This window comes from Scylla paramamosain, chromosome 9, assembly GCF_035594125.1.
Source record: "Scylla paramamosain isolate STU-SP2022 chromosome 9, ASM3559412v1, whole genome shotgun sequence".
Classification (NCBI taxonomy): Eukaryota; Metazoa; Arthropoda; class Malacostraca; order Decapoda; family Portunidae; genus Scylla; species Scylla paramamosain.
The window spans coordinates 18,559,308-18,631,396 of record NC_087159.1 but is presented as its reverse complement, the minus strand read 5'-3'; the positions used below and the strand labels follow the sequence as shown (position 1 = coordinate 18,631,396).

At 37.2% G+C, this 72,089-nt stretch overlaps 2 protein-coding genes and 1 long non-coding RNA gene across 3 annotated transcripts; 1 reads left to right on the top strand and 2 right to left on the bottom strand.

Annotated features, from left to right (window-relative positions):
- Positions 1-27,313: 27,313 nt before the first annotated feature.
- On the top strand, positions 27,314-29,427 carry LOC135103303 (uncharacterized). The gene is made up of 2 exons (XR_010269985.1): positions 27,314-27,407; positions 28,549-29,427. It is a non-coding gene; the product is annotated as an uncharacterized LOC135103303 (long non-coding RNA).
- A 12,886-nt stretch (positions 29,428-42,313) lies between these two features.
- Positions 42,314-42,907, bottom strand: LOC135103263 (uncharacterized). The gene has a single exon (XM_064009308.1). It carries the CDS (start codon positions 42,905-42,907, stop codon positions 42,314-42,316), a length of 594 nt encoding a protein of 197 aa, XP_063865378.1.
- Positions 42,908-43,786: 879 nt separating this feature from the next.
- Positions 43,787-44,896, bottom strand: LOC135103262 (craniofacial development protein 2-like). Its single transcript, XM_064009307.1, has one exon. It carries the CDS (start codon positions 44,894-44,896, stop codon positions 43,787-43,789), a length of 1,110 nt encoding a protein of 369 aa, XP_063865377.1.
- Positions 44,897-72,089: the final 27,193 nt, after the last annotated feature.

Below are 72,089 nucleotides of genomic sequence, written 5' to 3'. Positions count from 1 at the left end.
ACATATCCTATCTTCTCTACTGACACCTTGATACCTATCAACATTTACAGGAAGTCTATTATTACAAGTTCTAAATTTAGTCACTAATAATCTGTCACCCTTTGTTAACTTTTCTAAATACTGTTATCTGTCAAAATCTGTCTTAAACACCCTATAATTACTACTTAATGATTTTGTTTCTAAATTATGATGCCAAGTTACAAGCCACTGATCTTTCAATCTCTGTTCCACAGCTTTCTTCACCCATCTTGAATTAGGAACATCTTGCATCAACCACATACCAGACATTCCACAATCATTGCAAATATTCTTTATACAAGCTAACCATGGAGAAGTACAAAGCCCTAACTTATCCAGCTGCAATAGACATTGGTACATTACATAACACAATTTAGTATTTTTACCTGAAATTAGCCTAGACCAATAACCTATGATTTTTTTCTTTATATAAATATCAAGTGGAAATACACCCAGTTCACCATACACCATGTCATTACAAGTATTCTTATGAACACCCCAAAACCTGTTTTAAAAATTTCATGTACATATACTCTAACTCCCTAGCAATATAGTAACCCCAAATTTCAGATGCATAAGTCAATATAGGTAACACCGTGGCGGTAAATAATTCAAGTTGTATATCCATTGGCAAGTCAAACTTCCTACACTTACTTATTAATGAGTACATTGCTTTTGTGGCTGTCTCTTTTAGCTCCAGCTCACCTTTGCGAAACCTCTCATTATAATTTATTAACACTCCAAGATACTTATACTCTGTCACTACTTCAATGTTTTCACCACCAAATTCAAATTCATAGTTAGATAAATTTTGCCTTCCCCTACTAAACATTACTACTTCTATTTTGTTACAATTTAGCTTCAATTTCCATTCATTACAATATAAATTCAGAGCAACCAGTGCCTGCTTCATTCCATCCTCAATGTCACACAAAATAACTGTATACATGCATACATAATAACAAATAGTTTAAGATACATGTTTAAGAAATCATCACCAAAATTTACATAACTGCAATTATATTCAATTAATTTACTTTCAATATCATTCACATAAAAAGCAAAAAGCAACGGTGATAAATTTTCCCCCTGTCTTAACCCTACATTGCAAACAAAGGTGTCTGAAATCTCCTGGTTAAGCATGACACATGATCTGATATTATTGTACATATTTTTTTTATTACATTTAGAATTTTCCCTTGCACCTTTTCCTTCCCAAGCTTACACCAGAAACCTTCACGCCATACCATATCAAAGGCTTTCTTGTAATCAACAAATAAACAAAATAGCTTTCGTTTTTTCCAGTTAAATAAATCGATTACACATTTCAACAGAAATATATGATCCAGAGTAGAATATCCATGTCTGAAGCCCGCTTGTGTTTCATTAATGATAGATAAGGTGTTTGAATAATCATTAAGTCTTTCATTAAGTATGGAGGTGAACAGCTTCCCCATGCAGCTAAGTAAGGTGATGCCCCTGTATTTACTAACATCCTGGATGTCTCCCTTGTTTTTATAGAGTGGCACTATTGTACCCACCAACCATTCAGCTGCCATGACACCAGTATCAAATATTTTATTAAACATTTTAACATAGAGAGGACACAAAAGATGCTTAGTACTTTTAATATATTCATTTAATATCATATCAGATGCTGGGGATTTGTTTTTTTTAACTTCTTAATATTCCTAACTACCTCTTCTTCACTTATAGGATCATTAAGTATTGATAAAATTTCATCATCCGCACGGTCTTCATCATTTGTAATATTCACATCACTATTGTCAGAATTTTCATCACCCGCTAGCCGCTTAAAATGCTCATAGAATTAATTTAGTGTTATGGAGATCTGATAAGTTCTTTTCTGACTATTTAAAATTTTCCAATATGCTTTAGGGTCATCACTTATATTTTCTAAGTTTCTTTATTAAGTTATCTCTCTCCTTATTCTTCACTCTTTTTAGATTTGCTTTGTATTTCCTGCTTTTCTCGATTATGTTAAAATTTACACTATTTCTATGCAAATGATACCTCTGTCTAGTTTTATGGTATTCCTTTCTAGATGCCCAGCACTCTTTATCATATCCCACTGAGGTGGCATTATTGGACTTTTTAATGAATGATCTTTTCTTATATGGTGGGAAAGCTGCAAGTGCCGGCTCAATCAGTATTTGTTTTAAATCTAGATTAATATCATCCATGGGCAGTTCATCCACTTTTGCAATCAGTTCATTTATCTTAGTTTCATCAATATTACTCACATATAAAAATCGTTTTTCAACATTTCATTTACTTAGCCTTACAGTTGATTGTCTTGATTCCTGTGCCTCTCGGTTTACAACAGGCACCGTACTTTGTATCTTACATTTGATTCTTGCATGTAGTCCACAGTGTACATCAGACCACAAAGGTTCATAATCTAATACTTTAGAAATTACAACATACTTCATAATCACAGGTGATCCTAAAAAATAGTCAATAGTTGTATTGTGTGTGGTAGTAGGTTTGCCAATGCTGCAGTCCTCCCCTAACCTTCCACTGAATATAAAACCTTGGTGATTCTTACAAACATCCAACAACTTTTTTCCATATGAATTCCTATCTGGGGTTAAGTCCTGGTTTGCTCTAGTCTCAGTTATTCCAAAATCAGTTAAACTTACAGACACAGCGTCCTCAGCAGTATCAGAAGGAACATCAGACATAGTGAGAGTGTGAGCATTAAAATTGCCACAAAGCACATGCACATAATCATCATATGAGTAAGTAAGCAAAAAAATAATCCAGTTAATCATAGTGCTCTTCATTATCATATCTAGAGTGTGAGGGGGGAATGTAAACACAGTTTATTACCAGTTCCCTACCAAAAATTACACTATTTCTATCAACTTTAATTGAAAGTAAAGAATCATAAGTGTTACTAATATGCCTCCACTTAAAACTATCCATTTTCTTGATGGCCATGAGTAAACCCCCAGATTTAAACCTACTTAATTTTCTCCTGTTCTTAAAGACAATGTGAAAGCCAATATTTTCCATACTATTTTTTTACATTAATCATATCAGTATCATCACACTTAGTTTCACATAAACAAATCACATCATAATCTTTAATAAAGCTAACAAAATCCATAGATAAAAACTTTGACTTGATACCACAAACATTAAGAGACAAAACATTAATATAATCCAGGGGAGGAACAAACTGAACAGAGTTAATATTATTTACACTAAGTTTATTATCATGCCCAAGTATGTGCTGTGCCCCAGCGCCATCCTAGGTCCTTGTTAAGTGATCTAGATTTAACCTTTCCCAATCAGGAGCAGAAATACCAACCTTTTCTAAGTCATCAGGACAGTTTATAACTACAGGTCTACCCCCACTGTGCAACCATGCAAGAATGCTCCCCTCCCTTGTGGACACATTTTTCACTGTTTCTTGCTCCTTAACCATATTCAACATTTTAGCCCTTAATGAGGTCATGTCATCATTTATATACACTGTTTTTTGCCTACCTTTGAGTTTTTTTTTCTTATTTTGCATAATTTCATTTCTTTTCTTTCGGTGGCAAAACCTCACAATCACTGGCCTACCTCCTTCTCTGGGCCTCCCCAAACGGTGAACAACAGAAATGTCATCCTGCTCAATTTTCACTCCAATAGCATCAGAAAATTCTATAACTTTAGCTTCCAGCACCTCCTCACTTTCGTCCTCTTCTTCCTCTAGTCCAGAAATATGTAAGTTCTCCTTTCAGGAGTACTGCTCCATCTTGTCGCTTTCATACTTGAGCAGGAAGAAATTCCTCTGCATTACTGCGATCTTATTTTCTAGTTTATCACTGAATTCCTTGAAAGCAGTAGATACAGCCATAGATACAGCGACCGAAATTATGCTGGCTAGGCTGGGTAGCATAACAACAACTGCATCCTTAATCGTCTTACTTATACTTCTGCTTTCCCTTCCATCAATGCTGCTGGTTATATTAGCAGGCTCGTTTTCTACCTTTTTCTTCAATAATTCTTCAAGTTCAGACCCAATGAAGTGTGCCATTGCTGTGTGGAGTTCAGCAATAGAATTTCTTTACATGTATAGGTCGGTGAGGGTGGTACAGTGTATATGTGGCAGCACCACAACATCTTGTTTACCTTCTGTGGCTCACACAACAGTACAGGGAAGACTTGATAATACCTTCAGTACTGGCAGTAGAAATGTTCCTTAGGCCATGTAACACGTCACATCAGTAGTCAGGTACTCAGAAGTTCATTTGAAAGCAGTAGTAGCTCCCAGATTATGGTCGTATCGGAGAAACTCCCTCAAAATAAAGAGCTGGCTGTGTGTGTGTGTGTGTGTGTGTGTCACACCGCCACCCACCCTTTTTTTTTCCTTGTATCCCCTCTACTTAGCAGTAGCCCGGGAAGGTGGTTGGAACACTTTCCTATGCAGTCACAACCCAGCAGTTGGAAGCAGCAGACGTACTGAGACGTGCTCTAATATATGAAGAAGACTAAGGCGGTATAATAGTTAGCCAGGTCAGTTTCCTTAAGGGGATAAGTGAGTCATTACCGGCCGTGCGCCCAGATCTATTTATATGGACAAGGAGTCTCCATAGTAGTCTGCCAATAAGAGTAGTTGTGAATTATGCACTATACCTAGGGAAGTGACTCCTCGCCTGTGTGAGAGTACAGGTTGAACTGGCGCAGTGATTAACTCTTTTGTGTGTTTGTGGGCACTCTTTTTGCTATAGTTTCTGGTGTCTGTTGTTAGTGACCTTGTTTGTCTTAAAAGCTACTGCGGGCTGATGCAGTTCAGCTTCAGAGGACCTAAGTAATTGGCCACATAGTAAACTTTACTCCCTTCTCAGGTCCTTACAAGGTCTGTCGCCCAGGTGGCTGTAAACGATACTACTCGGCTTGAGGCTATAACACTTTGGTGGGCAGTGGGAGGACTGTCCTAACGGGGTATTACACCTCAACCATATAAGTGTTATTTAATGTTATATGTTTTTTTTTTCCTATACATGGTTATCGATTCTTCTTTAGCCGTGGGTGTTAAGTGTTGTTTCGAGTATTTTCCTTGCCTGTGGGTTTGTAAAAATAGTCTGGTGACCTCCACTTAGTGTGACCTGGAGTTACGACCGTCATTAATACGGCGCACGAGTCACAAGAGACCCTGTACACCCTTCTGTGAGCCCTGTACTGAGTCCACGTAAGAGGTAGCTCAGTGAAGCTAGTCCATATATATATATATATATATATATATATATATATATATATATATATATATATATATATATATATATATATATATATATATATATATATATATTGTACCTATAGGTAGGTAGAAATAGATAGGATTTTTGTTCATGTAGTGTCGGAAAGTAGTAGTAGAAATTTAGAAGTGATAGAAACCATTGTTTTACATTGGCTGAGATACGAGTATCACCACCTAACACAAAATGGTAACGAGGTGCTGATATTATATCTACGTTCGCTGGTTGTTGTCGGCGGTACCTTCCAGAGGCAGTTAGCAACCGGCTGGGCGTGCAGCAGCAGTAGTGCTACCATGCAAGCCTTCCAGTGTATCTCTGCTGAACTCAATGCTATGTGTGCACAAACTCTAAACAAATTCTAAAACTAAGTGATGTCACTGTTTAACTGATAAGAAAACACAGTGACGTATTGCTAGTCTCTCCAGTAATCAGAGACCTAACACCACCACGTTACTATAATATCTTGTAACGAGTGAATTGTATATTGTAAATTTTGTGAATTGTATTTATTGACTTGATTCAAACTTTCTTTCAAGCCTACTCACATCATGCTACCTTAAATGCAAGTATTCTTGCCACTGGCTTGACAAACAGCCGAGTAGGGGAACACAAATGGGGTCGCAGCTTCGGTTAAATCTCTGTGCGAAAACTGTGCCTAAAATCCCAATAAACTACGTGAAAAACGTGGGTGAGTGAAAAACACTAAACATTGTGGATTGGAGTGAGTGAACAAAACATTAAAGTAAGTAGAGAACCACGAGGAGCACTGTTTCGTTGTCGTTAGCACAAGGTATTCAAAACAGTGGCCTTGTGTACCGCTCGAGATCCCACTCACACCATTCTCGCCTGACGAGATTAACCCTTATAAACTCTCTACTTAAGTGCTTCTTTTCCTTCCCACAATTGTGGCAGTTACTGAGGCATGGCAGGTTGTTCCTGAGGTGTGCACGATGCAGGACTACCAGCTCTACCATCACCTCAGGACAGGGCGCAGGGGAGGGGGGGGGAGTGGCCGTTTTCTGCAGCTCTGCCCTCAGCCCCTCACACCTCCCTGACGATATTCCTGCCGGAGTAGAAGTCCTGTGGGTGAGAGTTACTCCCCCCTGCCATCCCAGCAACATAGCCTCCATCATCGTGTGCGTCGTGTACCACCCCCCACGAGCCACCACAGCACAGTTACTCACCACTCACATCATTGACACTGCTGATGCCCTGAGGGTGAGGTATCCTGCCGCCAAGCTAGTCATCTGTGGGGACTTTAACAGATTAGATATCAGCGATATCCTACACCAGCTACACCTTAACCAGGTCGGGGACTTCCCCACCCACCAGCAAGCCATCCTCCACCTTAATACTGACGGACCTGGGCCAGCAGTACTCGCCCCCAAAGCCGCTGCCTCCCATGGGACAGAGCACCCACCTCTCCATACTGTGGACACCCACACCCGCCACCTCGACCTCCCGGTCAGCTGTCACCAGGATCCACCGCCCCATGCCAGACTCAGCCATGAGGGAGTTTGGGCAGTGAGTGACACAACACCCGTGGACCGAGGTGCTGGATGTGGAGGATGTTCACTCAAAATGGCACAATTACGTCACCACCACCACAGAAGCCTTCCACCACTACTTCCCAGCCAAGAGCGTCACTGCACCCGTCTGATGCCCCCTGGATGACGCCCCGCATTAAAAGACTCATGCGTCAGCGGACCTGGGCGTTCCACTCCTGCCTGGTCCTATACAGGAAACTAAGAAACAGAGTGATCAGGGAGATTAAGGCTGCCAAGGCAAGCTATTACCAGGACAAGATACACCACCTCAAGCTGGCCATCAACAGACAGTGGTACGCTAAGATCAAAGCTTTGTGTGGCCTACAAAAGCACACTTCATCCCTCCCTTGCACCTCACACCTTCCTGCTAATCTCGCGGCTCAGGAGATGAACGATCACTTTGCTGCTATCTGCCAGACCTTTCCTCCCCTCCACACCACTCCGCTTCCTGCCTACTTCCCGCTCCCTCCCCTCCCCCCATTGTCCAGGCGATGGATGTTTTTAAGAGAATATTTAAATTTAAACGAACATCCACCACACCCACTGACCTTCCTATAAAAATTTACAAGGAGTTTGCTGTAGAGCTAGCAACACCGCTATGCTCCATAATAAACGCCTCTCTCTCCCAGCACTCTTGCCTCGCGGACTGGAAGACATCTTACGTCATACCCCCATCCCCAAAGCTTCCAGTCCACAGTCACTCAGTGACCTCAGGCCAGTCTCTATCACCCCCATCCCTAGCCTTATTTGTGAAGATTTTGTGTATGGGCCTACACCAAAATTTGTAATACCGTGGATATCAGACAGTTTGGAAATATTAAAACCACCTCCATCTCCCATTACCTGACCAGCTTCCTTGAATTCATCCACAGCCACCTGGACAAGCGAAACACCTCTCTAGCTGTTGCTTTTGTGGATTTCAAAAAAACCTTTGACCTTGTTGATCACACTATTGTCATTGGCAAGGCAGTAAGTCTGGGTCTCCCTCCTAACCTGGTAGCGTGGCTAGCCGACTTCCTCACAGGGAGGCATCAGGTCGTTCGCTATCAGGGCTCTGTCTCTTAATATCCTAAAGCTGACATGTGTGATCCCTCAGGGGACCAAGATGGGTTCATCTTGCTTCCTCCTCCTCACTAATGACGCCCTTACTGACACCCCCCATCGCTGGAAGTATGTGGACGACTGCACCGTGGACGTCCCAGTTTCCAACAAGAACCCGGACTACTCATCACTGCAAGCAATTCTGGAGCGACTGCAGATGACCATCAACCACAGCAAAACTGTGGTGATGCATTTATGTACCTCCTCTGTACCAGTGCCCCCTCCCCAGCTCACAGTGAGCCCTCACTCCCTCCAGGTGGTCCGATGTGCCAAGCTTCTCGGAGTCACAGTGGACGACCAGCTGACCTGGAAGCAGCATGTCGCCAGCACCGTAAGATCCGCTACCTACAGGTTGTACATGCTGCGCAGACTCAGGTCGCTGGGGACGCCGACAGACGAGTTAAGTGGGGTGTACCTCACCTTCATCCTCCCCAAAGTCATGTACGAGTATGCCTCCCCAGCGAGGTCCTCCTCCCTCACACACACTCAACAGCTACAGCTGGAGAGTGTGCAGAAAAGGGCGTACAGGGTCATCCTTGGCCCTGCCTACACCACCTTTGACGGAGCCCTGACCACCCTGAGTCTGTCCAGACTATCCACCAGGCACCGAGAGGCTCTGGAAAAGTTTGCAAGGGGACTGCTGCATCATCCATGTCTCAGACACATGCTGCCGCCTGACGCGCCTTGCCTGATCCGTGCCATCAGACACCACAACAAGATAACGCCCCTAAAGGCGCCACGCACGGACCGGTACAAACTCAGCGCGATTCCCACCATGATGCGAGCCATCAATCAATAGTATTTCACTTTTAGATTAGACTTAGCTTTAGGATAAATGTTAAGTATTTCCCCACCCCCTCAGTACATCTTCAGTTTGTTAACTGCCTAAAGAATAAACCGTTTATTATTATTATTATTATTATTATTATTACTTTTACCATTATTATTATTATTATTATTATTATTATTATTATTATTATTATTATATACTTCATTAGATGCTTTACTTAGCAACATCACTTGTTCTTACCTTTGTGGACTTAGTGGTAAATTATTTAATTATTTTTCACTTTAATGAGTAAAGAAATATATTATGTTGAATATTTTTGTCTTTGAAAAATTACAGCTTGTGTTTTCTTTTAGTAAAGCTCATTTTCATTTCATATAATAGCTATATAATTTCATAAATTAATATTTTTACTAATCATTCATAACAACTCAATGTATCCTTCCATTTTACGCTATTAGTGTTGTAATTTTCTTCGAAAAAATCGTCGAAGTTTTTTTGGATTTAAAAGAAAGTTATATTAATACAACATCATAATTCTAACTTATTGCGTAGCCCCTGCATGTTTAAAAAAGGGAATTAGTGCAATTAGCTGGGGAATTTGATCGATTGCGTATTTCTCAGGCTGCTTCGTTAGAAGATAGCGAGTTTTCAGAGCCAAGTGATGTGCAGGATGAGTCTAGCGAGAGTGATGACCACCGTGAACTAAGGGGTGGTACTCGACACCGCCGACTTCGTAAAGAAACCATGTCTAAATCGCCTACTAACATAATGTCTACCGCAACTAACACAGCCACTACCTCCCACAGTACTGATTGCTGGACTACAGCTCATGGAAGGTGCAACGAGAGTTCCTCTCTACCACCACTGATTTAATGCCATTTTCGAGATCTGATTCAAAGTGCATATCCCGAAAATTCATTGTTCAGTGCGAGAATGTAATGGCCCAAGTTTGTATCACCGAGTCGGGTGATAAAATTCCTTTTGTCAACACAAAACAACCTGGCTCTCTGTCCCTTTATTTAATGTACTCAAGTACATTCACAGAGCCAACAGAGAACCAGGATTATGACACATTTAAAAATCACTCCCTGGAAACCTTTGAAGATTATGCCAAAACTCATGGTCCAGAGTATAAATGAGGCGCGCGGCGCAACAACGACGTAACCGAGAAATGGAAGTTTCGAGAAAAACGTGCTCAAAGTTAAACACTGATTGCGCACAATAGGATACCCTTAAATAAGTAAGTATTATACATCATTTGAAAGGTCTTGGGTAGTTCTGTTTGGGGATGTAGGTTTCGAAGTGATAGGTGACGATTTTGGGTGGATGACTTACGCGTTAATTAACGCGTATACCGTAGGTAATAATTTTTTTTCCCGATATTGTTTTCATTTGTTAATAATGTGTTAGAGCCTATTACACATAGTATTAGGTGAAAGTTTCATGAAGATTGGTACATAAATAAATTTTTTATGAATTTTTTTCCGAGCGTAAAAAATAAAACTTACTCATTACCGGCACGTTATTACTCCTACCATAACTTTGACGTCCTGCTATGACTAACAGTGTGTAATGCTGATAATTTTATGTTTGTGCATGCATTCTGGTAAGTATTAATGGAAAGCCGCTATGTCAAGAACATTATGAAGAAACAAATTTTTTTTTTTTTTTTTTTGTATTCAATGAATATAGTTGGCTCTCATCCTTTACACTGGCTTGAGACAGTTAAGTTGATTACCAGGATACGTCTGTTTGATCCTGGCAATGCCCTTAGCGGATTTACCAACCCTTTAAATCCCCCTTCAACCCACTAAGTCGGGTTGACTGGGGATTTAAAAAACTTACGTAAGGCTGGTGGCCACAGCAAGATGCTGTGACACTTTCGTCTGCACTCTAGTAGCCATAGTTGCGTAAAGAGTCACGAGAAAGGTAGTGTGCGTCTGTGCTCGGGCGTGTTAAAGGGCAGAGTGGATGAGCACATGGTGAGTGTGTTGTCACCATGGCAACGGCGCTGGTAAACATGGCAGCGGTGCTGTGATTGGCTCGCCCGCGCCGGGCGGCTGCAACCGCGCCGCTGATTGGCCATACGCACGTGAGGCTGGGAGGACCAGGTTGCGTCGTTGTTGTACCGCTTTCGAGATGTTAGTCCAGAGAAATTTTCTCCGCACTACGCTCGACTTTGAGCCTTAGTACAGGTGCTTAGATGGTCGAATATGACTTGGCCGACATCACCACGAGACTTTTACACCCTTCTACCACACGGAGCAGGCAAAAACACGGTTACGTCGTTGTTGTACGTACGTCGTTGTTGTACCGCGCGCCTCAAATACAGTTTGTGAGCGCCTGGCTCAGTCTACTTACGCGAAAGGAAGACTTGAAGCACACGTCATTGCTAGTCAAGCAGTTGGAGACATTGTAAGAATCCAAAGGGACAATGGGTGAATTAATCGCGACAAATGCTCGTTATACGGCGTCTACCGTCGCCGCCACTCGGCCAGTATCTCCCGGACAAGACCCAGATGTGGAATCTTATACCGCTGCGGTCAGAGACAACACAGCAGTGCTGACGTGTCATTATTGCATTACACCCAGACACACAGTAAACAGGTGCTTTGTCAAAAAGAAAAACAAGAAAAAACTTGGAAAAGCACCACAAACCGGTGTCAATCCTCAGCCCTCGGCAGCTGTTTCAGTTCCAACTTCAAGGACAAGGGGGTGATGCTGTGGTTCGTCCTAAAATGACCTCAGTGTCTAACCAAATAGTTAACAATAGTACCACTCAGGGAAATGCCATCACATCTTCTGGTGTAACTGCTAAATACTGCCGCGTGCAAAACACTAGCACACATTCTACTGATGAGTGTAACACGGTGGAAAACTTGCGACAAAGGGTGGACACACAAAGAACCAGTGGCGCCTCAGGAGGTTCTCAGTCGGGGGAAGCCACGTGCCCCATCCGGACCAAACAGGTTAAACATCAAGAGAACAAAACCGCAGATGAGAATTGCTGAGCCAAAAGAAGGGGTGATTCGCGCTGTACGAGTACTCAGATGAGTGCAATGGTTCTCTCAGAACAAGTAGGGTTTTTGAATGCTCCATTTGTCGTAGACACCAGCGCGTCGGTAAATGTGCTGTCAGAAGAATCCTATTTAGCCCTTAAAAGCGCGTCTCGTGGCGGACGTTATCCTCTAAAACCCAATGCAACCAACATATGAGGTGTTTCGCATACCCCTCTTAAAATGGGTGTTGTTTGCCTCCCTATTAGGCTGGGTAAGAACTGCAAGGTTATGAGAATGGATTTCTATGTTATCTCTGAAATCAGCTTGCCTTCAGATGGGCTTCTTGATTTAGAATCATTAAAGGTAAACCACATGGAGATTCACCCTCAGACAAACTCAGTGAAGATCGGAGTGAGATGTTTTAAGTCGATGGGTAAATTCAAGCGCCTCATATCTCCTTCACACCCTGTTAAAAACATCGCTTCAGCTCCTTGACACCAAAATATTTCTGGCGCTCAAACATTAAAAAAAATAAATAAATAAATAAAAAAATCACATCCAGGTTCATACCAAACTGACATTTCGCCTGAAACAATTTACGAAAAAAATCACAACTGGTTGGAAATTAATTAAAGCCACGGTAATAGGCAATCATTTCATTCCTGACCGTACCGTTCATATACCAGTATCCATTCCAAATTTCCCCATCGGCTGTGTTGTTTGCCTGGAAGGCCCCAGTCGAGTGAGAAGATTCGCTGTTGAGCCTACATTAAACACAGTCCATGAGGACAGTCTGTCAGCCACTGTTCTTGCAGGAAATATGTCTGGTGGTCCGATAAGATTGAAACAAAGAGTATTTCCTACCCAGGTTTTAGTTTATGATCAAAAGTCTTGCCTAAGGCCTTGAAGATTTCTGCTGCTTGTGTCGCTTCGGTCCATAGAACCGCCGGTGATATCAAGCAGGGTACGGGCCCTACCATTAGTTCGTTTGTCTACGTCGTGGACTACCCGGAGTCGAAACACTCGTTGCTGGAACTCCTGCGACGTTACAGGGACGTGAATGCATTACCCGGGGAATCCTTTGGGAGCACTCACAATGTTCAACATTACATCAAACTCAAACCGCATACACAACCTGTCTACATCCCAAAAAGAATGCCACTTATCGACCTGTGATTGATTTTAGTCAGATAAGTAGGATATGTGATTGATTTTAGACAAGTAAATAAAATCACTGATGATGATCGTTATCTTTTTCCTGCCCTGAAGAATCTTCTTATGTCTTTAGGAGGAGGAAACGGTGTTTTTTCAGTAGCCTAGACTTATTGACTGGCTACTGGTAGGCACCCCTACCAGAGAAATAATTGCATTCAGCTCATCTAAAGGACATTTTGAATGGTTACGCATGCTTTTCAGATTAATTCTGCGCCAGTTACCTTCCAAAGGTTAATAAACACCTTATTTGCGTCCATGATTGGTGATAATGTTTATACCTACGTGGACGACTTGATAATCTTCAACAAAGATACTGTCTCCCACTTCACCAGCTTAGAATCGCTCTTGCTGAGGTAGAGAGAAGCAGGACTCAAGGCAAAATTATCTAAGTATGATTTCCTGCGTAAATCCATGTCCTTTTTAGAACATGTCGTTGATGCTGATGGTATTCACACTATGGATGATAAAGTTAAAGCAGTTAACTTTCCAACCCCTAAAACTGTAGATAATACCCGACCCCTCTTAAGGTTATGTGAATACCACAGATCATTTATCAAAGGTTTTGCCAACATTGCGTTGCCTATAGGTACATTGTTAAAGTACCTTTCCATTGGAATCCTGCCCAGGAACAAAGATTCCACCATGGAAGTTTCCTATACTGCATGAACAAAAATCCTACCTATTCCTACCTTACCTATCCTTACCTACCTATGGGTACAATATATATATATATATATATATATATATATATATATATATATATATATATATATATATATATATATATATATATATATATATATATATATATTCGCCTAAAGATGACCTCAGAGATAGGTCGAAACGTCGCACAGTCAACTTTTGGACAGCTTTTCGGAGCCAATAACACTCACAGGAAAAGAATTTATAAAAGAAAAAAAAAAAAGAATCAAAACCTAAACAATGTTTAAGTTATTCTTGCATTTTACCTCGTTTGTAAAAACAAAAATAAATAAATAACACTAGCAGGAAAAAGAATTGATTAGATAAAAAGAGAAAAAACGAATCAAAACCTAAACAATGCTGAGGCTGCTCTTACATTTAACCTCGTTTGTTATATATATATATATATATATATATATATATATATATATATATATATATATATATATATATATATATATATATATATATATATATATATATATATATATATATATATATATATATATATATATATATATATATATATATATATATATATATATATATATATATATATATATATATATATATATATATATATATATATATATATATATATATATATATATATATATATATATATATATATATATATATATATATATATATATATATATATATATATATATATATATATATATATATATATATATATATATATATATATATATATATATATATATATATATATATATATATATATATATATATATATATATATATATATATATATATATATATATATATATATATATATATATATATATATATATATATATATATATATATATATATATATATATATATATATATATATATATATATATATATATATATATATATATATATATATATATATATATATTATATATATATATATATATATATATATATATATATATATATATATATATATATATATATATATATATATATATATATATATATATATATATATATATATATATATATAATTTTTTTTTTATTATGAGACAGAGTGAAAAATGAGAACACAAAAGTAAATTTTTACAAGAATTTTATTTGAAAACATACATATCAGTTACATGGCTGGTGCTACTTGCCGTGAAGGGTAGATTCAATGTTCGGCACGATGGCTGATGTGGATAACATAAGGATATCGTTGAACGAACGAACGAATTGGGGATAGGAAAGTTGGATGAAAGAAGAATTTGAGAGAGAGAAGTGTGTTAAAGTTGGAAGTGGAAGTACAGTTTGAGATGATAGATGACGGGCAGTCCGTCTTGCTACTTAGTTAATTTTCTCCTATTGGCGCCGCCGGGCGTGACTCAGCCAGAGTCTCCGTCTCAGGTAGACCCCTCACAGTGCCTCTATATCAGTATGGTTATGGAAGTGCTTCCATCTGACACTGTGACTCAGGGTGCAGCCGCTAACTCTCGACCTCTCTCCGCTGCCGGGTGTTTGCAAACAGAGCCGGTGACCACCACCCCTTACCGGGATGGGGGTTGTTCTACGGTGAGCCTCCTGCTCTTCCTAACCGCACGAGTCAACACCCCCACCCCGACAACTCAGGGCGCGGAGCAGAGGTAGAGGAGTACAGGGAAGAGACTTTTAATCATCGATTGGCCTTGATTTGTGTCATGGAAGTGATTTTGTATGTTTCTAGTGTGAATTATATAGTTTTTATGTTTTTGTTTTATGTTTTATGTATATGCTGTGTATATTGGGAGTGGATTGATTTTATTAAGATATGTGATTGGCCTTTTAAACCAGTTGTGGTCTCTTGTTTGCTCGTGGTCTGTAGTTGCGTTTTTGTAGTGTGTGTCATCTAGTATTTCTTCTAGTTTGTGTTTGATTTGGTTGCCTCGTTTATGTAGTGTGAGGTTGATAGGTAATAAGTTTGCTTGTGAGTGTAATTCCTCTGTTGTTTTTGTATATGGGTATTTTTCATTGTATGTGAATCTTAGGGCCTTGTTTTGGATTCTTTGTAGGGATAGCATTTGTGAGTTTGATATTGCATTGAGTGTGTATGTGGGGTAAGTTAGGATGGGGAGGACACATGCTTTTATCAAGTGTAGTTTTATGTTGCTGTCTAGTTTGTCAAAGCGTTTAGTTATTTTAAGTGCAAGAGTAGCTTTTTTGGAGATGTTTGAGATGTGTTTTGTATAGCCTTGTGTTCCTATTTTCAGTCCTAGTATGGAGGCTTTGTTTGCATATGGAATATTTTCTCCATCTATGGTGACAGGTGTTGTCTTTTTTTATGGCAATGGGGAGGAGAGTGAATTTTGATGTATTAGTTTTTATCTTCCATTTCTTTTCGTAATTGCTTATGTGTTTTATTTCTCTTTCAATCTTTCTTGCTAACATGTGTCTTGATTTACCTGGTTGGATGATTATTTGTGTTATATCATCCGCATACTGTATGTTGATTCCGTTTGTTAGTGGAGGGGGAATGTCATATGTATATATTGTATAAAGTGTGGGGGAGAGGCTGCTTCCTTGAGGGACACCACTATGGAGCTGGAATCTCGGGCCATCGTAATTTTTGAGAGAGATGGAGGCAGTTCTGTTGTCGAGGAAACTATTGAGGAGTTTTGCAAGTATAGTAGGTGTTTGTATTTGTAGTATTTTGTATTTTAAGCCGTTTAACCATACTTTATCAAACGCTTTTGAAACGTCTCTAAGGACTACACAGCATTGTTTTTTGTCTGCTATTGCTTTTGATATTGTTTCTGTTATTGTTGCAAGGGCTGTATCTGTAGATCTGTTTTTGCGAAAGCCGTGCTGTGTTGATGGAAGAATATTGTTGGATTCTAGAAAAGTACGGAGTCTAGTGTTTATTATTTTTTCATATATTTTGCTTGGTACCTCTAGTAACGATATGGGGCGAAAGTTGTTAGGGTCAGTGGTTGGTTTGTCTGGCTTAGGAATTAATTTTATTTGTGCGTGTTTGAAGGTTTTTGGGAAGTATCCCATGGAGAGAGAGACGTTAAGTAGCTTTGTGTATATATCTAGTACTTCGTTAGGGAGATTTGCTAATATAGTTTTGTTTATTTTAGTGTGTCCTGGGGTGTTGTTTTTTAGCTGTTTTATTGTATTTTTAATGTCTTGTAGTGTGATGGGAGATATGTATTCATTATTTATATTAAGATTGGCTGGGTCTGCATGTTGGTAAGGAAGTGTAAGTATTCTATTGTTGTTTATATATTCGTTTACTGTTTGGTCGTTCTCTTGATCAAAAGTCAAGTTCTCTTCTGGACTTATTTAAAAAACATTGCTCCATATTTCTCTAAAAATAGTTTCTTTTTGGTTTTCTTCGTAGATTTTGGTGTTTTCATGTATTAAGTATGGTGTTTGTCTTGTTTTGTTGCCTTTTAGCTGCTTTATATTTTGCCAGAATTTCTGTGGGTTTTTATGTAGATGATTTAGTTTCTTTATTTTATTTTCCCAGTTTTTGTTACTTTGTTGCTTGCATTCTGTTACTATTGCTTGCCTAATAGTTTTGTATGTGATGTATTTAGTGTAGGTCCAGCCTGCTATCATGCTGTTTTCTATAAGTTGCTGAGCCCACCACTGTAACTCTTTAGTTTTAGGGGTAACTAATGATTTTTGTACTGTTTTATGTTTTGTAATTGGTATGTGTTCTTCCATGGTTGATGTTATTGCTGTTGTCCATTCTTTTAATGAGTTTTCAAGTGTTTGTTGGTCCATATAAGGGTCTACATTGATATTTCTTGTTTTGTGTTGTGTTGTGATCTTGAATTCTTCCCAGTTTGTCTTTTTGAGTGAATATGTGGATGACGTTTCTATCTTTACCGGCTTTGCAGTGATTTTTATTATAATGGGTAAGTGATCAGATGAGGTTGTAGGTCCAGTTTGTATGTCTATGTTATGGTATGTTTTGTTGTTAGTTAGTATTATGTCTGGTGTTGATCTGGAGTTGTGAGATATAAACGTGGGGAAATCTGGTCCTATATGAGTGAGTTTGTTGATGTTTATGAGCATCATCAGGGCTTTTCCTACTGTGTTTTCCTTTTTATTATCTATTTGTGGATGGTGTGCATTTAAATCTCCTATTATGTAAGTAGGGTAGTTTTGTGAAGCAATTCTGTGAAAATCTGTGATAGGGAGGTAAGGTCTTCTTGGGGGTAAATATGTGGTTGCTATGTTGATGGGTCCTGTGTTTGTTTCTATTGTAATTTGTAAGATATCAGTATCGAAATCGTCTGTTACTTTGTGTTTGATATTTTGTTTTATTAAGATTGCCGATCCGTCATGCATTTCTTCACTGGACTTGATGAGGTAGGTGGTGTAATTGTGTAGTTTTATGTTTTCTGTTGTTTTTAAGCCGTGGCTATTAATTAGGATAATGTGTGGATCAATTTGAGAGTAAGTTGCTATTAGTGTTTGTTTGTTGGTGTTCCAGTGAGCGACGTTGTGCTGTACTATGTTAATGTTTTCTAAAGTTTTGTGTATGTTGAATGTATATGATGGTGTGCCTATTGGCTATTTTTTCTTGCTACTTTATGTTTTGGTGGGGTCAACTCACTGGGCAAGCCATTTCGTATTTTATTATATTTTTGGTCATCTGTGACCCTGAAGCAGTTGTCAAGGTTTATTTCGTTGTTTATGAGGCTTTTCCATACCTCTTCCTCTGATATGTTTTTAGCTGTAAATCTCCATTTATATGTTCCTGCTTCTATTCCTTCTTCTATTTCCTTCAGGCTTAATTATTTTCCCATTGGCCAGCCCCTGCTTTTCTTTGCAATTATTATCAATCCCAGATCTGTTCCTTTTATTTTTTCGAGTTCTGGCATTTGTTCTTCAGGATCTACGAATTCTTGTGTGTCTTCCATTGTAATGTTTGTGTCTGTGTTGTATATGTCTTTAGTCTGCGGGAGCGTGTTTGCTTGTGTGATGTTTGTGTTTTGGATGTGTGGGGACGTGCTTGCCTGTTTGGTGCTTGTGTTTTGTGTGTTTCCTTGCTGTTGTTGTGTTTGAGGTTGTGTGTTTGAGTTGTTGCTGTTGGTCATCATTGTGAGAATCTGCTTAGATGGCGGGTTTGGTGGAAGATTTATTTTTGGGAGGTTGTTAAGTGTTAGTGCTCTGTTGAACTCATCATTGTAAGTCCCTGGGTTTACAGCATTTATCATATGTGCGTGAAGCATACATGAGGTAATCTTGGCACATGTGTCCCTGTCGAATGGTTGCTGTGTGGGTGCGCTGTAGGTGTTAGCATTAACTGTCTGGCTGTATGTTTTGTTTGAGTTAGTTGGTGTTTGCTTTCTTTTTTGTTCTATGACTTCCTTCCTTTTCTTACACTTGAAGGCCAGAGTTCTGTGAGGTTCGTTGCAATTGATGCATTTTTTTGTGGTGTTGTGGCATGTTCTCCATGTGTGCCCTGTCTCGGCACATTCTGAACATATTTCGTATGTTTTTGGTTTATCACATTTGTTGGTAGGATGATTCTCAATAGCGTAACATCTCATGCAGGTGAGGATGGGAATAAATTCTTCTATTTTTATGTTATAGTGAGGAATGCTCATATTAAATGCTAGCAGCCCTGTTTCAGTTGCTTTTCTTGCTGAGGTGGAGCTGTTCAGAGTAATTTTTATCATCTTTGTTCTGGGGATTTTAAATACATTGTCAATTCCTTCGTTAAGGAAGTTGTTTTCGTTCAAGAGCTCAGCAGTAATGTCTTTTTCGGATTTTGAGTAGATGTGGTCGTCAGTGTTGAACAAGAGAATGGTTCTTTTTGCTTTGATTTCTGGTGGTAGAACAGGCGAAAATTCTTCCTCCTTCAAGAGACTGATGGTGTTTGGCGAGATGTTGTCTGTGTCTTCATCCGTTCTAGTAATGACGGCGAAGGAGTCTGTGGTTGGTATGATCCGTGTGGCATAGATCAGTTTCTCCGAGAGTAGCCTTAGTAGTTTTAGCTTGTTCTTTGCAGAGGGGTCTGGGTGTTTGATCTTTACTCTTGGCATTTTTCTTCTTCAGGAGTCTTATGCTGAGAGCATCGAGTGGTGGTGATGCACAGTAAAAGTAATAAAAGTAAAAACCTTCTAAGACCTACAAAGGGCCAAAGGCCGACACACAAACACAGCTAAAGATAGTTTATGGAAGAAGCCTGCCTATGCGCCCCAGTTTGACGGTCCAGCTGCTAACAACCGACGTAACCGTCCTGAGGCACAACCTATCCCTAACAAGAGTGTTTGCCCGACCAATCCAAAAGGCTTAAGGCAGCCCTCTGAGGGCCCCCCTTGTGCAAGCCGCAGGGTTCACCTTGACCTTCTGCACGGACGCTAAGGGCGAAAATGAAATACAGTACGAGAGAAAAAGATGCCTGGGCGGGACTCAATAAAGAATCCCCGGTACACAGGTCTTGGGAAACTTGCCAAGGTGGAAGTTTCCCTGGTGTGCAAAGCTGGCACGAGTATGGCTGGTAGACACGTAGACTGCGTTGGAAGATCAGTCACCTCCTGCACTGGGGGCTCGCTATCCAGCAAGGTTACTCAACCCTGGGGCCAGAGCAACCAAGCACGGGGCGAACCAGGCGAGTGCTTCGAGAGAACGTGGTCTACAATGTCTGCTGCTCGTCTCGAGTGTCTCTCTCTGCCCTAAACTTTCGTGTTTCCCAGCTCAGAACATTATGTAGATGATATCGTTGAAGTGACGACCATCTTGTATTTATATCACTCTAGTTCCACTGGAGGGGAACTCTTGAAGAGATTTCAAGGTCCCATACAATAAATTATATACTGAAAAAGAATCAAGACGTCTGAGAAAAAAAAGAAATCTTAGATAAAATTTGCTCTGCCGTAACTGGCATGATTGCAGCAATAATACAAACGAATGTTAATCATCTCCCGTGTTTTGTACAGTTTAAATCTACTTGTTCAGGGGCCATATATGATTTATATACGAGTTTTGGTCAAAATATTCGATGTACAGTTTCTGGTATCCTTACGTAGCTGCAAGCATCAGCTTTGCCAGGCGTACGTTTGTTTTGGATTTTGTGGGTATTTAAATGCCTTACGCGCTATTTAAATGGGTCAGCTGACTGGGAGTGTTGCCATATAATGGGAAGATTTTGGTTGTATTTATTTATTTATTTATTTATTATTTATTTATTTATCTATTTATTTATCTTTTATTTCCGGTACTTCCAAAATGCAGATTGTGGTTCCTGTACATTTTTCCTTCGGGAAAGAGAGGGATGGAGTTTCGCATACACACAGGAGACCCAGTCACCTAGAGTCTCTTTTGTATGTGGGTGTTTGTGTGCTGCCTTCCTTTCCTCAGGAGAAGAGGGCAGCCTGAATGAGACCACCACTGGCTGTTATTTATACCTTGTTTATCACACTTGTACCCCTTTCTCTTCCTCTTTACCACTTCCTCTAAGTACGAAATGCCTCGTGTATCACGCAATACCATTCGTTTACATGTTGCAATGTCAAGAAAGGCGGCTGCTTACAATGAACGTAGAAGAGAAGTTGCAAGAAAGAGAAGGGAGAATGACTTGATACCACCGCCGCCACAACCTGTTGCTGCCTAGACGTTGGCTATCATCTCTACCAGTTCTACCAGCTTCCATGAACCATATACAAGCTTCGCACACCCATCTACGAATTTTAGTGATCTTTCTACCAGCTTCAATGCTTCACCAACCCACTGTGATGATTCATTCACTTTCCAGCCACGAGGATCCACTAACACCTTAGGTACTGTACAACGTGAACTTTTAGCTGCTTTTAGGAAGAGACTGTTAGAACAAAAATACCAGTTTTGCCATCAGTTACCTATGAAATAGTAATTAGCAAGAGTGCTCTTGGAAAAATGGTAAATCTTATCAGGCGCAGTGTCTGCAGTGGGCGGTGTAAAGTCTCATGTAAACAACATATATTATGATGCAGATTATCTTGTGCAATGTGTTATATGTGACCATGTTATGTTGCACTGAATTAAAGAAAAAGTGAAAATAAAAAATTAGTATAGGTTTGTATGCAGCATGACTTGGGATATGCTACATCATTTGGAATACCTTTGATGAGTGTTGATACATTTGTGCTACATGAAAAAAAAAAAAAAAGATAAATAAAATGGAAGAACTGCCTAGAAACAAGTATGAAGAATACAATGAACATGCAACTGGAGCCATCTTTGATTATTACCTGTCAGAGCTAAATGCCTTGCCAGATGCTGATGGAATTTTATCATATTCCTTATGATGGAACCTGGATAACCTGTGGCCACACATCTCTGTTAGGAGTAGGTGTAACAAATGAGCCTCATGCAGGTTACATAGTGGATGGCTACACCTGTAGTAAATATTGTAATGCTTGTACCTACTGGAATAATTCAATAAAACAGGATAAGTCATTTAGACCTATGTACATACAGTGGAAGAGTAAATATGACAGCCAGAAAAAAAATAAAAAAATAGTGAAGCATCAGTGAAGATGGAAACACCAGCAACTATAGCATTATGGTAAAAATTTTTATCAAAGCTCAGATATGTTGTATGTGCTGGAAATAGAGATTCTGTTGCACACAGAACTGTATGTAACATGAACAGTGGCGATGGACATATGGAGTAGATTATGCTGTTATAAAGGGGTGACTGAATCACATCTCAAAGAAGCTTAGTACAAGAATGAGGGCACTGAGAGAAAAAAAAAAAATCTGAACCTGTGCAGTCGAAAAGTGGAAAGGTGAGGATGAAAAGTAAACTTGGTAGAATAGGAAAGCTGACAGAAAAAGTTATTGATACACTTGCTGGGCATCATGGCACAACTGTAAGAAGGTTTGTGGAGAAGAGAGGAGACAAATCAAGAATTGCGGAAGTGGCATCTTACCTCCACGTCACAAGCTCAGACACCGATCCAAGGCACTTCGTGTCCAAATGGAAAGGATTTTTTTTTTTTTAATAACAGAGCTTTAGCTAATGACAGGACTCCACCATCACATGAAACAATGAAAGTGAGAATCCTTATCAGCAGCAAAAAGGACAGACAGGCAGTAGGCTGTGTATATTTCGATTGTCAATATCTTATGTTGTAATGGTAAAACATACTCTAATAACTTAACGTATCGTCAGCTAAACGTATCAACTAGATTCATGTATTGTATCTTCCAATATAGTAATACAAGTGTACTGTATCCTTGATGTTATTCAGGATGTAACTTTACCATCAGATCATGTACCTCTCTTCACTGTATTGAAAGCACCTACTATTAACTTGGACAGCCTTAATGGAATCCGTGCTTCATTGTTAGGGGATCACGCTATCTTGCATAGCAAAATTGTAAATTACCGAAAAGCTCAGTTGCATTGAGCACCATAGACCCTGATCATTTTGTGAATGAGGAATGTATTGTCACAGTGTAGCCAGCCCCTGCTTGGTGGTGACACTGACGTGGTGGTGGACGAGTTTTGTGGTGTGATATATGAGTGTGATCATAACAGTAGATCTCAGAATTATGTCCCAGACGGTAATACGGGTGAAAGATGGGAGTGTCTACTCAAAGAGAATGATGAACAATTATGAGGAGCAATTAATTGGCGTGAAGTGGAGCAGACGTCAGCTGCTTCAAGAGTTGCTTCTCCCACTGAAGATGAGTTTAAAAAAACATTTTGAACAAATATGTAACCCTCCCGGTGTGTGTGTACCTAAGTGCATGACCAAGTGAAAAAAAAAAAAAAATAAATAAATAAATAAAATAAATAAATAAATAAATAAATAAATAAATAAATGTAATAAGGCGTGTGATTCCGTTCGAATACTACCCGCTGTTTTCAAGTTGTTACCTCATGAATGGATTATCGCTTAACAGCTATTTAATGACATTTTCGTGGCCGTGTGCATCCCTCATCGTGAAACTAAACTATTTTTACGGTATTAAACGAAGTTCTCATTCAGTAACATCAAATTATAGAGGGATCAATGTCATCAACATCATTGCTAAACTATATGACAAGGTACTGAGTGCCAAACTAAAACGATGGTTCACACCACACCGCGTACAGGCAGGAAGTCTGACAGAGAGAGGATCCCACGTGGTTTTGTTTAGTTTTAAAAGAGTTAGGATGCGGTAGTTTTGAAACGGTTAGGATGCAGTATTACATTGTTGTTGCCTTTAGCAGCAAATTACCGGTTTACGAATTTTGTTAATGGCACGGCAGTTATATCCGCGTGCATAGAAATGCGTCAAGTCAAGGATCACCCACATCATGTTTGTTGTTTGTGATATATGTAAACGATTACATAACATTAAATACATATCATATGTAATATGGATTACTTCCTGGCGTGGCTACATTTACTCGTTCTCATGGATGACACTGTGCTTCTCTCCACAAGTAGGGTAAATATGTTACAGAAATTAAGCTTGGAATCAGTTTTATGGGTCTCAAGGGATGAAAATTAATAAGAGCAAGACGAAATTTTTCATAATAATGAGGATGATGCTGACAAGGACGCCAAAAAATGTTGATGTAAATGTGAGTGCGTGTGAGCATTAGTGTATTTAGGGAGCTCCTTCTGCTGACGGCTCAACAAGTACAACCATTAAGCTGCACACGCAGAGTAAAGATGTGTCATACACTCAAGTTTGTGTCATGTATTAATAAGAATAATGGTGTTCCCTTTTATGTTAAATGTAAAGTGTTCCAAGTAGCTTTTATGTCAACTATTTTATATGGATGCGAGTTGGTTCAGTGGTGATAGGAGACGTGTCAACAAGTTTATACATGTGGAGCGTCAAACAGATGTTGGGCGTTAGGAAGACGACCCGTAACGAGCTGTCTAGTGGTACTCGGCCATCCCCCTTTTCGTGCCCTCGTTCAGACCAAACAACATAAGTTTTACCGTTAAGTATGGAGGGACAGAAGGGGAATGGCTGACGATCATCTGGCTCATGCCATATGTATCACGCTGAGTAACGTCTGTCACTTCTCAATATGTAAAAGACCTCCTCAACAATGAGAGATGATGTGCATATTGCAATGAAATGAAAAGAAGACATAGTATCATAATCAAATAGTGAGATTGTATTAATCGATAAATCCTAACTTAACTATACTGAAATATGTAATTCAAAGCTAACAGTTAATGAACAGGAAGTAATTCTTTGGACTCGTTTTAAAATAAGTGCGCATTCTCTCGCTGTTGAGGAGGGACGTTGGATCGGCGAGGAAGAGGGCGCTTGCCAGTAGAAGAGCGGTTGTGCTCATGTGGACAAATCCATATCAAGCAACATGTAGTGAGTGATTGTGTTAGAACATCTCAAATACGTCAGCGTTTCAACTTGTCAACTTTTGGAAATTCAGAGAGGAGTGACATTGCCACTATGTGTACTATTGTTAACCGCATCCTCGCTGTATATATATATATATATATATATATATATATATATATATATATATATATATATATATATATATATATATATATATATATATATATATATATATATATATATATATATATATATATATATATATATATATTTCTTTATCTATTTATTTATTTTTATAATGCTCCCAGCTTTATTTTATATTTTATCTAGGATATTTGCTTGTTTTTGTTTTTATTCATTTTATTTTTTCTCGTTTTATATATATATATATATATATATATATATATATATATATATATATATATATATATATATATATATATATATATATATATATATATATATATATATATATATATATATATATATATTATTATTATTATTATTATTATTATTATTTTTTATTTATTTATTTTTTTTTTGTATACGTTTTCTTTCTTATTTTACATGTATATGTTCCTAGTGTCTTTTATACACCACTGAGTTTAGTCTTTCCCGATTTTCGTGGTACTTGGATTTTTTTTTTTTTTACCGATTTTGTTTGCTTTTATATTCTTGGATATACTCGTATATATATATATATATATATATATATATATATATATATATATATATATATATATATATATATATATATATATATATATATATATATATATATATATATATATATATATATATATATATATATATATATATATATATATATATATATATATATATATATATATATATATATATATATATTTTTTTTTTATTTTTTTTTTTTTTTTTTTGTATACGTTTTCTTTCTTATTTTACATGTATATGTTCCTAGTGTCTTTTATACACCACTGAGTTTAGTCTTTACCGATTTTCGTGGTACTTGGATTTTTTTTTTTTTTTTACCGATTTTGTTTGCTTTTATATTCTTGGATATACTCGTATATATATATATATATATATATATATATATATATATATATATATATATATATATATATATATATATATATATATATATATATATATATATATATATATATATATATATATATATATATATATATATATATATATATATATATATATATATATATATATATATATATATATATATATATATATATATATATATATATATATATATATATATATATATATATATATATATATATATATATATATATATATATATATATATATATATATATATATATATATATATATATATATATATATATATATATATATATATATATATATATATATATATATATATATATATATATATATATATATATATTTTTTTTTTATTTATTTATTTTTTTCCTGTAGTTAAAAAAGGAAAAAAAAATCAGAAACTGAACGATTAACGATTGTATTATGAATACAATATATATATATATATATATATATATATATATATATATATATATATATATATATATATATATATATATATATATATATATATATATATATATATATATATATATATATATATATATATATATAATTTATTTATTTATTTTTATTTATTATTATTATTATTTGTTTTTTTTTAAAGGTACGAAACACCACTCCCACCTAAACGAGTCGAGGAGGAGCAGGGGAACCTGGTAATCTTTCCCCCTTCCACCACCCGGGAGTGAGGGGGGTCAGATCACCGGCGCTCGTCCTGAAGGCATGGGGACTAGACAAGTTAATACTGAACGTTCTGCTGGTGTGGCTTAAGTTGTGTGTTGGCACATGCTGGCCACTTATCCAGGCCACCAAGGAAGCCGCTTATGCTACACACACGTCGCTGAGGTCATTAATGAGATCAGGCAAGCTAATATTAACAGTAATATATATATATATATATATATATATATATATATATATATATATATATATATATATATATATATATATATATATATATATATATATATATATATATATATATATTACCATTACATACTTTTATTTATTAAACGAATAAGTTACTTATTGTCTGAGGTTATGGGTGTTCCAGAACTATAAAATATAGACCTCATTTCAATATACTGCCTCTCAGTCACAGTAATTGCAGCAAGACCAGAGGACTGCAAACTTACTTAACACAGAGTCATGTTTGGTACTAGGTACTGTCTGCATTTCTCAAAGAGAACATGGCTGCCATTTGTTCAACTACTATTTATTGCCGTCAGACATACTATTGACAAGTTACAGCCACTGGAACAAAGTCATGTTTCATACTGCTTAATGTTATTTACAGTGAAATTGAAAATTTAATTTTTCCTGCTAATGGGATAACAATATTGCAGATGACACCACCAAGAGCCACACACTCTAGGATTCCTCATCCCAGCTTCTTGTATGGAGGAGGACTTCTTGCTTCATGGACATCTTAGTGGAGGTAAGATTCACTGAAAGTCGTAATCTCCTTTCATATCTTTCTGGGTTCACTCCTTTGCTATTAATCACTGGTTTCCAGCATTTGGAGGGGAATATGGTATTCTTAAAGGCTGTGAATTTTATAGGCTTCTGCAAGGATATTTTGCTTTATACGTGATGATAATTACAATTAGTCATTTTCATAATTCTTCAGAAAATGTTTATTACACGCAATTATGAATGATTTTCTAAGAATTCAGCGACATTAGTAATTATGTACAAGCAAGATCTAATATGAAGAATTTATGAAATAATTAACCTCTCGGTATTGAATCTTTGAAAATTTCCTCACTTTGAGAAAGGGGCCACCATGTACAGTGCTAGTAAAGGTGGTACAATTTAGGAACCAGTGTCATAGATAGTGTACTGTATAATATAGATAAGTAGCAGGCATTACTTTTTTGGTGATTTTATCAGTAATTAAAATTATTAGTTACTCTGTTTATTGTGTAATTCTAAACATTATTACAGATATTGCTTAGGAACATTATTCCATTAGTGGAATGTCACATTTCTCTCCTTAGTCTTTTCATCAATTGCTGTATCTCTTTTAAACTCAGTTTCCCTATCTTTTTTTTTTCTTTTGTCCTTGCAGTTAGACTAAATTCTTATTCATTCATAAATGCTCTTTTTTTTTTGTATTTCTCCTTTCTGTTATTTTACTTTAAGTGTATGTTGAAAATAGTTTGTGTTCTTTACACTTTTCCAAGACTCTCCTTCCCAAAATGTATAATTTCTTCTCTTATCCACATATATCCCCTCTTACCCCCTTATGATTTATAGTCTACTCAATTTCTGTGAAAAATAGTGATATATTACTATAGTTGTATATTGATATTTACTGTAAATACCTAGTGGAGGAATGAGATTAAGATAGCACCGGAAATTTTCTGTTGGGACAATTTAAGATGTCAGTTTAAACAATAAGTAATGTATATGCATCTTACAGGATGTTCCACAGAGGAACACCAGGTCTCCCAAGTTCTAATGTCCTGCATTTATTTTATTTATTCATTTATTTATTCATTTATTTATTTATTTATTTATTTATTTATTTATTTTATTTTCTCATTTATTTATTTATTTATTTTTCTTTTTTTTAGGATGTATTAGCAGAATTAATGAACCAAGAAGACATCCTACTCATGGTAGGCCTGGATATGAGCAGATGTGGGAGGTGGTGGCCGTCATGAACACTGCTGTCTTTAATTTTGTGGCATTAAGTAGTCTCACCCAAACCATACATTAAGCACCAGTTGTTGTTAGCCTAACCATGGCATAAATCCCCGTTATCTGACCTGGTTTTAGTTACAATTGCCCCAGTTTGCTTTTCAGCAGTTTTTTTTTTAGATAATCAGCTGCTGTCCCGTGGAACACTATCACGAGTAACCCTTTGCAGAGTTTTTTAGGAACAGATGTCTGTACATACATAGATGCAACATCATTCAAGAAACCTACTTAGTGTGTAGTGATTTTGTATCTTTGGATCTCCCAGTTTGCTTTTCAGCAGTTCTTTTTTGAGGTAATCAGTTGCTGTCCCGTGGAACACTATCACGAGTAACCCTTTGCAGAGTTTTTAGGAACAGATGTCTGTACATACATAGATGCAGCATCATTCAAGAAACCTACTTAGTGTGTAGTGATTTTGTATCTTTGGATCACTGATGACTGTTTACTTGTGCTCTCAAATTTATGAGCATGTGATTCTTTTTAATTTGTAACTTTAAAATGTTAGGAGAAATACTACTTTTATCCATTGTTATATCAATTTAGCATAAAAATAAAATAGTTTCTACAGTATTACAAGAAAAGATCGTCCTGTAGGTATGATGAAGTAATGGGTGATCTGTCCTCTGACATAGGAAATCACGTACGGAACTTGTGAGGAATGACACTGGCCTCCATTAGATCATATAGATTTGTGTCTCTTAGAACATGGAATGTTCATTAATTGCATTAGTGCTTGCTCTTTATAATGAAATGCATTGCCAGTAACACTGCATATGTTGCATGAATCCAGTAAGGTGATATGAGTTTATTTTATTTATTTTTGTTTTTAATGCGCAATCCACAACAGCTTTTGGGCATGTGCCCTGCCATTTCAGCTTTACATTTCTATACAGAAAACCTTTTATATGAAGGTATTGATTGTTGTTTTAATGCTATGTTGTGTGATAATATTGTCTTAATTAAGTGTGTGTTTTGAGCATCATTTGATGTATGAATGTATGGAAGTGATTCTATCTTAATGTTAGTATCTCTAAAATATGTAAAGAACAGGTTCTTTGGGATCCTTTTCTTTTTTTCTTTGATTATCGTTATTGTTATTGTTGTTATTATTATTATTATTATTATTATTATTATTATTATTATTAGTAGTAGTAGTAGTAGTAGTAGTAGTAGTAGTAGTATTGGTGTTGCTATTGTTATTATTATTATTAATATCATTATTATTATTATTATTATTATTAGTAGTAGTAGTAGTAGTGGTAGTAGTAGTACTATTAGGTAGCAGTAGTAGTGGTAGTAGTAGTCCTGTTATTATTATTGTCGTTTTATTAATAATACCAATAATGTTATTATCATTATTTTTATTATTATAATTTACTATCACTACTGTTATTGTTTGTGTTATTATTATTATTACTACTACTACTATCATTATTACTGTTACTGTATTAATATTTCTTTCTTTTTTTATGGAGCCGTTACATACATAAGATATTCATTATTTGACTTTATAATCAATAATAAAGTAAAAAAAAAAAAATATACCAATTTACCTTATAATAGAATTTGTAAAGGAAAAAAAAAAAAATCAGGTGGTGAAGTACCTAAGACACCCCTGAAAGCGTTTTCTTTAAATGTGTTCGTCACCGACAGATAGCAGCACCACTGCTGTCCTGCAAACTTTAATCCACACCACTACTAATTTCTTATACGTTCCTTGCTAGTGACTGACTGATTGAGGAACTATAGCAGGGCGCGTGGGACCAGTCGCCAACACAAAGTGATCTCACATGTAAATTGTAAATAATAACAATACTACTACTACTACTACTACTACTACTACTAATAATAATAATAATAATAGTAACAATAATAATAACAGCAATAATAATAATAAAGAGAAAATGAACTTAAACATATAAGTTCGCACAGATCACACCACACTCATCGCACAGATCGGCCACACCTAAGCTGCGGCCTCGCAACGAACACTACATACAGATGTGGGTGGCACAAAGCATTAAAAAAAAAAAAATACATATATATATATATATATATATATATATATATATATATATATATATATATATATATATATATATATATATATATATATATATATATATATATATATATATATATATATATGATTAATTAAAGGTACATATGTATATGACAAAGAATGTGAAATCTGTATAAGGTGCTCAGAAGCTCATGAAGACATCAGAGATGCAAGAAGCGCAAACAAGTCATGAAGGCGTCAGAAATGCCACGAGCGACGAAGGCGTCAAAAGAGCAAACATAAGCCATCAAGGCGTCAGAGGTGCAGGTGATATCGACAAGCCGTAAAGGCGTAAAAAGTGCAAACACGAGCCATGAAGGCGTCAAATGTACACATAATATCGACAAGCCATGAAGTCGTAAAAAATGCAGACAAGCCCGGAAAGCCAAGAGTAGTGGCCATAGTGCTAGCAGCAAGAGCAGTAGAATTAGGAAGATGAGAAGCAGAGCTAGCATTAGTAGACATGGTAGGATGTGGAAAATTAGAAAAGTGTCTCTTAGGTAAATGTCTCCGCTTCTCGGAGACATTTACCAAAAAATAAATAAATAAATACACATGGAAAATATACACATGGGAAACAAATATGCCCCCCACAAAAAAAAGGTATTAATGCATATCACAAAAAAAAAAAAATATATATATATATATATATATATATATATATATATATATATATATATATATATATATATATATATATATATATATATATATATATATATATATATATATATATATATATATATATATATATATATATATATATATCCCCAAAAAAAGGTATAAATGCATATCACAAAAAAATATATATAAATGAAATAATGTCAGCAATAATGTGCCCACAAAAGTGAAAAGCAAGTAAAAAAAAAAAAAATCTGAGCAACTGCACAAAATGACAAAAATTTAAGCCATTCCTACTGTTGTGTAAAAGAAAATTAACTGGTGAATATATGGAAATGCACACACAATAAAAAGTGAAATACACAAACATAGAAAAATTGGTAAAATAGCAAAATATACCTACTAGCAATGGATACAATAGTTTAGGCTAACAGCCACAAAAAAAGTAATGATAGGCCTTGACAACTGTGCAAGTGTAGGCTTGGGTTTGTTGTAGGAGTGATGTGCAGTGGAGGCTTACATGAACAGTGAGTTGTAGTAATAGCTGTCAGCAACGGTTAAGCAAACGGCAGGTGCAGAAGGCACTGCCGAGGGACCGTCAGGGTCCAGGGGCCAGAACCAGGGGACAGGGGCACACTTTACACCAGAAACACACACACACACACACACACACACACACACACACACATACACATCAATCAATCAATAGTCTCTTCTAGATTTGACTTACCTTTAGGAATAATGTCAAGTATTCCCCCACCCCCAATGTACATTTTCAGTTTGTTGACTGCCTAAAGAATAAACCGTTTATTATTATTATTATTTATTATTATTACACACACACACACATACACACACACACACACACACACACACACACACACACACAAACACCAGACAGCCCAAAACAGTCACACCGGTAACTGCAAAACAGTCCAATGTAAATAAAAATGCACAAGAAAAATATGTAAGCCCTGAGAAAAATTGGAGAAACAAGAAAAAAAATTGCGGTGTACAAAAAACACTAAACACAAGCAAGTGACTTTACATGGGAGTTATGTGTTTATTTATGTGTGTAGTCGTGGTTATCTCTGTAACACACGCTAATAGAAACACAGTAAAATGGAAAAATGCAATAAAAAAAAAACAATAGGCACAAGCAGGAAACAGCAAAATGAAGAGAAGATGACGCCACAACTCGCAGCAGTCAATCACAGAGCGCGAGGAGGTGCCGCGGCCAATCAGAGCATAAGGATGCAGGTATTCCCAGCCATCCTGCTCAAGCTTTGTCTTCCTGCTGCCTTCTTGGTTCAGCCGTGTGCCTCGCCGCCGTCTTTACTAGCCACCAGCCCGGGCTCCAGTTTCTCCAGCTCATATCTAATTATCTGGGCCCGCATACATAAAACTCTTAAAAGACTTAAATTTACTCCCAGCTAAAAGTAAATGTTAAAAGTGTATACAAGAAACTATAAAAGTTTTCGTGTTACTTTTAGCTAGGAGTAAAAGTTTAATTTAAACTCGCTATACGTGCCATGTTTAGCGCTTAAGAAAGACCCTAACCATTATGTTTTTGCACTTGAATGTCAAAACAATATACAAAAATATTTAATGTTAATTCATATTTCACTTTATATATATATATATATATATATATATATATATATATATATATATATATATATATATATATATATATATATATATATATATATATATATATATATATATATATATATATATATATATATATATATATATATATATATATATATATATATATATATATATATATATATATATATATATATATACGGATTATTGGCATTATTTTATGAGTTTAATTATAAACATGAGGCGAGTTCAGACTCAAACCCGCCACGGAGATGTGAACCCAAGAATGGTGGGGGCAGCTTGGCGAAGCCAAGGAGAGAGGCAGCTCTGTCAGGCTAATAGTATCACATACTAGTTTCTGCTTAGTTCAATTTTTTTTTTTTCAAAATTCTGCTTATCTCTGCAAGCAGCTGTGGGGATGGTTGAGTTAGACTGAAGGCAATTCCACTCCCTACAAGCAACTGTGAGATGACTTAGTTAAGTTGGGTTAAATTCAGAAGGATTTGTTTAATTTTACTTATTCTCAGCAAGGACTACGGAGTATCTGGGTGAGGTTATTAAGTTGAGTGCAGAAAGATAAATGAAATTCCAGTTACTTGTATTGTGTAGTGACGGGTCAAGTTATTGACACACACACACACACACACACACACACACACACACACACACACACACACACACACACACTCACAATGCTAAAACAGTTTAAAATTTTTCTCGGTATCATGAGCTACAATTGCGTTCTACAGTTAGCTTTATTTAATGCCTTATATACGTATTCTGCCTCCTAATCTCTGGATGCAGTAATTCTTATATGTGCCATCTATAGCACTAATAACAGTGGGAAATCCTGCAGCTTATATAACGTGTTTGTCTCATCATAATATCCTTGAGAGAGAGAGAGAGAGAGAGAGAGAGAGAGAGAGAGAGAGAGAGAGAGAGAGAGAGAGAGAGAGAATAAATCTGAAGATGCCGTGTAGTGCGTGAGCCTCAAGGGTTTTTGGCTGATGGTTAGTTGGCTGCGCTGTACCAAAGTTATGGCCTTTATCTAATCTTACTCCCTGCAGTGTGACTCTATAATGCATCCCTCACAAATTCTATCCCATATAAAATGTCACCAAGGGCAGGCAGGACTTTATCGATCAGTTGAGTATCATTATACTCTCGCAGGATCCCCATCCCTTGCCGAAAATTGAGGTGCTGGGCTATCATCCTGCCACCTAAAACTAATTTTAGGCGGTTAGGAGTCCCCCTCACCAATCCTAGCCGCTAAAAGTCTTTAAGGCTTTAAAAGTAATTATGTACTAATTTTAAGGAACTTTTAGCAGTAAGAGTCAAACTGGTCACTAAAAGTATTTTAACCTGTTAAAAATGTTTATGTATACGGGTCTTTTGTATATTTTCTTTGCTGTGTCACATTTTTTGTGGTAATTTTTTTTTTTTTTTTTTTTTTTTTTGCAAATTCCCGCCTTGCTATCTGTTTTGGGCGTGATTTCCTGCTTCTTAAACACCACACACTGCTTAGAAGCTTAAGTATAATAACAGCCTCTGGTACAGAATGCGTTAACGGATGCCACGGAGGATGGCAGGTTATTAACTCACCAGCCCGGAGGCTTGTGGCAAATAATCTAGTCAGCCATAGAAACATCCCATTTTCTCTCATATTCAGGGTACACTAAAACTTACGCGCTTCTCAGAACCAGTAATGTAAACACAAGTCACCGCTCCAAGCACTCCGTTTTCTCTTATATGTTTTCAGCCTCCCGTTCTCTTTCTACTGCACAGATTTTTCGTCTTTCATCTCTTCTTCCTCATTTTTTTATACATACACATTCTGTGCACGCTTTTCGACACATACGTTACACGTCTTTTCTATACATCATATTACTCCTTTCTTCACACAGACATACACACACACATTCACTCTCTTTGTCCATATCTTTATGTAAATCATTTTTTATGTTCAGTATTTCTTGTGTACATGTTCATGTTTTTGTTAAATAAAGATAGAGAGAGTTTAACCAGTCTAACAAGTGGCTATTAATACAACCTTAGCTGGTGAACAAAAAGAGTTAAGAGATTAAAGGACTTGCAACTGCTGACGGTTACCTGTCGGTTTTCTCTTCTCTATCTCTGGCGAGTTAAGAGATTAAAGGACTTGCAACTGCTGACGGTTACCTGTCGGTTTTCTCTTCTCATATTCCTGGCGGCTTCCACCTAGATCACTAGAGGCTAACTGGCGACTGATTGACTGAGGAACAAAAGCACGTCGCGCGGGAATTGAGAAACAAAAGCAGGGCACGCAGGACGAGACGCCAACACAAAGTGATCTCGCATGTAAATCATAGATCATAATAATAATAACAATAATAATAATAATAATAATAATAATAATAATAATAATAATAATACCAATAATGATAATAATAAAAAGAAAATTAGCTCATACAAGGTCTAAACTCTATAAAGTGTTGTTTCTGACTGTTGTGGTGCAGGTGAACTTGTGATTGCTTTTGCAAGTATTATAAATATTATATATGGATTGAAAGCGGATTGTCTCTGCATATCCTTCCAGCAAATGATTTGCTGGAAGTTTCTCTGCTAAAGTTTCTTTCAAATTTTAATGCAACCTTTCGGTTGTCATTCCATCATATTTCCTAAGAATTTTGGATACCGTTGATAATTTTGTCCTGTGATGTGTATTCAAAATTATTTAACATGTTTTTCACATGTATTGGATTCCATTCATAGCGCTATTTTATACATGGTGGAATGAAAAAGCTTTTCGTCTTATCAGCTCCTCTCCTCTAATTGACTGTCTTCAGCCTATTCCTCATCGCTGCAATGTCGCATCTCTTGCTATCTTCTACAGCTTTTTCCATGCTAACTGCTCTTTTGATCTTGCTAACTGCATGCCTCCCCTCCTCCCGCGGCCTCGCTTCGCGAGATTTTTTTTCTCTCGTCACTATTCTGTCCACCTCTCAAATACAAGAATTAACCAGTACTCTCAGTCATTCATCCCTTTATCTGGTGAACTCTGGAACTGCCTGCCTGCTTCTTGTATCTCTTCCTTCCTTTGACGAACTCTTTCAAGAAGGAGGTTTCAAGAAACTTATTCTTCAATTTTCGATAGTTCTCTTGTCGTCTGTTTTGGGACTAGCACCTCAAGTGGGCTTTTTTTTTCTCTCTCTTTTTTTTTTTTTTTTGTTCTTGGACAGTGACCCATTTACATAAATAAATAAATAAATAGATAAATAAATAAATAAATATATATATATATATATATATATATATATATATATATATATATATATATATATATATATATATATATATATATATATATATATATATATATATATATATATATATATATATATATATATATATATATATATATATATATATATATATATATATATATATATATATATATATATATATATAGAAGACCCACTAATGTTTTAATTCCCAAATAAAGGTCTAAAAAGATTAACCAAATCAATTAATAAGTTTTGAATTTTCTAATTAAGGGTATGCATTTGTTTATTAGGTGCACGTAGAGTTGTGTAAAGGAAGAGAGTTGTTCTTAGAGGGTAGGCTGTGACTGACCCCTTGTGTTGTGAATTAATATATATATATATATATATATATATATATATATATATATATATATATATATATATATATATATATATATATATATATATATATATATATATATATATATATATATATACAGAGAGAGAGAGAGAGAGAGAGAGAGAGAGAGAGAGAGAGAGAGAGAGAGAGAGAGAGAATTTAGTTTGTCTGTATTTTTTTTACGTGTAAGTATATGAAGGAAAACGAAAGATAATAATAGGAAATAGTGAAAAGCATTACGAAATGGGCAAGAAATAGGTAAGAAAGTGGAGGGATCTGTCTTCGAGGGGAGCTGGAGCGGCAGTAAATAACACCACCACAGACAAATTAATTGCCCATTTTTTGGCATTTTAGCTTCGCTTGCAATATATTATGGGGAAGAATTACATCTCTCTCTCTCTCTCTCTCTCTCTCTCTCTCTCTCTCTCTCTCTCTCTCTGTGTATATATATATATATATATATATATATATATATATATATATATATATATATATATATATATATATATATATATATATATATATATATATATATATATATATATATATATATATATATATATATATATATATATATATATATATATATATATATATATATACACATTATATACACACACATCTGGATAAGAGCTCACTGTCACTCTCAAACTAAATAATCTGTGCTGTGTATCTTTTACCTAACTCCTTCGAATATATCATTCTTTGACTTTTTAGCTTCAAAAATACAATATATAACTATTTCTAACAAGATAATTTTTTTGGATTTGCTATTTGTGTTATTACTGAAATGTGTCATTGATTGTTTTCCGTGCTTTGTGGTGCGCTACCTCAACTGTTTTTATTACTATGTTCACTCTGCATCCCGTTCGCTATATACAAAATAGATATTTATTGTGGTGAAAATTAAGATATTACTGTTTTGTGTCCATTTATCAGAGGTTAAAGGATGCAGATGCGGCACAAATGCTACGGAACTAAAAGGAACAATAAGATTATGATCCGATTAACCTAACAGAAAGAACAGTTTAAAAAGAATAACCTTAATGATTAGAAATAAAGAAGATATCGACAGTCTTGGGCCCACCTCCAAAACGTTAAGAATGCGTGTAGAGTGGTGCACCGGTTATTGTTGGTCATGCAGAATGGCAAAATTGTTAATTTAGCCATTGCTTGTTAATTATGTTGGTTTCTGAAATGATAAATGATTAACATTGAAACTTACACATATGGCATCTCTAGCAAATAAAAAATCATTGTGATTGTACCTTATCAAGGTATAGCCATCAGGCACATCATCAATTTATGTTTAAGCCTGACGGAGTCTTGCAGCTTCTTTGATTTTCTTACATTGAAAATTGTATCCCAGACTCTTATCTACTTCGAAAGTTCGTAAACATTGGCTGAAATCATAATGCTCTCGCGCTGTTCAGGATAGAGGAGGTTACAACCTTCCTAACAACTTATCACTGGATGATTCGCTGTTTCTTCTTTCTTCATCCTCATCCTATGAAGATGTAATGTTTGTTATTTAAAATACTTCGTACCAGAATCTTTTAAGCTTTATTGGAACATTATCTTCGGGAGGATTATAATCCTGAATGAGTCCTGTATCAGAGCTTCCGTTCTAACTTTTCTGACGCTATCAACATCCACCTTTTCTTTTTCCTGAAAGTTTCCTGAAGCCAATCTGTATCGTTTTGAAACAATCATCCCAATGAGATCTAAAGCACAGGACCAGGGGATGCTGTGAACTTATCATTAAATCCAGTTTTGACCTCATTGAACGTTTTTCTTTGTGTCTCACATTACAAGGATTCCTCCACACAAGACTACAGCTAAATAATTACACAGACACACTTCACTCAAAATTCAAAATTATGTCCTTCACCAGCCTCGGAGTCTCCATCTAGGGAGGGGACCACAATTGTCCCCAGGTCGGACTGCTCTTCTTGACACCCCCCTCAACCTTTTCTTCATTAACTTCTGCAACATTCGGGGTCTTAGACCTAGTTTTCAATCTGTAGAACACCAACTCACCTTTACTAAACCTCATCTTCTATTTATCACTGAAACACAGGTATCTGAGGCAACTGACGATAGCCCTTTTCTGTTCCCACCTACTTTCTCTATCCTCATTTTTCAATCCAAAGCTGGATGTTGCGTTTATGTGCGCAATGACAACCTGCTCGCGACCACGCTCATGAATCTTCCGAGTTTTCCACCATCTGGCTACGACTACAGAATCACTCTCAAACCAAATTTATCTGTACTGTATACCTCTCACCTAACTCCACTGACTATAAGAAATTCTTAGACTACTTAACTTCCAAAGTGGAGCACATTCTGACTCTCTTCCATTTTGTGGGATGGTGTTCACCATTAGCTTTGGCTTCCCTCTCCCTTCACTGACCTTCCTGGTGAACTAGCCTTCAACTTTGCCATCCTCTACGATCTAGAGCAATTGGTACAACACTCTACTCGTATTCCTGACCGTCTTGGAGATACGTCCAACATTCTTTACCTTTTCCTAACCTCTAATCTTTCTGCTTATGCTGTTACTCTCTCTTCTCCGTTGGGCTCCTCCGATCACAATTTCATATCTGTATCTTGTCCTATCGCTCAAATCCCTCCTCAGGATCCCCCCTAAGCGGAGGTGCATGTGGCGTTTTGCTTCTGTTAGTCTGGGGAGATTGAGGAGGTATTTTGCTGATTTTCCTTGGAATGGCCACTGCTTCTATGACAGAGACCCGTCTCTGTGTGCCGAGCGCAAAACAGAGGTGATAGTGTTTGGTATGGAGGCGTACATTCTTCACTCTTTTTTCTTGACTTAAACCTTCCAAACCTTGGTTTAACACAGCCTGTTCTCGTGCTATACATGATAGAGAGGTGGCCCATAAAACGTACTTCAGCCTACCATCACCATAATCTCATGCTCTTTATATTTCTGTCCGGAACCATGCCAAGTCTGTAATCCTTCTGCTTATGCTGTCATCCTTTCTTCTTCGTTAGGCTCCTCCGATCACAATATCATCTCTGTATCTTGTCCTATCGCTTCAATCCCTCCTCAGGATCCCCCTAAGCGAAAGTGCCTCTGGTGTTTTGCCTCTGCTAGTTGGGGGGACCTGAGGAGGTATTTTGCTGATTATCCTTGGAATGACTACTGCTTCCGTGTCGGAGACCCGTCTTTGTGTGCTGAGCGCATAACAGAGGTGATAATGTCTGGCATGGAGGCGTACATTCCTCACTCTTTTTCTCGCCCTAAACCTTCCAAACCTTGGTTTAACACAGCTTGTTCTCGTGCTATACATGATAGAGAGGTGGCCCAGAAAAGGTACTTAAGCCTTCCATCACCAGAATCTCATGCACTTTATATTTCTGCCTGGAACTATGCCAAGTCTGTTCTCCAACTAGCCAAAAACTCCTTCATTAATAGAAAGTATCAAAGTCTTTTAAGATCTAATTCCTCTCGTGGCTTCTGGTATCTAGCCAAAAACATCTCCAATAACTTTGCTGCTTCTTCTTTCCTTCCTTTATTTCAACCAGATGGCACCACTGCTATCACATCTATCTCTAAAGCTGAACTCTTCGCTCAGACCTTTACTATAAAGTCTACCTTGGACGATTCTGGGCTTGTTCCTCCCTCTACTCCCCCTCTGACTACTTCATGCTACCTATTAAAATTCTTCGCAATGATATTTTACATATCCTCGCTGGCTTAAACCCTCGGAAGGCTTATGGACCTGATGGGGTCCCTCCTAATGTTCTCCGGAACTGCGCCTCCGTCCTTGCACCTTGCCTAGTCAAACTATTTCAGCTTTGTCTGTCAACATCTACCTTTCCTTCTTGTTGGAAGTTTGCGTACCTTCAGCCTGTTCCTAAAAAAACGTGACCGTTCCAATCCCTCTACCTACTGTCCTATTGCTTTAATTTCCTGCCTATCTATAGTTTTTAAATATATCCTCAACAGGAAGATTCATAAACATCTATCATTTCACAATATTCTATTTGAGAACCAGTATGGGTTCCGTCAAGGCCTCTCTACTGGTGATCTTTTGGCTTTCCTTACTGAGTCTTGGTCATACTCTTTTAGAAATTTTGGTTTAACTTTTGCTGTTGCCTTAGACACATGGGAAATCTTTTGATAGAGTCTGGCACAAAGCTTTGGTTTCCAAATTACCCTCATATGGCTTCTATCCTTCTCTCTGTAACTTCATCCCAAGTTTCCTTTCTGACCGTTCTATTGCTGCTGTGGTAGACGCACTATTCTCCTAAATCTATTAACATTGGTGTTCCTCAGGGTTTTGTCCTGTAACGAACTAGAATCCTATTATTTATCAATGATCTTTTAAACCAAACTTTTTGTCCTATCCACTCGTACACTGACGATACCACCCTGCACTTTTCCAAGTCTTTTCATAGACGTTCAACCCTTCAGGAAGTAAAACGCTCACGCAGGGAACCCACAAAACGCCTGACGCCTGATCTCTCTAAAATTTCTAACTGGGGCAGAGCAAAGTTGGTATTGCTCAACGCCTCAAAAACTTCCAGACAACTATCCCCTCTTCTTCAATGACACACAACTGTCCCCCTCTTCTACACTGAACATCCTCGGTCTGTCCTTTTTTTTTTATAATATAAATTGGAAACTTCACATTTAATCTCCAGCTAAAACAGCTTTTATGAAGTTAGGTGTTCTGAGACGTCTCCGCCTGTTTTCCTCACGCCTCCCCAACTCCCCACCCCCGCTGCTAACTCTGTGCAAGGGCCTTAACTGTCCATGTATGGAGTATGCTTCACATGTCTGGAGAGGTTGCACTTAAACCGCTCTTTTTAGACAGAGTGGAATCAAAAGCTTTTCGTCTCATCAACTCCTCTCTTCTAACTGACTGTCTTCAGCCTCTTTCTCATCGCCGCAGTGTTGCATCTCTTGCTATCTTCTACCGGTATTTTCATGTTAACTGCTCTTCTGATCTTGCTAATTGCATGCCTCCCCTCCTCCCGCGACCTCGCTGCACAAAACTTTCTTATTTCTCTCACCTTTAATCTGTCCACCTCTCTAATGCAAGAGTTAACCAGTATTTTCAATAATTCATTCCTTTCTATGGTAAACTCTGGAACTCTCTGCCTGCTTCTGTATTTCTACCTTCCCATGACTTGAATTCCTTCAAGAGGGAGGTTTCAAGACACTTATCTTTCAATTTCTAACTACTGCTGCGGACCCTATTCAGGGACCGGCATCTCAGTGGATTGTTAAATTTTTTTTATTAGATTTTTGTTGCCCTTGGCTGGTGTTTCCCCTCTTCTTCTTCTTCTTCTGCAGCTGCTCCCATGTTCATATGGGGTTGCTGTTCCTCACTAGTCTTCTCCACAAGGCTCTGTCCCCAACCTTCTCTCCACTCAATCATCTCTCTTCCTCAGGTCCTCTCCAGTGCGATCCTTCCACCTTTTCTTTGGTCTGCCACGTCGTCTTCTTCCCTCCACTTCCATATCCAATATCCTTCTGCCGGCATACCCTTTTTCTCGCCTTTTGATATGACCGAACCATCGCATTCTCCTTTCTTGTACCTTCTTTGTCGCCTCTGTTACTTTGGCTGTTCCTCTTATAAAATCGTTTCTCACTTTATCCCTCCTTGTCACCCTAAGCATCCACCTTAACATTCTCATCTCAGCAACTCTCAACTTATTTTCCTGTGCTTTCTTTATTGGCCACGTCTCCACACCATATAACAATGCGGGTCTAACAACCGACTTGAACACTTTCCCTTTACTTTAGCACAAATTTTTCGGTCACAGAGCACTCCAGTTGTTCTTTTCCAATTCTTCCAACCCGATTGGATACGGTGAATGATCTCTCCATCCAGGCTGCCGTCCGCTGATTTATGAGAGCCCAAGTATCTGAACTCCTTAACACCCTTTAACTTCATATCTTGTATCCATACTTCGCTTTCCTGTCGACCATTAAAATTCAAATATTCCGTCTTCTCCCTGCTAATTCTCAAACCTCTCCCTTCCAATGCTCCTCGCCATCTCTCCAACTTTCTCTCTACCCCATCTCTACTTTCATCCACCAAGACGATGTCATCCGCGAACAACATGGTCCATGGTGCCTCCTCCTTTATATTTTGAACACTATCATCCATGAGTAGGTTGAACAGAGAAGATCCCTGGTGCAGACCCACTCTCACACGGAACTCCTCTGTTGTTCCCACACTGCTCCTTACCCTCGTCCTTGAGCCTGCGTACATGTCCTGGATCACTCTCACATACTTCTCTGATGCTCCTTTCCTTCTCATACTAGCCCAAACTTCTTGGCGTAGTACTTTATCATAACCTTTTTCCAAATCAATAAAAATAAGGTGTAACTCTCTTTGCTTCTTCCCATACCTCTCCAGTAGTTGTCTTAGCGCAAAGATTGCATCGGTAGTACTTCTCCCCCGGCATAAATCCAAATTGTTCGTCTCCCACCTATGTTTCTCCTCTTACTCTCCTCTCAATTATCCTTCCGTACAGTTTCATTGTATGCGACATTAATTTAATTCCTCTATAATTTTTACAGTCCTCTATGTCTCCTTTTTCCTTGTATATTGGGATAATATAGCTGCATCTCCATGCATTTGGGATTTTCTCTTTCTCATAGATATCATTTACAAACCAACACAGCCACTCAAGTCCTTCCTCTTCTAAACTCTTTCACACCTCTACAGGTACTATGTTATCCGGCCCTGTTGCCTTCCAATCGTTCATCTTCCTCGATGCTTGTTTGACTTCCTCCCTTGAAATTGCTGTTGTTCTCCTGTCATTTGGTTCCCCATCCTCCAACACTCCTCTTGGGTTTTCCTCATTCAAAAGTGCCTTGAAATATTCTTTCCATCGCTCTCTTATTTCATTGTCATCAATTAGAACTCTTCCTTCCTTATTCTTTAACCTGCTTGATATGCGTAAAATCCTTTCTTGACTTCTCTCTCTGTCTTGCTAGTGCAAATATCCTCTTCTCACCTTTCCTGGTTTCCAATTTATCGTACATGTCTTCCCTTGCTCTAGCTTTCGCTTGTGCTACTGACCTCTTCGCTTCTTTATTTGCTTCTCGGTAAACTCCTTCTGCTTCTTCATTTCCCATTTTGTCATATATTTTCTTTGCCTCCTTCTTTGCCTTAACTTTCTCTTTCACCTCATTATTCCACACCAAGATTTCTTATCCTGGGGGGGGAGGGGTCCTTGCCTGATGTTTTCCCACATACTTCTTCCCCTATCTCAATTATGTGCCTGCTGCTTGTTGTCCACCATGTGTCTGGATCTTCAGCTTCTACCATCCTGTCCAGCACTTTGATTTTAAACTCCGCTTTCAACTCCTGATCCTTCAACATCCACCATTTAATTCTTGATGTTTGTTGCTGTCTGCCCCTTCTTTCCTCTTTCATCTCGAAGTCTATCACGATCAGCCTGTGTTGAGGTGCGACACTCTCGCCATTGATAACCTTAAAATTCTTTATTTCCTTCAAGTTATTTCTCCTACACATTAATAAATCGATCTGACTTTTTCTTCCTGCACTGCAATATGTCCACATCTGATTTTCCTGTTTCTTATAAAAAGTATTCAGGATTGCCATGTCGAAAGCCACTGCAAAATCCACCACATTTTCACTTTCTTCATTTCTCTCTCCCACCCCCCATCCCCCATGTGTTCTCTCAATAATATTTCTATTTCTTCCCACATGGCCATTCAGATCACCCCCAAGGATGATTCTCTCTTCCTCACCCATCCAAGTGATTTGTGCATCCATCTGTTCCCAAAAATCCTCTTTCTCCTCAATACTACAGCCGACTTGTGGTGCGTAGGCACTGATGATGTTAATTGTGACTTTCCCATACATTAGCTTAATGCTCATTACTCTGTTACTACACCTGTTTACATTCACCATGTGTTTCTTCCACTCAGCATTCAATACCACTCCCACACCTTCTCTTCCTTCCTTGTTTGCTCTACTGAAAAAAGAGCTTGTACCCATCTCCCAGTTATCTATGGCCTTGTTACCTCGCCATCTGGTGTCCTGGACACAAAGTATGTTAATTTTTCTCCTCTTCATCAAATCCGCTACTTCTCTACTCCTTCCCGTCATGCTCCTCACGTTTAAGGAACCAACTCCTTCGGCTATCTTCTTTGGCCGTGCCCGCCCAAAACACGGTAGCCTTCTTCCACTTATCGCAGCAGCAAGGCGAGGCTCCTGGGCGTCGCATACAGGGGACGCCCATGCTGTATTCTCATACTCTTGACTTCGCTCCATGGTTTTGGCACAGGTTTTTACAGCTGGATGCCCTTCCTACCGCTAACCCTCCCCATTTTTCCGGCCTTGGGACCGGCACTGAGTTGAGCTGACTTGCTCCCCCAGTGGCTGGGTGTTTCCCCTACATAATACAAAGAAAGAAATCATTAATATATATATATATATATATATATATATATATATATATATATATATATATATATATATATATATATATATATATATATATATATATATATATATATATATATATATTCTTTTTTTATGGATCTCTCTGCTCCCAAACATCTTTCCGATCGTAAGTATGGGCTTAGTAACGATGATCAACAAACAACTCACGAACTCTCTTTACTGGATATCGGTCACCGTCTTCTAGGCTTAAGGGGTTTCGGTGTAACCTTTGAAATTGACAAGATATGTCATACGCTTTTCAGTCAATCTGAATTTCTGAGCTCACTTCATATAGTTTCAAATAATTCCTGCAACTTTATCACGTGTCTTTTTTTTCTAATGTAATGTACCGACCCATTAAGTGTCATCTGTCAGACGACTAGCTCTACATGAATTAAATAATTTACGAAGAGAAACCACAATATGCCAGATGTCTAATATTTTGTATATATATATATATATATATATATATATATATATATATATATATATATATATATATATATATATATATATATATATATATATATATATATATATATATATATATGTATATATGCCAGATGTCTAATATTTTGTATATATATATATATACTCGTATATATATATATATATATATATATATATATATATATATATATATATATATATATATATATATATATATATATATATATATATATATATATATATATATATATATATATATATATATATATATATATATATTTTTTTTTTTGTGTGTGTGTGTGTGTGTGTGTGTGTGTGTGTGTGTGTGTGTGTGTGTGTGTGTGTGTGTGTGTGTGTGTGTGTGTGTGTATGTGTGTGTAACAGGGCAAACGTTGGGTTGTTGTCTGAAAACTCGATTCTTTCATAGTATCCATTCGACACAACCTTCCAGGCACTATCCTCTTTTTGAGTTATACTTAATTACCTATTCCTTTTTGCACTAACCATTCTCGCACATAGGATTTTCTCTGAAAATTTCACATCTCATCTCTTGATAAAACGGCTTTTACTTATTCAGTAACGTGAAATTTTCTCTGAAAATTTCACATCTCATCTCTTGATAAAACGGCTTTTACTTATTCAGTAAAAAAAAAAGAAAAAAAAATGGCTCACTTAATGTCAGTTCCTATAGGGATTCCAAACAGAAATAAATAATGAAGGACAAGTCTCTTGAAACCCTTTTGAAAGACTTCAAGTCATAGGAAGAAGGAAATACAGAAGCAGGCAATGAGTTCCAGAGTCTATCACAGAAAGGGATGAAGGGTTGAGAAAATGGGTTAACTTTTGCATTAGAGAGGTGGACAGAATAGGGATGAGAGAAAGAAGAAAGTCTTGTGCTGCGAGCCACCGGGAGGAGAGAGGGCATGCATTTATCAAGTTCAGAAAAGCAGTTATCAAGAAAATAGGAGTAGAAGATAGCAAGAGATGCAACATCGCGGCAATAAGAAAGAGGCTTAACACAGTCAGTTAGAGGAGAGAAGCTGATAAGACGAAAAGCTTTTGATTCCACCCTGCCTAAAATAGTGGTATGAGTGAAAACCTCTCCCCCACCCTCATACATGTTAAGCATTTTCCATATCTGGACGGATAAGGGCCCTGTACAAAGTTAGCAGCTGGGGAGTGAGAAAGATTGGCGGAGATGACTCAGAACGCGCAATTTCATAGAAGCTGTTTTGGCTAGAGATGAGATGTGAAGTTTCCAATTTAGATTACAAGTAAAAGACAGACCACCTGTAGAAGAGGGGGACAGTTGAGTGTCATTGAAGAAGAAGGGATAGTTTACATGGAAGTCTGTGTCGAGTTGATAGATGGAGGAATTGCTTAATCTACTCTCTAGAGAGACTTTATCCCTCTTTGCTTAGTGTGCATATCTAAAGTACAAGAACATTCCTCTCGCTCAGTTTAACTGAAAAGCTTTCCGTCTCATCAACGCTCCTCCTTTAATTGTCTTGAATTTATTATGTAATGTTTTAACGTTGTATATCTTGCCATCGTTTATCGTTACATTTATCGTTCTTGTTCTTTTGAACTTGCTAATTGCATTGCCTCCGGTTTCTCGCTGCCACACTGCCCAATACTCTTTTTTTTTTCTGTCGTCCTTCTTTCCTGGACTCCTCACGAAATCAAGAGTTAACTTGTGTCTCTACTTTTTTTTTTTATCCCTTTCACTGGTTAATAATAACAGATAATGACTTGTTTTTTTTTCCGATTTTCTACGACTCGAACTGTTTCAAGACTGGAATTCCAAATAGTTTGGATATTCTCTTTCTCTCTCTCTCTCTCTCTCTCTCTCTCTCTCTCTCTATGTAAGTCTCAGGTCAGGGTTCTAGTGAACGGATGTGTCTGTGTTTATTGAGTATGACCTAACGCTGGCTACGGTAAAGATGGCGCCTTGTGTTGCCTAGGCGTCTGATTACACTATGAAACAAATTTCACTTTTGTCTTCTCCTTGGCCTGAAACCATAATTTTCCAGTTATATCCATCTAAAAAAAAAAAAAAACCAATAGAAAAAAGTGATTTTGATCCTAAAACTTTGCTTTTATATCTTTGAATTTATATTTTTGCTTTATTTCGTTATAGTACGGGTTACTATTGGTGTTCATGTCAGGTAAAGACCTTTGTAAAATCTCATTTGCTTATTTAATTGCTTTTGAAATGTTGTAAATAAGTTAGAACAATGAAAGAAAGAATATAATGTGTTCTAAAGATTTTTTTATTTTATTTTAATAAGATCATTCTTGAACTGAACAGATCTAGCAAGAAATTTTTCAAGAATATGCTTACATTTCAGAAATCTCAAATCTTCCAGAATGTTCTACCAGACACTTTTATAAGCTTCTAGAACATTCTAGATTATTCTATTCAATGTAAACATTACCAGAATATTATAAAACCTTCTAGAATACAGTAGAAATATGTAAGTGTATCAAGAATTTTCTAGAATCTAAAAGAATTTTCTAAAATGATTCAGAATATTCTAAAGTAGTTTCAAGAATATTCTACGAAGATTGAAAACATCCTGGAACACATTCTAGAAAAACTAAGAATATCATAGAGTACTGCTTCGCAATATAAAAGTAAGGGCTTGTCAGACCACCAATCAGTTCTGTTTTGGCTGCCTGAGAAGACACATCACAAGAAGTGAAATGGCATCAAGAGGTTGTAATCATTCTCCAGATGCATTCTGCTACATATGTGGTCAATTCGTTAAGGAAAGAGCAAAGAAATTATCTGTGACTGCATCTGGATAAATGGTAAAATTCTGCTATTTTGGGGCAAAAAATAATTCTGAAGGCACAAAAGCAGAGTTAGATAGGAATAATGGACATTTTCTATTTTTTTTTTTTTTTTGCAATGAAAAGGGTTGGAAAATAACACTTGCTTGTCAAAGACAAAAAATCGTGTTACATAGTGTTATATTAGTTCTCCTGTTTTCTAGGCTTTCGTTGCGAAGTTCTCAGAGGTGGAGGCTGAATTCCATCGAAGGATCTCGGAAGTGCAGTCTGAGTAATGTAAGAGGATCTCGGACCTGCAGGCTGAGTTCTCTGAGCGGATCTCAGCACCTGAGGGAGGGTCGGGTCCCGCCGTTCCTTACTTAGTAAGGCGACGGAGGAGCAGTGGTCCGTTGTATATAAGGGCGAGAAGAGGATGAAGGTCTTCAAGGCGCCTCGCCTTTAGGCACCTTATAGACAAAGGAGATGAAGAATTCCTCCAGTGTGTTGGAGGGAGTGACGGAGGAGGAGGCGGACGTGATGAGAGGAAACAAGGAAAAGAAGGAGGAAGCGGACGCAGTTACCCTGCACCAAGGTAGAGTGTTTGTGCTCAGAGATATCTTAGGCATTGCGTTTTGTGCCAGAGACTGGAAGCGTAGGACGAGGGTGTGTTTGTCAGGGGCAGGGATAGGAAAGGTACCAGACAAGCTAGACACGTGCTTTAAAAATGACAGGACCAAGCCCATTGTTTTCTCAGTGCGGGAGGGAATGACCTTGGTAAGGTCAGGAGTAAGGAGTTGTTTAGGAAGTTTAGGTAGGCGTTAGATAAGATTAGGGAAAAGGGAGGCATTCCTGTGGTATATGTTGTCTTTGCCGAGAAGGGGAGTTGGTGCTGAGTGGCTATCCATGGCTATTACAGTGAATCGCACGCTCGCAAATCATTATAAAAGTAATGGATGGACATTCATTGACAACTGGGACCGCTCATATGGCAAAGACAGCTTGTATACCAGGGATGGAATGCATTTATCACGCTAGAGTGTTTGGGTTTTAGTCGGAACACTCAGGTGAAAGTCTCTTTTTTCGTTAGTCAGGAGAGAGGAAGGATTTGTGAGTACGGAAGGAAGGATAAATTATTTAAATGTAGAAAGGTAACTAGCTCAGCGAAGGCGAGGAATAGCTTAAGTGTTTATTACACGAATTGTATAAGTATTTTAAATATAATAAACTTGCTTAGAGGAATGGCATGTGTATAAAACTGATATTATTGTTTTAACAGAAACTTGCCTAGATATGTTAGAAAAGTATTTGATACAGATGTGCATATAGATGGTTATACGTTATTCAACAAAGACAGGGATAATAGGAGGGGAAGAGGCGTTGCACTTTGTTACAGACACATTACAATGTATTAACAGTAACGTAAAAAAAAAAAAAAAAAAAAAAAAAAAAAAAAAAAAAAACAGATAACAAAACAGAGTCGATATTGTTTGATATTGAGGAAGGATCACAATCAGTAGTACTGGGATTAGTGTACAGGTCTCCGAATAATGTAAAGAGCAGCCGGATACAATCAGGTATGTGTGGTAAGATATTTTAATTTTAGGAATATTGAATGGAGCCTGGTGGTGGATAACAATGAAGCAGAGGAATTTCTTGATGTTATTCAGGATTTTTTATAGGTAATTTTAGAACCGACAAGGAGAAACAATATTCTAGATTTAATTCTGACTAAGAGGGAGGAAGCAGTCTCATAGGTGGAGGTTGGAGGACAGCTAGGTAACAGTGACCATTGTGAAATTAGGTACAGATTAGACTGGGAGAAAGCTTCTAGAAGCAAAACACTAGTAAGATACCTGACTTTAGGAGAACAGATTTTGAGGTATTAAGAAGGTACTCCAGGGAGTTGACTACAACAGATGGAGGGGGAGGTGAGATCCAGGACAGAGGTGAAGGAGATAAGGCAAGGTGAGGGGGGTGAAGTGAGGTGTGGGGATAGATGGCAGGAGGTGAAAAATGGCGGATCAGTAGGGGATGGTGAGAGACCTGGAAATATGCTGAGGTGCGAATATGGCGTTGGTGGGTCAGGTCATGCTGAGATGGGTGAGATGAGGTCGAGGCGAGTGAAAGATGGAGGGGAGAGGATGGAGGGTGCTGAGATGGGGAGATTATGGGAATAAATGTTCATGAGTTGTATAAATATTTTGTTGACAGATTGCATATAAGCCAGTTAGCAATAATTTCTTATAAGGTCACAAAAGAATGATCCTAAATGGATGACTGGTAGGTTAAAACACTACATAGAACGAAAGACAAATATATATGAGATTAAAGAGGATTGAAGGACTCAGTATAATGAATTAGAACTGTCAGAAAGTTAACGAAGAAAGCTAAAAGCAATTACGAATTGAAGATAGCTAACCAGGCAAAGACTGACCCCAAGGGATTCTATCAGGTATACAAGACAGAAAAGAGAGAAATAATAGGTCAAATGACGCCAGCTGATGGGGAGCTCTGGGCAAGAGATGAGTAAAATTATGAACTAGTATTTTTTACATTTTTCATCCAGGAAAACATGCAGGGAATGCCGGAGAGTGAACAGATTTTTAGAGCAGAAGAAAGTGAGAAGCTAATAGATATTTTCATAGCTAAAAAGATAGTGGAACAGGAGATAGATAGGCTGAGAACAAATTCAAGTCGCCAGGACCAGACGAAATATATCCCAGAGTAATTAGGGAATGCAAAGAGGTCATTAGTGAACCGCTAGTTTTTGTATTAGGAAATCCTTAGACTCAGGAGAGGTACCAGTAATGTGGAGGCAGGTGAATATAGTATCCATCGTTAAGAAAGAAGATAAAACGTTAACGGCTAGTTACAGACCTATCAACTTAACTCCGATAATTGTAGGTAAAATACTGGAGTCCTTAATAGTGAAGAGCATTTAGACAAGCATAACATGATAAATCAGTCACAGCGTGGATTCACAATGGGGAAGTCTTGTCTTACGAACTTGTTGAGTTTTTGCAGTAAAGTTTACGAGGCAGCAGATAATGGTGATAGTTATGACATTCTGTACTTTGACTTTAGTAAAACGTTTGACGAGGTGCCCCATCAGATGCTCCTGAAAAAGATTAGGGCTCACTGGATAGATGGGAAGGTCTTAGGCTGGAAAAGGTCTTGGTTAAACGATAGGTGTCAGAGTTGTAATAAGCGGCTCTATATCCGAGTGGGGTCAAGTAATTACTGGGGTGCCGCAGGGATCAATATTAAGACCACCATTGTTTTTAATATACATTAATGATTTCAATAGCGGAATTAATAGTGATGTTAGTAAATTTCCGTTTGACGTGAAGATAGGTAGGTTAATTCTGTCAGATTTGAATGCCATCGACTTGCAGGCAGATTTGGATAGGATGAACGAATGGACAGACAGATAGCGAATGAAGCTTAATGTTAACAGATGCAAAGTAATTAACGTAGGTAGAAGTAACCACACAGTAGTGGTGAGTTCACGGAACGAAAAAAAAAAAAAAAAAGGAGTTATAGCAATCTTTGATCTCCGTCTTAGATAACAATGCATAGAGGCCAAAAATATTAGGATTAATTTTTAGGAGTATTAAAAGTATAAGTTCCGAAGTAATTTTAAAGTTATACTTGCCGCTAGTCAGACCTCATCTAGACTATGATAAGCCCCATATTACAGGAAGGATATAGGTATATTAGAATCAGTACAAAGGAGAATGACTAAAAAAAGACTGAAACATTTGAATTTTACATTCCTTAGAGAGACGTAGTTTAATTAAAGCCCCCTGTCACACATTAAGATTCTCGTCAAGACAGCGCCAAGAGTAACGGTAATAACTCTGTCGTGACGCAGTTTTGTGGTCAGTCGTGACGAGTCTCGATGGTCGTAGGTCATTATGAAGCTGCCCCGAATTTTTTTTTCCTGCGTGCTTCAAAAAGTTATGGAGCTCGACGACTGTTTAATAATAACCTACGACGTCAAGACTCGACACGACTGACCACAGAATTGCGTCACGACAAAGCTACGACCGCTGTTCTTGGCGCTGTCGTGACAAGAATCTTGAATGTGTAACAGGGGCTTAAGAGGAGACCTGATAGAAGTCTTTTAGTAGTATAGGGATTATAAAAAGGGGGCATAAACAAAATTCTCAGGATCAGTAATCAGGATATAACAAGATCTTGTTAACGGGTTCAAACTTGAAAAATTTAGCTTTAAGAAAGACATAAAAAGAAATTGGTTCTTAAATAGAGTGGTTGATGTATGGAACGGACTCAGTAACCAGGCTGTTAGTGTTGAGTCATTGGGGAGCTTTGAGAGATTAACTAAATTTAAGGATGGGAACGACAGGTGGAAATAGGTAAGCATGTTTCATACAGGAACTGACATGTGTAGGCGTGGTGACTTCTTGTAGATTACTTTTTTTTTTCTTTGTATTCTTATGTTATCTCCTTTTATTCCGTATCTAATTATGTTGTTTCTTTTATGATCCATGATATATATATATATATATATATATATATATATATATATATATATATATATATATATATATATATATATATATATATATATATATATATATATATATATATATATATATATATATATATATATATATATATATATATATATATATATATTATATCTGGACTTTATTTAGTAAAGCATCTGATTAGGTACCCCATCAAAGGATCCTGAGAAAGGTAAGAGCACACGGGATAGATAGGAAGGTGTTAGGCTGGATAGGGTCATGACTTAGCGACAGGCGACAAAGAGTTATAATAAACGGCTCTAAATCCGAGTGGGAGCATGTAATTTGTGGGGTGCCACAAGGGTCAGTATTAGGGCTATTGTTATTTCTAATATATATATCAGTGACTTGGATAGTGGAATTAGTAGTGATGTTAGTAAATTTGCGGATGACACAAAGATAGGTAGATTAATTAGATCAGAATCGGATACCATCGCCTTGCAGGCAGATTTAGATAGGATGAATGAATGGACGGACAGATGGCAAATGCAAATTAACATCAACAAATGCAAAGTACTTATCGTAGATAGAGGAAACCCACACAGTAGCTACACATTAAATAACGAAACTTTGTTAGGTAAAGGGTACGAGAAAGTTTTAGGAGTTATAGTTAGCTCTGAACTCCGTCTAGAAAAACAACGCATAGACGCCAGAAACAGAGCAAAAAGGACACTATGATTAATTTTTAGGAGTGTTAAAAGTAGAAGGCCGGAAGTAATATTAAAGTTATACTTAGCGCTGGTCAGACCTCATCTAGACTACGCTGTGCAGTTCTGGTCCCCACATTACAGGAAAGATATAAGTACAGAAGAGAATGACTAAAAGGATACAGGGGATAAGGAGTATTCCTTACCAGGCGAGATTGAAGCTGTTAGATCTACATTCTTTAGAGAGACGTAGGCTAAGAGGGGACCTGATTGAAGTCTTCAAGTGGTATAAGGGTTATAACAAGGGGGATGTAAACAAAATTCTTAGGATCAGCAACCAGGATAGAACAAGAAATATCGGGTTCAAGCTTGAAAAATTTAGGTTTAAGAAGGAGATAGGAAGAAATTGGTTCTCAAATAGAGTGATAGATGAGTGGAACGGATTCAGTAATCATGTTGTTAGTGCTAGGACATTCGGTAGCTTTAAGATTAGACGGGTTTATGGATGGGAATAATAGATGGAAATAGGTAGGTATATTTCATACAGGGACTGCCACGTGTAAGCCTGATCACTTCTTGCAGCTTCCCTTATTTCTTATGTTCATATATATATATATATATATATATATATATATATATATATATATATATATATATATATATATATATATATATATATATATATATATATATATATATATACATGTATATTCCAAATGCCTAGAACGTCTTTTTATAAAATAAAGTTTATGATCATTACTAAATATGCGCGGTGAGTTATTTAATTAAGTTTAGCCTGCATATGCCACTGCCAATTAGACAACATATATTCACATAATCCTAGTTGAGTTGATCATTTAAAAGTTAACACGTAACATTCAGTAGAACTGGGGATTTCTTTGAAAACGTCTTAAATGTGACAAAAGATTTTAGTGCCAAACAGAACCAATAGTATAAAGATGGCGTATTATTTATTGGTAAGGACAGTCACTGAACGAATAATCCATTTCACTACTAGCAGAGCTTTCAAGAAAATAAATGTAATATTAATTGGATGTCGAGTTATATGTCAACGCCATATGTGCTTACAGCTTAACATTTCCCATTTAGTGAGAATTGGGGCTTTGTTTCTTGTTTCCTTCACAACTGCCTTTGATGTTTCTTTTGATTAATTGCTTAATTCATTCCTTTGTTACCTGCACCTACCAAATTAATAACGATATTCATAAAACATACAAAACCACTGCAAACCACATCTGATGACGTAAAGGAAGGGAAAGTATTTAATTTTCTGTATCAGCAGTGAGCAGCTCATTAAACAGCTGGCCAAACTCCGGTGAGGTCCACCCAGGGTTGACAAGGCTGGCGAGATTGTAACCACTAATCATTTACTTTGCAATATACGACTCAAGGATTCTAATAATCACTTATTCAAAAAGAATAATTATCACTGAATCTACTGACTGATGCCATTCCAACAATGTCTGCCATACAATTCCCTAAGGAAAATGTGGTGCATTAATTGCATTCAGATTGCAAAGATGATATTACTATAGTGATAATATTATCCATATTCCAAACAATAACCAGTGTCTGCTGTCATCTGAAACAGAGTATTAAGTATAACTTGCATAGTTATTGATGTAGTCATACTTATATAATATAGGATGCTTACTACATTACCGAAAAATAAAAATCTAAAAACGAGTCAGTTCGCCATCTTTCTCAATGACAGGCATGGGCAATACCAGATTTCTTGCAAGATCCACTCTTGACAATTCCCACTACGTATTTATCTTTTTCCTTTTTTTTTTTTTTTATGAAGGAGGGGAACTGGCCAAGGGCAATAAAATTATAACAATAATAAGAATAAAAGGCCCACTGAGGTGCCGGTCCACAAACAGTTATAACTGGTCGTCAAAAATTAAAGAATAAGTGTCTTGAAACCTCCTTCATGAAAGATTTCAAGTCAAAAGAAGAAGGGCAGAAACAGGAAAGGAGTTCCAGAATTTACCAGAGAAAGGGGTGAAGGAATGAAAATACTGGTTAACTCATGCATTAGGAAGGTGCACAGAATAGAGATGAGAGAAAGTCTTGTGGAGCGAGAATGTGGAAGGACGGGAGGCATGCAGTTAGTAAGATCAGAAACGCAGTTCGCATGAAAATAGCGGTAGAAGATAGCAAGAGATGCAACATTGCGGTGATTCTGTGCACCTCTCTCATGTAAGAGTTAACCAGTATTCTCAATCATTCATCCCTTTCTGTGGTAAACTTTGGAACTCCCTGCCTGCTTCTATATATATTCCAACTTCCTATGACTAGAATACCTTAAAAAATGGAGGTTTCAAGACACTTATCCTTCAATTTTTTACTACCGCTTTGGACCCTTTTCTGGGACTGGCATCTCAGTGGGCTTTTTTCTTATTGGATTTTTGTTGCCCTTGGCCAGTGTCCCTCCTACATTAAAAAAAAAATATATATATATATATATATATATATATATATATATATATATATATATATATATATATATATATATATATATATATATATATATATATATATATATATATATATATATATATATATATATATATATATATATATATATATATATATATATATATATATATATATATATATATATATATATATATATATATATATATATATATATATATATATATATATATATATATATATATATATATATATATATATATATATATATATATATATATATATATATATATAACATTCATGACGTCTTTGGTGTCAATGACAAGGAAATATGGACTGGTTTCCAGGAATGGATTCCCCTTGTGGTTAACCTTCTTGCCGGTCAAACGTTTTTTTTTTTTTTTTGCAGAACCGTACCCGACAACCCTTGTGCCACTGAGCACTGTGGGCCCTGAGTGTGGTTTCCTTGTCATCTCTGTTATCCAGTCTTTCAAGCCTGAGGTCCATTGGAATGTGCTGGAGGCTCTTGAACCTAAGAATGTCCTCTACTATGGATTCATATCAACTACCAATTAGTTTCTTTGTTGACCTTAGTGGACACGACAGTGCATCACCTGAGTCAGTTTGGCAAAAGATACAAAGTTTCCAGATAGTTACTGGATCTTATTGCAGTTGCTTGGGTATAAAACTACTAGGCTCTGTTGAATCTACAAGGATGTGTCGCATTTCCATTTCAGATACTATGGCAAAGGTACAACAGCAAAAGAGAAGGTGCAGTAGTTCTGTTCGTATATGTTAGTTTCCACAAACAGGACACATGCAAAGCAGAAATGAGTTTTAGTCATAAAGTGCACGATTCTTCTCATATCTAGAGCTTAGCTGCTCTATGACTCCGCTTTGGTGGTATCTTGAGGAGGAAATGGAACAATAGGACAAAATATGAGGTTGTGAGCAGAGGAGTGACAGCATAACCAGAAGGCTTAGAGGTTAGGAAAAGGCCAAGAATGTTGTTTGTATTTCCAAGATGATCAGGAATATGAGTAGGTTGCATGCTCTTGGTCATGAAAGATAGCAAAGGTAAACGCTAGTTCACCTGAGTGGCCAGTGAAATGAAAGGAAAGGTAAAGCTGATGCGTAATATCGAAGTCCCCAATGATGGAGATCATTGAGATCCTGAGAGAATCAGGATGTTTTTCACTTTGGAAATTAAACGGTCAAAAACTATAATATATATATATATATATATATATATATATATATATATATATATATATATATATATATATATATATATATATATATATATATATATATATATATATATATATATATATATATATATATATATATATATATATATATATATATATATTTTTTTTTTTTTATGTAGGAAGGATACTGGACAAGGGCAACAAAAATCTAATAAAAAAAAATGCCCACTGAAATGCCAGTCCCATAAAAGGGTCAAAGCAGTGGTCAAAAATTGGTGGATAAGTGTCTTGAAACCTCCCTCTTGAAGGAATTCAAGTCATAGGAAGGTGGAAATACAGAAGAAGGCAGGAAGTTCCAGAGTTTACCAGAGAAAGGGATGAATGATTGAGAATACTGGTTAACTCTTGCGTTAGAAAGGTGGACAGAATAGGGGTGAGAGAAAGAAGAAAGTCTTGTGCAGCGAGGCCGTGGAAGGAGGGAAGGCGTGCAGTTAGCAAGATCAGAAGAGCAGTTGGCATGAAAATAGCGGTAGAAGACAGCTAGATATGCAACATTGCGGCGGTGAGAGAGGGGCTGAAGACAGTCAGTTAGAGGAGAGGAGTTCATGAGACGAAAAGCTTTTGATTCCACCCTGTCTAGAAGAGCAGTATGAGTGGAACCCCCCCAGACATGTGAAGCATACTCCATACATGGACGGATAAGGCCCTTGTACAGAGTTAGCAGCTGGGGGGGTGAGAAAAACTGGCGGAGACGTCTCAGAACACCTAACTTCATAGAAGCTGTTTTAGTTAGAAATGAGATGTGAAGTTTCCAATTCAGATTATAAGTAAAGGACAGACCAAGGATGTTCAGTGTAGAAGAGGGGGACAGTTGAGTGTCATTGAAGAAGAGGGGATAGTTGTCTGGAAGATTATGTCGAGTTGATAGATGGAGGAATTGAGTTTTTGAGGCATTGAACAATACCAGGTTTGCTCGGCCCCAATCAGAAATTTTAGAAAGATCAGAAGTCAGGCGTTCTGTGGCTTCCCTGCGTTATATGTTTACCTCCTGAAGGGTTGGACGTCTATGAAAAGACGTGGAAAAGTGCAGGGTGGTATCATCAGCATAGGAGTGGATAGGACAAGAAGTTTGGTTTAGAAGATCATTAATGAATAATAAGAAGAGAGTGGGTGACAGGACAGAAACCTGAGGAACACCACTGTTAATAGATTTAGGAGAAGAACAGTGACCGTCTACCACAGCAGCAATAGAACGGTCAGAAAGGAAACTTGAGATGAAGTTACAGAGAGAAGGATAGAAACCGTAGGAGGGTAGTTTTGAAATCAAAGCTTTGTGCCAGACTCTATCAAAGGCTTTTGATATGTCCAAGGCAACAGCAAAAGTTTCACCAAAGTCTCTAAAAGAAGATGACCAAGACTCAGTAAGGAAAGCCAGAAGATCACCAGTAGAGCGGCCTTGACGGAACCCATACTGGCGATCAGATAGAAGGTTGTGAAGTGATAGATGTTTAAGAATCTTCCTGTTGAGGATAGATTAAAAAAACTTTAGATAAGCAGGAAATTAAAGCAATAGGACGGTAGTTTGAGGGATTAGAGCGGTCACCCTTTTTAGGAACAGGTTGAATGTAGGCAAACTTCCAGCAAGAAGGAAAGGTAGATGTTGACAGACAGAGCTGAAAGAGTTTGACTAGGCAAGGTGCAAGCACGGAGGCATAGTTTCGGAGAACAATAGGAGGGACCCCATCAGGTCCATAAGCCTTCCGAGGGTTTAGACCAACGAGGGCATGGAAAACATCATTACGAAGAATTTTAATAGGTGGCATGAAGTAGTCAGAGGGTGGAGGAGAGGGAGGAACAAGCCCAGAATCGTCCAAGGTAGAGTTTTTAGCAAAAGTTTGAGCAAAGAGTTCAGCTTTAGAAATAGATGTGATAGCAGTGGTACCATCTGGTTGAAGTAGAGGAGGGAAAGAAGAAGAAGCAAAGTTATTGGAGATATTTTTTGGCTAGATGCCAGAAATCACGAGGAGAGTTAGATCTTGAAAGGTTTTGACATTTTCTGTTAATGAAGGAGTTTTTGGCTAGTTGGAGAACAGACTTGGCATGGTTCCGGGCAGAAATATAAAGTGCATGAGATTCTGGTGATGGAAGGCTTAAGTACCTTTTGTGGGCCACCTCTCTATCATGTATAGCACGAGAACAAACTGTGTTAAACCAAGGTTTAGAAGGTTTAGGACGAGAAAAAGAGTGAGGAATGTACGCCTCCATGCCAGACACTATCACCTCTGTTATGCGCTCAGCACACAAAGACGGGTCTCTGACACGGAAGCAGTAGTCATTCCAAGGAAAATCAGCAAAATACCTCCTCAGGTCCCCCCAACTAGCAGAGGCAAAACGCCAGAGGCACCTTCGCTTGGGGAGATCCTGAGGAGGGATTGGAGTGATAGGACAAGATAAAGATGTGAGATTGTGATCGGAGGAGCCCAACGGAGAAGAAAGGGTGACAGCATAAGCAGAAGGATTAGAGGTCAGGAAAAGGTCAAGAATGTTGGGCGTATCTCCAAGACGGTCAGGAATACGAGTAGGGTGTTGCACCAATTGCTCTAGGTCATGGAGGATAGCAAAGTTGTAGGATAGTTCACCAGGATGGTCAGTGAAGGGAGAGGAAAGCCAAAGCTGGTGGTGAACATTGAAGTCTCCAAGAATGGAGATCTCTGCAAAAGAGAAGAGGGTCAGAATGTGCTCCACTTTGGAAGTTAAGTAGTCAAAGAATTTCTTATAGTCAGAGGAGTTAGGAGAGAGGTATACAGCACAGATAAATTTAGTATGAGAATGACTCTGTAGTCGTAGCCAGATGGTGGAAAACTCGGAAGATTCAAGAGCGTGGGCACGAGAGCAGGTTAAGTCATTGCGCACATAAACGCAGCATCCAGCTTTAGATCGAAAATGAGGATAGAGAAAGTAGGAGGGAACAGAAAAGGGGCTACTGTCAGTTGCCTCAGACACCTGAGTTTCAGTGAGGAAAAGAAGATGAGGTTTAGAAGAGGAAAGGTGGTGTTCTACAGATTGAAAATTAGATCTTAGACCGCGAATGTTGCAGAAGTTAATGAAGAAAAAGTTGAGGGGGGTGTCAAGACACTTAGGGTCGTCGACGGAAAGCCAGTCCGACCTCATTTATGGGACATTTATGGTCCCCTCCCCAGATGGGGACTCCGAGGCTGGTGTAGGAGTCGCCATGATTTTAAAATTTTTGAGTGAAGGGTGTGTGTGTTATTAGGTGCTTGTAGTTTTGTGTGGAGGAAGAGAGTTGTCTTTAGAGGGCAGGCTGTGACTACCCCCTTGTGTTGTGAGACACAAAGGGAAACGTTCAGTGAGGTCACAGCTGGGTTTAATGATAAGTTCACAGCACCCCCTGAACAGTGCTTTAGACCTCACTGGGAGTAATTATCGTTTCGGCAGGTGTCTATATATATATATATATATATATATATATATATATATATATATATATATATATATATATATATATATATATATATATATATATATATATATATATATATATATATATATAAAGAGAGAGAGAGAGAGAGAGAGAGAGAGAGAGAGAGAGAGAGAGAGAGAGAGAGAGAGAGAGAGAGAGAGAGAGAGAGAGAGAGAGAGAGAGAGAGAGAGAGAGAGAGAGAGAGAGAGAGAGAGAGAGAGAGAGAGAGAGAGAGAGAGAGAGAGAGAGAGAGAGAGTGTGTGTTAGGTGAGATGTATACACACACACACAAAAAAAAAATACTTGAGAGTGACTGTAGTTGAAGAAAGTCGTAGAAAATTCGAAAGATTCAACGGTCGTTGCGCACATAAACGCAACATCCAGTTTTACATTGAAAACGAGGATAGAGAAGGTAGGAGTGAAAGCTGTGCGTGTATTAAATGCGTGTAGAATTGTTGTGTAAAGGAAGAGAGTTGTCTTTAGAGGGCAGGCTGTGAGTGCCTCCCTTGTATTGTGAAACACAAAGAAAAAAATTTCAGCGAAGTATCAGCTAGATCTTTAAAAAGTCCATACTACCCCTTGATTCAGTTTTAAGACCGATCCAGTGTTTGAAACCTAACTTGGGATAATTAGTGTTTTGGCAAGTGTCTTCCACCCCCTCCATACACACGAGGTTGTGATCGGAGGAGCTTAACGGAGTAGGCAGAATGACAGCATAAGCAGAAACATTAAGTATTAATAAATGGTCGAGAATATTGGGCTTATCTCTAAGATGGTCAGGAAAAAAAAAACGTTCTATACCTAACATAACTGAATACAAATAAAGAATGTTCTCACAATTTAAAAACAATATTAAATTTTACAAAGATGTTATTGAAATTCATTAGGCACTATACTGATTGAAGGATTCGGCTATCCTGAGTTATGTTTCGTTATTAGCTTTAAATAATAGATTTAAATTGTCTTCTTTCATATGATGATGAAATGCTCTTGCATTTTCTTTAAATATTGTACACATTTCACACTAATTTTAAGATCCTTCGCAATGATGTTTTTCCATGCCCTCGCTGGCCTTAACACTCGGAAGGCTTATGGACCTGATAGAGTCCGGTCCTATTGTTCTCCGAAACTGTACCCTCGTGCTTGCGCCTTGCCTTGTCAAACTTTTTTTTTTTCCACTCAGTCTGTCAGCATCTACCTTTTCTTTTAGCTGAAAATTTACCTTGGAAGGCTTATGGACCTGATGGAGTCCTTCCTATTATCCTACGAAGTTGTGCACCTTACCAAGTCAAACACTTCCAACTGTCTCTCAATATCTAACTTTCCTTCTTGCTTGAAGTTTGCCTACATTCAGTCTCTTCTTAGAAGGGTTTTAGCTAGAGATGAAATAGCAAGTTTCCAATTTATATTATAAGTAAAGGACAGACAGAGGATGTTCAATGTTGAAGAGGAGAACAGTTCAGTATCAGCGAAGAAGGGATAGTTAACCGGAAGGTTGAGTCGAGTTGGGTATAAAAGATGGATTTGAATTATTTGAGGCATTGCACAATACTAAGTTTGTTCTGCCCCAATCAGAAATTTCAGAGAGATCAGAAGTCAGGCGTTCTGTGGCTTCCCTGCGTGAGCTGTTTAGTTCCTAAAGAACTGGACGTCTATGAAAAGACGTGGAAAATTGCAGGTTGGTATCGTTGCCTTAGGAGTGGATAGGATAAGATATCTGTATCTTGTCCTATCGCTCCAATCTTTCCTCAAGATCCATGAAAGCGGACGTGCCGCTGGCGTTTTGCCTTTACTAATTGGGGAGACCTGAGGAGGTGTTATGCTGATTTTCTGTAGAATGACTACTGCTTCTGTATGAGAGACCCGTCTCTGTGTGCTGAGCGCATGACTGAGCTGATATGTCTGGCATGGGGGCGCACATTCCTCACTCTTTTTCTCGCCTTAAACCTTGCAAACCTTAGTTTAGCACAGCCTGTTCTCGTGCTATACATGATAGAGAGGTGGACCACAAAAGGTACTTGAGCCTTCCATCACCTGAATCTCATAGGCTTTATATATCCGCCTGGATATATGCCACGTCTGTTCTCTAACTAGCCAAAAACTCATTCATTAATAAAGTGTCAAAATCTTTCAGGATCTAACTCCCCTAGTTAATTCTGACACTTAGCCAAAAACATCTTCATCTTTCCTTCCTTTATTACAACTTGATGTCACCATTTCTATCTCATCTATCTCTAAAGCTCAACTCTTCTCTCAAACATTTGTTGAAAGCTTCTTCCTTCTCCTCCACCCTCCGACTACTTCATGCTAGCCGTTAATATCCTTTGCAGTGATGTTTTCCATGCCATTGGTGGCCTTAACGCTCGGAAGGCTTATGTACCTGATGGGGTTCCTTCGATTCTTCTTCGAAACTGTGCCTCCTTGTTTGCACCTTACCTAGGTGAAATCGAGCTCTGTCTATCAACATCTACCTTCCCTTCCTGCTCGAAGTTTGCCAACATTCAACCTGTTTTTGAAAGAGGTGACCGCTCTAATCCCTCAAACTACCGTCCTATTGCTTTAATTTCCTGCCTCTCTAAAGTTTTTAATCTATCCTCACTTCACTTCTGACCGCCAGTATGGGTCCCGTCGTGACCGCTCTACTGCTGACCTTTTGGCTTTCCTGACTGAGTCTTGGTCATCCCCTTTTATGGACTGTGGTGAAACTTTCGCTGTTGCCATTATATTTCAAAAGCTTTTGACAGAGTCTGTCATAAAGCTTCATTTTCCAAACTACCCTCCGGCTTCAATCCTCTCTGTAATTTCATCACAAATTTCCTCTCTGACTATCCTATTGGTGTTGTGGTAGACAGTCACTGTTCTTAAGTCTATTAACAGTGGTGTTCCTCAAGGTTCTATCCTGTCACCCACTCTCTTCCTATTAGTCATCAATGATCTAAACCAAACTTCTTGTCCTGTCCATCTCCACTTTGATAATATCATCTTTTCCACATTATTTCGTAGACATGCAACCCTTCAGGAAGTAAACATCTCACGCATGGAAGCCACAGAGCGCTTAACTTCTGATCTCTCTAAAATTTCTGACGGGGCAGAACAAACTTAGTGTTGTTCAATGACTCATAAACTCGTTTCTTCCATATATATACTTGAGACAGTCTTCTAGATAACTATCCCTTCTTCTTCAGTGACACTCAACTGTGCCCCTCTTCTACGCTGAACATTCTCGGTTTGTCCTTTACCTATAATCTTAACAGGGAACTTCACATCTCATCTCTAGCTAAAGCATCTTTAATGAAGTTCGGCATTTTGAGTAGCCTCTGCTAATTTGTCTCACCCTCCCAGCTGCTAACTCTGTACAAGGACATTACCCATCCCTGAATGGAGTATGCTTCACATGTAATTGTGGGTGGGGGGTATTCAACACATACCGCTATTTCAGACAGGATGGAATAAAAAGCTTTTCGTCTTATCAACTCCTCTCCTCTAACTGACTGTCATCAGCCTCTCTCCCATTGCAGCAATGTTGCATCTCTTGCTATCTTCTATCGCTATTTTCATGCTAACTGCTCTTTTGATCTTGCTAAATGAATGTCTCCCTTCCTCCCATGCCCACGCTGCACGAATTTCTGTTCTCCCATCCGTATTATGTCCACCTATCTAATGCAAGAGTTAACCAGTACCGTCAATCATTCATCCCTTTCTCTGGTAAACTCAGGAACTCCCTTCCTGCTTCTGTATTTCTTCCTTCCTATGGTTTGAACTCTTTCAAGAGGGAAGTTGCAAAACACCTTTCCTTTAATTTTCAATGATTCTCTTTATATCTCTTTTGGGGACCAGTACTTCGGCAGGATTTTTTTCCTCCTTTTTTGTTTCCCTTGACCGGTAATCCTCTTACACACACACAAAAAAAAAAGGAATAAAATGAATAAATAAATAAATAAATAAAGACACTCCCTGAGGAGTTCCAAAGTTGATATTATTAGGGGAGGAACAGTGACCGTCTACCTAAGCATCAATGGAGCGATCCGAAAGGAAATTTGAGATAAAGTTACAGATAGAAGGATAGAAGCTGTAGAAGGGTAGTTTGGAAATCAAAGCTTTGTGTCAGATTCTATCAAAAGCTTTTGATATATCTAATGCAACAACGAAAGTTTCACCAAAATCCTTAAAAAAGGATGACCGGGATTCATTCAGTAAGGGAATCTAAAAGATCACCAGTAGAGCGGCCACGATGGAACCCATACTGGCAATCAGGCAGATTGTTGTGAAGTGATAGATGTTTAAGAATCTTCCTGTTAAGAATAGGCTCAAAAACTTAAAAGGCAAGAAATCAAAGCAATAGGACGGTAGTTTCAGGGATTAGAGCAGGCTCCCTTTTTAAGAAGAGGTTTAATGCAGGCAAATTTCCAACAGGAAGGAAAGACAGATATTGATAAACAAAGTTGAAAGAATTTGACTAGGCAAGGTGCAAGCACGGAGGCATAGTTTCAGAGAGCATTACGTAGAATCTCATAATTTCCACAAGCCTTAGGAGAGTTTAGGAAATCATCACTGCAAAGTACCTCTGGCAAACTGGAGGGTTTAGTTTCGTACCACTCCAGGGCCATCTATTGGGCACTGGCCATTTCTCTCTGATGTGCGCAAAACACAAATATGTATAAGGAAGAAACACAGCACAACATGTATGTAACATGTAACAACACAAGTCACGTGGAAGCAGGTGGCGTGGTGGCAGATTTGTCAAAGTGCTTAGTGGTGTTACATATCAAAGTGGCAAAGCACATATTATATCGAAACAACTGCCTTCCCTTGCTGAATATCATCACTCTCCAGTCGTAATGGTGACGCTATACAAGTGCAGGCTGGAGCTCATACTCCTGCTGCTGCTTTTAATGCTGGAAGATCCCGTGGTTCAGCTGTCGAGTTTTGTCTTGACACATTTATGATAACTAATGTATATGCATTCTTGTCTTACCGTGCAATCCTCTCTGTTTTCAAGCGTTTCGAAACAGTTCTTCATATTCGTCTTAATCATGACGGTGACTGTGGTTCTAATCGATGTTATGTGACATATACATTTCCTGCCATAACTTTTCTTAAGACAGTAAATTATGTACCACGGAGACGCCAATTTAATATCTGATATCATTCCATCAACGTAGTTGACAACGATAATGCTTATAATTATTGTTCCAATGTATTTAATGATGCTGAAGAACGTGTTCCCAAAGTTCGCCACATCCGTACACCTTACTGGTTTGTGGCATAAAAACAGAACATAAGAACATAAGAAATGAGGGAAGCTGCAAGAAGTGACCAGGATTACTCGTGGCAGTCCCTGTATGAAATATACCTACCTATTTCCACCTATCATCCCCATCTATAAACCCGTCTAATCTTCTCTTAAAGCTCCCTAATGTCTTAGCACGAACAACATGATTACTGAGTCCGTTCCACTCATCTACCACTCTATTTGAGAACCAATTTCTTCCTATCTCTTTCTTAAACCTAATTTTTTCAAGCTTGAACCCGTTATTTCTCGTTCTATCCTGGTTGCTGATCCTAAGAATTTTGCTTACATCCCCCTTGTTATAACCCTTATACCATTTAAAGACTTTTAACAGGTCCCCTCTTAACCTACGTCTCTCTAAAGAATGTAAATTTAATAGCTTCAATCTCGCCTCGTAAGGAATACTCCTCATCTCCTGCATCCTTTTAGTCATTCTCCTCTGCACTGATTCTAATAGACCTATATCTTTCCTGTAATGTGGGGATTAGAACTGCACAGCGTAGTCTAGATGAGGTCTGATTAGCGCCAAGTATAACTTTAGTATTACTTCGGGCCTTCTACTTTTAACACTCCAAAAAATTAATCCTAATACCCTATTTCCCTTGTTTCTGGCCTCTATGCATTGTTTTCCTAGACGGAATTCAGAGCTAACTATAACTTCTAAATCTTTCTCGTACCCTGCACTTACCAGAGTTTCGTTGTTTATTGTGTACCTACTGTGTGCGTTTCCTCTACCTACGCTAAGTACTTTGCATTTGTTGATATTAGACTGCATTTGTTATCTCTCCGTCCATTCATTCATCCTATCTAAATCTGCCTGCAAGGCGATGGCATCCGATTCTGACCTATTTACTCTACCTATCTTTGTGTCATCTGCAAATTTACTAACATCACTACTAATTCCACTATCCAGGTCACTGATATATATTAAAAACAACAATGGGCCTAATACTGATCCCTGTGGCACCCCACTAATTACATGACCCCACACGGATTTAGACCGTTTATTATTACACTTTGTCGGCTGTCGCTTAGCCATGACCTTATCCAGCCTTCTCATTCTCATCTGCTCTATACATCTGTTCACTATTTGGCATATCCTGCATGTTTTCCTGGGTGAAGACAGTTAGAAATACTTATTCAGAATTTTACTAATCCCCTCCCCAGAACTAAACAGCTCCCCATCTGTTGCCTTTAATGGACCTATAGTATCCTTATTCTTCGTCCTGTATATCTAATAAAATCCCTTGGGGTCCGTCTTCGCCTGGCTGGCTACCTTTAATTCATAATTGCTCTTACCTTTCCTCATTAACCTCCTGACTGTTCTAACTGATTCATTATATTGTGGCCTTAAAACTTCTTCACTTGCCCTTTATCTCGTATATATATTTCTCTTCTGCTCTATATAATGTTTTAACCTAATAGTCATCCATTTAGGGTAATTTTTCTGTGATCTTATTGTTTATATGTTTGCTTACTGACCTGTATGCAATTTATCTACGAAATATTTATACAACTCATCTACACTTACTTCACCTAATCCCCTCATCTCGGCCCCTTCCATCCTCTCCACTCCCTCATCTACTCGCCTCGACCTCACCTCTCCCATTTCAGCATGACCTGACCCTTCAACATACTCACACCTATCTCCCCCCCCCCTCTCTCTCTCTCCTCCGCCCCTTCCGGAGACATCTTCCCTCCTCTTGTCCTACACCCTTACATCTCACCTCATATCTCTCATCCTGCCTTATCTCTCTCAACTCCGTGTCGGACCTGATCTCACTCTGCATATGTTGCCAGTCAACTCCTTGGACCTACCTTTTTAATTCCTCAAAATCTACTCTCCTAAATTCAGATATTTTACTAGTGTTTGTGCTTCTAAATGTTTCTTTCCATTTTAATTTGTACCCAATTTCCCAATGGTCACTGTTACCTAGCTGTCCTCCAGCCTCTACTTGTGTGACTGCTTCCTCCCAGTTAGTAAGAATTAAATCTAGAATATTGTTCTCCCAGGTACGACTACCTGTTTTTTTTTTTAATTATCCTGAATTACCTTAAGAAATTCCTGTTTCCTTGTTGCCCATCGTGAGGCTCCAGTCGATATTTCTAAAATCAAAATCTCCTACCACACATACCTGACTGTACCTTCCTGCTCTATTTATTTCCTGCCACAGTGGTGTTAATTTCCTTTGTACTGTTCGGTGGCCTGTATACTACTCCCATTACTGACTGTGATCCTTCCTTAATATCTACCCATATCGACTCTGTTTTGCTATCTGTTTTAATTCTACTGTTAATACAACACTAATGTGTCCTTAACGTACTCGTATAACGCGACACCTCCTCCTCTCCTGTTTTCCCCGTTTTTATAGAACAGTGTATAACCATCTATCTTAACCTCTGGATTAAATACTTTTCCTGACATATCTAACAAAGTTTCTGCAAAAGCAATGATATCAAAGTTCTTTACACATGCTATTCCTCTAAGCAATTCCATTTTATTTAAAATACTTCCACAATTTGCGTAATAAACAGAGGTAACCTTATTTACGCTTCTAAATATCTAGAAAAAGAGAGTGGCGTGCTTCTTAATGGTAATTTCAAGAAATATAGTAAAGGTGTATTAATTCGAGTAAGGACTTAACACAGGCCATGATGCTTCTCCATCTACCTTATCTCACTAATGGGAACTTTGAATTCATTGTAGTAGTGGGTAAGGAAAACACAGATATTGACCTTCACGGGAGTTTTCAATACAATAGTACAGAAGCACGGTTTCGCCAACCATTCCTGCCTCCGTCGCTGATCTTTCAAGTTCCACTTAATTATTTCGTCCATCTCGTACTTTCTCTAGTTATGCCCTTAGGAACCTATGCTGTGAAATATTCCTTCTTGTCACTGTACTATATACTTTACTGTATGCATTTTATCTGCGACTGTCTATGTAGCTCAGAAAATTATCTATTTTCATAATATATCTAACATTCACGTTTCCAATTTACGCAAATGACCCACCCACAGACGTGGTACATGTACAGAGCGCCATTCAAGGTATACAGTAGGAGCAGATTTGAAAGCGGAAGTTGGTATTTTTGGTAGTTGGTATTTTTCTATAAGCTAAACTTCTTTCCTTCTGATGTCTCGCGCTTCCTGGTCAACTTTCCCTTCTTAATCATTTTCTCCGCCTTGTCCTCTATATCCCCGTTTATTTCCTTTTTCATGTCCTCATGATTTGTGCACCTGTTTGTTGTTCTGATTTTCACTCCAGGGTTCAGGCTCCAGGGTTTACTCCAGGGTCAAGCTCGTGCTTGACCGGTGTGAATTATCCTCTGGTGAAGTGACTTGTTTTGTCCCTATTTCATCAGACTTTTCCATCTATTCTTTATTCTTACTTATTTGTCTTTTCTTTCTTATTTTGTACCTCTTACGTAATGCAGTACATTATGTGCTGTGGGGTTGCCACATAATAATGTTAAGATGCCAAGAATTAGTTTGTAATTTTTTTCGAGAATATATAATTGGAACCGAAATACACGTAGGAGTGAGAAACAAATACTGAGATGGGTTCACTTCTCTCTGGCATTTTATTCAAGTATGTAGGATGTGTAAGATATATGAAATAACACCTGCATAATTTTATTGTTATGGATTCAGTTCAAATATTTATTGATTTCAACTCTATCTGTCCATGAAAATTTGGACGTCTCGCATGGTCAGTCTTGAAAGAAAAGAATGTTCGCAACAACCAATGGATGAAGTAAATAGATGGCAGCATAAAAATTAGAAAGACTGCCGAAAAATTATAAACTAGCAAATAAATAAATAAAATAAAACTACACCACTTTTGACATATGGATCTCGAAAAAAAAAAAGAATAAAAATAAATAAAAAAAATAATAGTCAAAACCGTGGTGTGGGAGTAATATTAGAAAGTACTTACATGTTTCATAGTGAACCAGCATGAGCGGATGAGCATGATGAATTCAACTCGTTATCTGTCCATGAAAATTAAGTTACAGCAATTATTCAACGCAATTCGCAAAATTTCCTCGTTATCCAGAATGGCAAACCCACCATGCTTTATTCTTATGTACGACAGCAAGTGGAAATAAAATATATAGTTTAAACAAAATAGAGGAAGAAATGTAATTATCAAACTTGCATATGCGATGTATATGCGATGAGTGTATTAGATTGCAATAAACTCATTAAATGAACGTAATGCGCTACTGCTTTCACGGTTTCCAAACAACATAAATAATTTCAGAAAATACATCAGTATAATTATTGCGTAACCGAAATTACTTTAATCTCCTTGCTCAGCAATAATTTAATCTGTCATACTATATATATATATATATATATATATATATATATATATATATATATATATATATATATATATATATATATATATATATATATATATATATATATATATATATATATATATATATATATATATATATATATATATATATATATATATATATATATCTTTTTTTTCGGTACTTGAGTTTTAGACAACTTTCACTGAAAAGCAACGTATGCCTAACGGCTATAGGTATGTGTAAATATATATTTCCATCGTTTTACCTAAATCCTGCTATCATTCTAAATACCTGCGTCGTTCTGTCTTTATGTGCCACTGTTCTGGCCTACGTGTTTGCCTGAAAAAAAAAAAAATAATAATGAAATAAAGAAATAAATAAAACTATAAATTGAGTGTCATAACCTAGTAAGTTAAGCTCACCAATGTTATCAGGAAAATGCATGTAGTATTTGAGGCTGAGAATTTCCATGTGAATTTTCTTTCTCTTTTTTTTTCTTTTTTTTCGTTATTATTATTATTATTATTATTATTATTATTATTATTATTATTATTATTATTATTATTATTATTACTATTATTATTATTATTATTATTACTATTATTATTATTATTATTATTATTATTATTATTATTATTATTATTATTATTACTATTATTATTTTTTATTATTATTTTCTAATCAATATACTTCACGAGAGAGGAAAAGTGCTTAATCATAACACCATTAAAATTGTAAATATTAGTTGTACAAATATAATGAGAACAACCTTCAGGTCTTGCAAGTAAGAAAAAAAAAAAGTTGACCGACGTGTAGAACATTCCTATACACGAATCTCTGAGTTGGCAGGAGGCTGCTTCACACCTGTTGATGGTCTTCCATCAATTCTCTTTTGATTTTTTTCCTACCTACTTTATTGTTGACAAACAGTGCTTCTAATAAATTTTAATAAATAAAATGTGAAATCTAAATAAATGGTTCTCTATTATTACACCAGTACAAGGATTTTAATAAACAATGAGCTATTAAAGAAATGGAAAGTATTACCCCTATGCATTAAACCTCATTAAAAGAGGGAAGTTATTTTTATTATTATTATTTATTTATTTATTTATTTATTTAATTTATTTTATTGTCTGGCTGAACTAAAATTAATTATAAAATGTGTTTTAGGAAATTTCACAATTTTCTTTACTTACATTTTCTGTAGCATGATTCTTACTTAATTTTACAACTAAGGTACAACTCAATTTGACTTTCAAATAGAATAACGTATTGACCAGTTATCCCTATCCAAAAATTTTAAATCTTATTTCCTTTTATCAACTTGCTTAAGTTTCTGTGCGTACACAGAATAGCATATAGCCCATATCCCCACTCATCTCGAAAGCATAATTAGTTTTTGAAACCCTTTTATATATATATATATATATATATATATATATATATATATATATATATATATATATATATATATATATATATATATATATATATATATATATATATATATATATATATATACTTATCCTTTGCATTCTATTCTAGTTATTAATAACAATGTTAACAACAACAACAACAAAAACAACAACAACAACAACAACAACAACAACAACAACAACAACAACGATAATAATAATAATAATAATAATAATAATAATAATAATAATAATAATAATAATAATAATATACAATTGTTATCATTACTACTATAACCACCATCATTGTAGCAAGTTGGACTAAAAATAAAGTACTCTATGGTATCCGTTGTCAAGGCTTCTGCTGAACTAGACCCAGGGAGGGACACTGATTGACTTTCCAGGT

Bases quoted from the DNA above. Each gene is read 5' to 3' on its own strand.
- LOC135103263 (XM_064009308.1), bottom strand. From the start codon at position 42,907: ATGAGAAGGAAAGGAGCATCAGAGAAGTATGTGAGAGTGATCCAGGAC.
- LOC135103262 (XM_064009307.1), bottom strand. From the start codon at position 44,896: ATGGAGCGAAGTCAAGAGTATGAGAATACAGCATGGGCGTCCCCTGTA.